The 72,089-nt window shown below is 46.0% G+C and overlaps 1 long non-coding RNA gene across 1 annotated transcript; it reads right to left on the reverse strand.

The window, feature by feature from the left end:
- Nucleotides 1–10,315: 10,315 nt before the first annotated feature.
- Nucleotides 10,316–31,974, reverse strand: LOC128627899 (uncharacterized). The gene is made up of 3 exons (XR_008392193.1): nt 31,855–31,974; nt 13,869–14,056; nt 10,316–10,798 (listed from the first exon to the last, which is right to left on the reverse strand). It is a non-coding gene; the product is annotated as an uncharacterized LOC128627899 (long non-coding RNA).
- Nucleotides 31,975–72,089: the final 40,115 nt, after the last annotated feature.

The raw sequence follows: 72,089 nt of genomic DNA on the forward strand, positions 1-72,089 counted from the left end.
CCCCCACACCTGTGTTTAGAGGCACAGAGTGGTGGGTCTAAACTGCATCTTGGCAGATCCAAGTGGTCAATCAAACACCTGCCACTTGGAACAGGCAGAGCATGTTTCATGTGACCATAGAGGATCATCTCACACCAGGTAGCTAAAGTTAGGGAGGCATGCAGACTTAGTGTTAGCAACACGGCCCCTCCAGTAAGAACAGTCTAAAGATAAGATGGCCTTCCTTGAAGCATAAGAGTGTCCTGTCACTTGAACTCAGTTGTTCAAGCTCTGGCTTAATGACCACTTGATGGGAATGTGGAGAAAATTCAGATGCCAACTGGTAGGAGTGCAGCTGGACAACCTTGCACTCCAACGTAGTGGACAATTACACTCCAGCTGGAGAGCATGTGATTTCATGAACTCCGATTACCCTTGATTCCCAGGGTTTGGCATTTCCTGTCTGAAGCTGGCAGGCAGGCTGGGCTCACCCCTCTGCCTTGGCCCAGTGCTCTTCCTCAGAGTTACCGCAGAGGGGCTGGGCGACCTGTTGCTCCCGGGCAGGCAGGCAGGCAGGCAGCATGCTGTGGGGCCAGCTGTAGAATCTTAGACCTTTAAGATAGGTCGCTGATTTATGTATCTTGTGCCAGACACCACTATTCCTCCCCACATCCCGGCCCCAGGGGGTTTCTCCTTTTGATGACCTTGGGCCACACAGCAGGAGAGGCTGTTGTGTAAGTGTTTATTAGTCTGCCCCAAGTTTGTTTTTCCTTTAAAGGACCGTTCAGGGCTTTTTTTTTTTCTTCCTTTTTAATTAACTTGAAAACAGCAGATTATATTTTGCCAAAATAGGAAAAACATCCTCACCCAGAGGATTTCTTCTCAACTCACCCCTCAGTAAACACTGTTCCGAGTGGGTTTCTAGACTGGCTTGGCACTGGATCTACTAATGAGATCACTCACAGCACTTCAGAAGGAGAACTAGAACTCGCAGCCTTGATTTGAAAACTGCTCGGTCTTTACTGTGGCTGGGCGGCTCAGTTGTCTGGAGCATTGTCCCGTACACCAAAAGGCTGCAAGTTCAGTTCCTGGTCAGGGTACATACCTAGGCTGAGTATCTGATCCCCAGTCAGAGCGCATATGGGAGGCAACCAATCCATGTTTCTCACATCGATATTTCTATCTATCTATCTGTCTATCTATCCCTCCCTCTCTCTATCTCTCCCTCTGAAACCAATTAAAAAATATCCTCAGGTAAGGGTTAAAAAAAATTAAAAGAAAACTACCCTGTCTCTAACCTGTTGTATTTAAACTAAGAGGTGAGAAATGCTTACGGTGTTTATGTGTGTGTGTCTGTGTATAATCAAGTGCACATCTATCGTTTTCCCAGGTGGTAAAATAGACGGTCTGGACAAACAGGGGCCTGTGGACCAGCTGACCCAGCCTCAACATGCCAAATGAATTCAAATCAAAACAGACCCTGATATGATATGAAATATACCCTTGGTGATCCAGCTCCTAACTTTCTCACTGCTTTTTCTCTAGCTCATACTCCTATCCTTCCTCAATAATCTGCCAAGTCACTTGAAATTCTTGCCTTTAGCAATACTACTTACATGTGTTCAGGAAATATGGTTAAAAGGAGTAAGTAACCTGGGGTGGATTGCTCATTAACCTATTAGTACCCATCCTAGAAGAAATCGCTTCATTACATGGTCTAGCAGAGAACCTAGATTCTAGAGTAGAGATAGGATGGAACCTAAGACGAGCGCATTTTGATGGAGAGAAGAGGTAAAGCAAAGGATCCGTTGTGGTAGAGTCTAGGGCAGGAAGCAGGGCAATTAGGGGCCCTAGATGGCAGCTGTACAAATCAAATGAGAGTGCAAACTGATGGCAAATATGTGCATTTTCTGCCTTTTCCCATGCAATGGTATTCCCAACAAGAGTACTTGGACTACCTTCCCAGAGTCCCAGGAGCAACACAGCAAAGCCTTCTCCCACCCGGGGCTGCTGCTTAGGGACTACTTCTTTATGGATAAAGCAGGAGAACCACAGAGGTGAAACCTGCTGGCCCCCAGATGTAGCCGGGGCTCATTTCCAGGAGTCCCTGCAGAGACGTTGGAATGTCAGGGTGGGCACTGGGCTTGCAGTCTGAAAATGTGGCTCCGCCATTTACTAGCTTTGAGATTTGGGGCCAGCCTGTTTCCACATCTGTCAAGTGACATCAGGCTTCTGCCTCTGGGTGACCTCACACACCCCTGTTACAACTACTACTGTTTATATGCTCGTACCTCCCAAACCCAAGCGGCCAAGCCAGATCCCTTCCCTGAGTTCCTAAGCCCTGAATTCAAACATCCCCAAACATCTCTACTTGCGGTTTGCAGGCCCCTGGAGTTTAGCATGCCCAAACCTGCTTCTCTTCCCAGTCGCTGTTAGGTGAATGACTCTGTCGTCTATCCAGGGACCCCCAAAGAAAGTTGGATGTTAGTCCTAGCCTCTCCTCAATTGGTCAGTCACAAGTCCCGCACAGGCCATTTAAATCTCTCTTTAATCCATCCCCCCTCCCCATCCCCTTTGCCACTGCTCTGAATTGAAACCCCCTCGTCTCTCTCTGGGACTAGTTCAGGGTCCTCCTCTCACCCTTCAGCCCAGCACCCCCACTACATGATTACATTTTCTAAACTGCAAATCTCATCATGTGTCTCTCTTCCTTAACACCCCTAGTGATTATTTATTTCCCTTGGGGTAAAACTTTGAACTTAACATGTCCTGCAGTATGCTCACCTATGATGCGGCCCCCAGGTTCTTCTCTTAACTCATTGTCTACCCACCTTCCCTCCCCCACTACATCCTCCACCCCAAACCATGCTCAGCGCCTCAGAGGGCTACAAGTGGCCCAGAGTTTCTCTTTTGAAACTTGAATGTCCTGCTCCCTTGCCTGGCATTCCTTTGGCCTCCTTCCTTGCCTGCCCCGCCCCTACTTTTCCATTGGGACTGAGATCCATTTTTTTCCTCAGGAAACCTCCCTGGTTTACCTGAGCCAGAATGGGGTGCCTCAAGGTACCCTCCTCTCATGGCACCTATCATACTGAAGGGTGATATCTGTATATTGTCTATGTCCTTTCAGGGGTCTCTGAGCTCCTTGATGGTGAGCAGGGTGCCTCAGTCACCTCTGTTTTCCCAGTGCCTGCCATGGTGCTCAGACCTCCATTAGTGCTTATTGAATGAATGAATGAATCTCTGTCACCTCACAGAGGACTTGTCATAATTAAATAATGACATGTGAAAATACTTTGCCAACTACAAATGTGTTAGTACTGTTTTTGAGAATCAAAGGATTGAGGGAGGAAATGAACATGCTAGGTAGGCCCCCTGGACAGTGAAACAAGGAAGATTCTGAGCAATGATCTCCTAGTCAAGAGAAAACCAGGACAGGTCACAAGACAACACATATCACCTGGGACTGCTAGTGAGAGGAAATGGCCTTCTTGAGAAATCACTCAGGGTGGCAGGTGCTCAGGGAGGATCACGCTGTCCAGTCCTGGCCTGTTCACACAGCACAGGCAGTCATTCCCTTAGGTGTTTGGCCGTGTGCACACGGATTTAAAGCTTGAAACCCGAGCTGCCTTATGTTTATGTGACTCTCTGTTAAGTGGAACACACAGACTTTCGGAACAACAGACTCCTGGTCTTCATTAAAGATGTAGACTAGATTTTGATGGCATTTTGGCAGAGGCCCTGGGGAATGTTCATGTTCTTGCCAATTATGACCCTCTGTGTGTGGGGGGCGAGGGAGGAGAGAGAGAACGATAGCAAATGGGAAGCAAAGCACTGCTTCTTTTGTGAGCTGCGCATAGTGTCTACTGTACTTTTCTGCTTGCCCCACCCCTGCAAAGCTGAATTACAGCACATAGTTAAAGTTCAACACTCAAGGGAGGCCTGTTTCCCCCTCCTGCTGAATACACAGCTCAGGCTTTCACCGTTCCCTGGCCTAGAGAGACATGGTGACAGAGATGGAGAGAAGGAGACAGGCCCCGACGTGGGGGCAGGATGGAGATGGGGGTGGTGGCTGGTCATAGGCACGTGGATGTGTGTTGAGTGCTGAGTAAGTCCTGCCATCTCACAGGGAAGGTGTAAAAACTGCACCCTTGGGACCCTGCAATCATACTGGCAATGGTATTCGCCTTGCAGAAGAATCAGAAGAATGTAGATAAGAAAGGGGGTTTCTTTCTCCTTACAGCCTTCATGGGGAAAATCAGGCCACCCACATATCTGGGAAAGCAGTCATATAGAGGACTAATTAATCAACTAATCACAGGTGTTTATTCAATACTGTTACGAACTGAATTGTGCCCCACCCCGCAAAGTCATGTCTTGAAGTCTTAATCCCTAAATTGACTGTATTTGGAGACTGGGCCTTTAAGGAAGTTATTAAGGTTAAATGAGGTCATAAGGGTGGGACCCTAATCAGATAGAATTGGGATCCTTAAAAGAGAAAGAGACTCCAGAGATTTCTCCACACACACATGCAGAGGAAAGGCCTGTGAGGACACACGGAGAAGTTCTGCCAGACAGAAGGACAGCCCTCACCCCAAATCATCTCTGCAGGCACATTAATCTTGGATTTAGAACCCCCAGGACTGCGTGACTCTGTTGCGGCAGCCCTAGCAGACTGATGCAAATACCTCTTGGGTACAGAGTTTTCGCCTCTGAGGACTGCCACAGAGGATCCCTGAAGGGGATCCCTGGTTTCATGGGACTTCCAGTTTGAGTACCATTCTTTAAGTCTCCTTAAGCAGGCATTTGTTCCTGTGACCATATAGCTTAAGATAAAATTGTGATTCTCCCCAAGAAGTTTTGAGAGAAGGCATCCCTCATCTTTCATTAAAGGCCCCACCCCCTGGCTCCTCTTAATCCCTCCTGAATTCAGAAGTCCGTGCGCCCATGCAGTGAGTGGGAGAAGAGCCATTCTCAAGCTCCGGCCACACAGATTTCTGCCGTGAGTAGACCCATGGCCCTGTGGCCCCAGGCTGGCTGAGAGGCAGCGCATGGGCTCTGACTTCCCCAGTTTGCTAAACGGGCATATCTAAATTCCTTGTCTTACTTTAAAACTGCTAAGAGGCACATACATGACTTCAAGTTTTCTCAGTACTATCCTGACTTTTTTTTCAAGGTATAGTTTTCAGAAAGGGCTTGATGTGTTCCCCCCAGATAAAGATGTATATTCAAAGAGTGCTCATGTTATTCAAATAAGCTACCATGAGCATGATTCTGACCTGCAGGGGGCAGAGAGAGTTCAGTTTGTATAGACCAAGGTGGGAGGCCCTGGGCTATTTGACAAAGTGGGCTTTGGCCCTGCTACTGTGACCACCAGCTGCAGGACAGGTGCTGCTCACAGAACCTGTCACCTCACATTTAGGTCCTGCGGAGGAGTGGAATAGGGCGCAGGGGTGCCAGCCTGGCATTTACCAGAGGGCTTTCAGGGGCAAGCAGAGGTGGCTCCAAATACAAGGCCCACATGGTACAATTCTGAAGACACAGAAACGCGTGGGAGTCAATTCATGTAGGCAGCAAGTTGGAAACCCAAGTTCAGGAGAGACTATCCTGGTATGTTGTACCCTTTCCTCTTTGCCCTGAATTTCTCAACAAAGTGAGGAAGGAGGAGCAGGGGGAAAAGTGGGAGAGCATCTAGCCCTTTTAACTAATAGCTCTAGTTTTGTGGATTAACAATTCATAAAGAATGATGATTTACTACTCACAGGGATTAAGACCTCACAAATGGCACATCTTTGCAACCTAAAATGGTCTGTGCAAGGAGCTCAAGTAAAACAACTGCTGGACTTGAATCATGTCTAGAGCCATTCATCATATAAACAGGCTGTCCACTGAAGAAGTTTAAATGACCAATCATATGAGCGATGCTCAGTCTCACTGAAAGCTATAGAAAGGCAAGTTTTTTGCCTCCCAAAGTTTAAAATGTTTAACAGCACATACCAATTTGGGTATCTAGTTCAGAGACTGAAGTAGGCCCACACATTTCCTTCCCTCCCACTCAGAAACAGCAGTAAAGATGTGGAAAAGGAAATAAATCCACAGCAGTGCCTAGTGCAGCAAGTGGGGATATCAGCAGTATTTTTTATAACTTTCTGGAGAATAGAAAGCGAACAGGATTGAATAACCAGATACACCACACAGAGGGAAGCAGTATCTGAGGTACGGGAGAATGCTGCCATGCAGAGACAGCCAGGCTCCTGGGGAGGGGAGCTGTCTTCCGGGGGAAGAAGCTCCCCCTTCTTGGCGGCTCCAGAAGGGCTGCCAAGTTGTGACTGACAGAAAGGGAAGTAGGACTAGCAAGTGGGCTGGCTAACAAGATGACTATTTGCAGGGTGATCTGTGGAGCAGCCCAGCTGCTTGCCCATCCCCATTCCCACCACTTCCCTGACACATGCGCAGGGCAGCAGGCCAAGTACTGGCCACCTTCAGAGAAGAATCTGCTCTTTAGGGGAACTGAACAGTCAGCCTAAGGTAGTCTAGGGCTCCTTGAGTGAGGGGAGGGTTGGCCCTCCAGAGTGAGGTTTTCCTTGTTTGGGCTCTGAGCAGGGGGCATGCAGGGGTGTAGGGAGCAACCCTTCAGCCTGATTTCTGCCTCTGACCTAAAGTGAACAGTGCGAGCCCATGTCCTCTACCTATCAACACACACTCTTAAACATGAATGGAGAAGTGAGGATGGCCAGAGTTCATGAAAATTAAACATTTCAATAGAAGTGTTGAAATATAAAGTTGAGGAAATATTTCAGAAAGCACAATCCACAGTCCTGAAAGATCGCTTGTGTGTGTACTCCAATATGATGTAAGTGAAATCCAAGAAATGTTAGAAATAACTTAAGGGTATAATTAATTTTTTTTAAAAAAAACTATGGTAGCAGCTGTGGTACATGTGTAGAAGACAAAAAGGCAACAACATTAGGCTATTCAAAAATGATATGTTTAAGAAACTAGATTATCTTGATTGCATGGTAAAGAGGATATATGCTTCCATTGTCAATTAGTTCAAAAATGAAAAGGAAATAGAACTCCAGAAGGAAACAAAATCAGAGGTAAACTCCTAAGTCCAAATAAGAAGCAACCTAAATTAAAGCATAGTTGTGAGAAACTGATAAGTGTAAAAAGGATTTTTTAAATTTGATTTAGACTTTTGAACATTCTCTTTTGAGTGGATTATTTTTTCATTGAAACTTCACTAAATAATTTTTATATATTTACAGAGGTAGAAAAACTGCTTCTTCATTTTCAATTATTATAATAAATTTTCAGAAAGTATAAAAGGCTTAATGTTAATTTCAGAATAGAATACCACTACTGAAAACCCAGTAAATACAAAAAGGACTGGGGCAATTATACCAAAGATGGGGGGGAAGGAAGTAAGGAGAAAGGGCAGGGGAAAAAGTAGGGGGTATAATACCCCATTTACATAGTAAGGAGTCAAGTGAGGCACTTGAGCACCATCTGAAACCATGAAGGTCAGTGGGTGCTGGAAACATCAGGGGGAGCACTGTGTAAAATATATGATTGTCTAATCACTAAGTTGTACACCTGAAACCAAAGCAAAATAGTACTGAAAAGAAACTGTGATTGAAATATAAAAATAATAATAAAAAAAGAAAATTATGAAGGTGAGAAAAAACAGAGATAGTAAGAGGGTACATTAGTGCAAATCCTTGTGTGCAGAAGTAAAAATACTGTACAAAGCTGATAAATCAAAAAATGGGATATAAGCATATTATTTAGGATTTTATGGCAATTAAAATTGCCATGAAATTGAAATTAGAATTGGCTAAAGTTGCTTACCACACAGAGTGAAACAGGATAAGGAGGGGGAGAAGATTTTAATAATGTTATTTGAATGTCATTTTCATCACATGTAAGTATTAATCTAAAGATAAGAATGGAAATAATACTCTTACCAAGTATTGGCATTGGTGAAGGAAAGAGACCCTTTTATAGTCTGTTTGCATGAGTGAAAATTGAATTGGGCCAAGCTTTTGAAAGGGGAATTTCATACTATTAAAAAGAACCAGCCGCTCTCTTTAATAATAATAACACTATACAAGTTTCTACACCACAAGGACCATGTTGAACAGCAGCTGGCAAACCAACCAAGAGATGACAGAGATACACTAAGGTTTTCCTTCATTGCACATGTGTGTGAACATAAACACACACATACTCACACCGTGCATCTCTCAAATGTTGACTCACTAAGGTGGAAACACCAGCTGCCCAGGTTCTTGGAGTTCTCCCACTTCCAGCTTTAATAGTTTGTAGTGCTCCTTACATGGAAGGCTGTGTTTCTCCTGGTGGTTTCCCCATCCTCACATGACTCATTCTGGTTTACTTTTGTGGAGGCGACTAACTTGGGAGCTGGAACTTTTTCCCCCTTAGAGAGTATGGGGCTAACCACAGTGTTCCAATGTCTGTGGGTGTTGGCCAGCCAGTTGGAAGGCCTGCTCTTGGTCTCTCAGTCCTTTCTTTGTGGTTATTCAGAAAAAGCCCTGTCTGTGTTCCAAATGTGGTCCGCCTACCAGCAAAGCTGCCTCTGTGGCCTGACAAGCTCACTCTTCCTGTGTCATCACTGATGTTATGGGAAAGAGAACACCACTGCCTTTGGACAGCCTCAGCAAGTGCTGTCCAACTTGACTTGAAAAGTGAAGCCAGGTTCTTCCCATGATTTGATGATGAGACTCCTGGGAAATTCTATGTCAAACTACATTTTTGTAGAGCATGACAGTTAATGCATAATTATAACAGCCCTCAATCTCTATTTTATATGAGAAAACTGATGCTTACTAATAGTAAGGTAATTGCCCATGATCCTTCTGCTAGAAAGAAGTAAAATATGGATAAAGATCCAGTTCTCCTGAATCCTAATCTTGTGTTTTTAAGTACATTGTATTGATTATGCTATTACAGTTATCCCATTTTTTTCTCCCCTTTATCCCCCTCCTCCCTGTACCACCCTCCCACCAGCATTCCCCCACTTAGTTCATGTCCATGGGTTGTACATACAAGTTCTTTGGCTCCCCCACTTCCTATACTATTCTTAACCTCCTCCTGCCTATTTTGTACCTACCAATTATGCTTCTTGTTCCCTGTACCTTTCCCCAATTCCCCCCCACTCCCTACTGTAACCCTCTGTGTGATCTCTATTTCTGTGATTCTGTTCCTCTAGTTGTTCTAGTTTGCTTAGCTCATTTTTGTTTTTAGGTTCATTTGTTAATAGTTGTGAGTTTGTTGTCATTTTACTATGCATAATTTGATTTTCTTTTTCTTAGATAAGTCCTTTTACATTTCATATAATAAGGAACTGGTGATGATGAACTCCTGTAACTTGATCTTATCTGGGAAGCACTTTATCTGCCCTTCCATTCTAAATGATGCTTTGTTGGATAGAGCACATCTTGGATGTAAGTCCTTGCTTCTCATGCCTTTGAATGCTTCTTTCCAACCCCTTCTTGCCTGCAAGGTTTCTTTTGAGAAATCAGCTGTTAGTCTTATGGGAACTCCTTTGTAGGTAACTGTCTCCTTTTCTCTTGCTGCTTTTAAAGACAAGTCTCTCCTTGTCTTTAATCTTGGGTAATTTAATTATGATGTGTCTTGATGTGTTCCTCCTTGGATCCATCTTCTTTGGGAATCTCTGAGCTTCCTGGACTTGCATGTCTATTTCCTTCACCAGATGGGGGAAGTTTTCCTTAATTACTTTTTCCAATAAGTTTTCAACTTCTTGCTCTTCCTCTTCCCCTTCTGGTACCTCTATGATTCAGATGTTGGATCGTTCCAAGTTGCACAGAGGTTCCTAAGCCTCTCCTCATTTTTTTTTTGAATTCTCATTTCTTTATTCTGTTCTTGTTGAATATTTATTTCTTCCTCCTGTTCTAAATCATTTGAGTACCAGTTTCTTTCCCTTCACTGTTAGTTCCCTGTATATTTTCCTTCCTTTCACTTTATAGCCTTTGCTTTTTCCTTTATTTTGCAGCTGTACCGCATCATTTCTGTGAGCATCCTGCTTACCAGTGTTTTGAACTCTGTCCCTGATAGGTTGGCTACTTCCTTGTCACTTAGTTCTTTTTCTGCAGTTGTTTAAATATATTTTATTGATTATGCCATTAGAGTTGTCCCATTTCCTCCCTTCATTCCCCTCCACCTGGCACACCCCCTCCCCCCATTCCCCCTTTTAGTTCATGTCCATGTGTCACAAGTTCTTTAGCTTCTACATTTCCCATACTATTCCTGCCCTCCCCACTATTTTGTACCTACTGTCTATACTACTTATTCTCTGTACCTTCTCCCCCCTTCTCCTCCTCCCACTTCCCTGTTGCTAACCCTCCATGTGATCTCCATCTCTATGGTTCCACTCCTGATCTAGCTGTCCTCTTAGTTTGCTTTTGTTTTAGGTGTGCTTGTTAATAACCGTGAGTTTGCTATCCTTTCACTGTTTATATTTTTATCTTCTTTTTCTTAGATAAGTCCCTTTAATATTTCATATAATAAGGGCTTGGTGGTGATGAACTCCTTGAATTTGATCTGATCTGAGAAGCACTTTATCTGCCCTTCCATTCTAAATGAAAGCTTTGCTGGTTAGAGCAATCTTGGATGTAGGTGTTTGGATTTCACGACTTGAGATACTTTCCTGCAGTTTTGATCTTTTCTTTCATTTGGGCCATATTTCTTTATCTCAGCACACTTGTTATGTTGTAAGGGGTGGAGCCTTAGGTATTTGCCAGGATGGGGCCACCCACTTTGCTGCGTTGTGGCACTGTACCTGGGGGAAGAGTCAGAGAGCAAACAATGATACTTGCTCAGCTCTCTCCCCACTTTCAGTCACTTCCTCCTCTACTCACAAACAAATTGGGCCCTTTTGGCTGATTCCTGGGTGGGTGGGTTTATGTACATTTTAGGACCCCAAAGGCCTTTCCAACAGACTCTCCTGTGAGACTGGGAGTTTCTTCCGCTGCAGCAACCCCCACAGATTTTTACAGCCAGAGGTTCTGAAGCTTTCTTTTCCTGCACTGGAACCCTGGGTTGTGTGGTCTATCTCTTCCCCCAGTTGTTCTTCCCAATTTATCCACACATGAATGTTGTTATCCTCCTTTTGGTCGTGCAAACAGGCAAAGTATATCTGTCTATGCCTCCTTCTTGGCCGGAAGCCCCTAATCTTGTGTTTTTTTCATACTATACTGTGAGATGATCTTTAAGACCTCTTAGTAGGATAGTTGTTGGGATTAGTTAAAAAAGCTTTTTACTCTGCTTCTGCGTTTGGTAGAAATTCCTGTTCTAGATGGTGATATCCAGCATCTTACATTGTAGGGCTTTGGACTGGATCCCAAATTTGTGGCTTAAAAATTGTGTGTCCTTCTCAAGTTCATACAGTATCTCTGAGTTTTAGTTTCTTCATCTGTAAGATGGAGATAGTAATACTTATCTCCAATCAAAGCTCACTAGGATTGCTGTGAGGTTAAAATGATATAATGTACATCAAGTACTAAGTAAGAGCTCAAAGTGGTAGTGGATGTCAATATGAAGAGAATTACTCTGAAATATTTTAACTCATTAAATAACATTCCCAAATTTCCTCTTCAGATAAGTTCCTTAGTGACTATTCTCCTCTCTTCTAATATGTCAACTCATCTTCACAGTACTAACTTTTAAAACTAGCTGGTTATGTGACTATAAAGACAAGAATTTTGAGTTAGTAAACTCTCCTGCCAAAAGCAACTAGTATTATTATATATAAGACACTGAGCACCCAACAAGGGCATATGCAATGAGATGACAGCAAGTCCCATTCTTTCTTGACCTCAAGAACACATTTTCTCAAGGAGGATGCTGTGTACATGGTATGTGGAATTGTTTTTAATTGATGAGACAGTATCCTTTATATCAGGAAGAAGGCATTTGTTAGGCAAGTGCCAGTATTACAGGTGGTCAGAGGAGTGAAAAGCATTTGTACTCAGTAAACATGTGCTACCAACTTCATAGGCAAACAAATGGAGACTATTATCGTAGCTTTTGCACATTGGTGAAGATAAATGGCAGATAACACCACAGGTTGCTGTGCCCTTTGAAGGAGGATGGATGGGAGATGGGGAGTAAAGTAAACATCTACAGTGAGAGGACTGTGGCACTGGCTTTAGCCATCAGGGGCTACAAAAGTTAGTCATTTTCTGTGAATTGGGGTAAGTCCATGAAGACACCAAATGCATATGAAGGGAGAGGGATGAGGAGAAAAGGTATGTGTATAAAAAGGAGATAGAGTTCCTTTATGGAAGGCTTGTTCTTTGTGATCATATAAAGCGACCAAACCTAAATGTACATAGAGGGACCTATGTTCTCACTAACATAGTGAGGCTCATAGAGAGAGGCTTTGATTTTGTGTCTACTTGGGGAACTCTGAGAAGGCAGTCCACCATAGCCCTCAAGGTAAAAAGCCTACTTGCTTCTTAGAGGAAATGATGTTGGAATTGCAGGCTTGATCTTCAATGTCTTGGTATAAAGAATAGACATTAAGGCTGTACCAATTTTTAGTATGAAAAAAAAACACAAAGGTTTTTTCTGAAAAACTGGGAAATACTAACTTATCAGATAAGTGCATATCTTCAAACCCAAGTCAGTCAAAAATGCCTTGAGTAAGACTCAGAGTAGTCTTATTTTGCAGCACTAAAGAGACCTGATCTCACACATTGAAAACATTGAGAAAATTAATAGAAGATGCAAGAGAAATAAGTGTAAGTCAAAACTTCAGAGCAGTGATCCTTAACAGGAAAGAGAAAGGGGTGATTTTGTCCCCTACCCCCTTCCTGGGGACATTTGACAATGTCTTGAGATATTTTTTGATTGTTACAACTGGAGGGGAGGATGATGCTGGTACTTGGTGGGTAAAAAGGGGCAGAAATGTGGCTAAACATCTGACAATGCACAGGACAGCCCTCACCCCAACAAAGAACAAAATATTAATAGTGGAGGTTAAGAAACCAGTGCTTAGATGTATCATCCTTTTCACCAAATATATCAGCTGTTAAACTATGTAGCCAGTTGAATGAAAAAACGCCAAAGGTAAGAACAGATAAGTTTCTAGCATAAACAAATGAGAAATTTTAGCTTCTCCCCACAAATCTCTTCCCCTAATCTTTTCAAATATGAATTTAATAGAACCATATTTTTTAAAAAGCTATACAAATTTTATGACATTATTATTACCTGCATTATTCTTGTAAATCACATGAATTGCCTTAATTAATGTTTACAACTTCATATAATTACCCCGATTTCATAGACATTGAGAGGGTAAATGTTAATATTTTTTGGACCTCTGCTATCTATCAGATGCTGTACTAGGCACTGAGGTTGTTACCCAGACAGATAAAAACTTGGTCCTAAGAAGTCCCAAATCTCCTAGGGGACAGAGATGTGATACACATAATAGAAGGATAAACACAGCGTGGGAGAAGGAGAACAGGGAGAAAACCGAAGTCATTTGCCTGAGGTTATGAAACTAGTCATTGGCAGGGCTGGGACCTGTCTTAAGGTCTTCTGAGTCTCAATTCCTCTGTCTTGGCGTAACAAATTCACTCCCTTAGCTTTTCCAGAGAAGTAAACATAAAACTGAAAAGTCCTCAAAAAAAAAATCTGTAAGTTACTTCCTGGGTGATGTTTAGAAACACTGTTGAAAGGGCACTTGAGGGTAGGATTTTAAAAGGGAAGATAAGACATAGCAAAACAGAAAAAAAAACAGGCTTCAAACCCACAACTGAGCTGTTCTTGTACTCTGTATTTATGTAAGACCCACGCCCCCAGAGTAATCCGACTTTGAATTGCAGGAACAGGAAACAGACCTCTCTGGTGCGTGGGCTAAGTCCCTTCAAATGCGGCCGAGCGTCCTGGTCCCCCCGCCGAAGCCGGGCGTGCGGGGTGCTCCATTTCGGCGGGGACTGTCCTGGGGGAGCGGCAGGAGCGGCGGGAACTTGAGAAGCCGCGACAGGGGCCTGGTCAGCTCTCATCTGCTTCTTCTCCTCCCCCAAAGCTGGATGGAAATATGAAGACACAACTGACTGGCAGTTCCTCATTCTGATGACAAACAAGAAGCTGATTGCGATGAAATACCACTTTCCAGCTGTTCGTTTCCACTTCCACTTCCCAGGAGACGTGCGCTTTGCCATCCGCCCATTGAGTGGTTCTGAGCCAAGCAAACGCAGGCCTCACAGCTCGGTCACTGAGGCTGGAAGACTGCGCCCCTCCCGCTGACCTGCCAGGTGGACCGGAGCCGTGGGCCCCGCGCTGGGGACACTAAGGACTTGTTTCCACTCAGGCCAGGGCCTTGTCCCGGGGGAAGGCACAGGCAGTCAACACAAACCTGATTCATCTCCCCCCATTTGTAAAGTCCTGATGTCACCACAAGCCAGCCCTCCCTCCGCTCCCCTTCCTTGTCACTAAGTTCACACCACGTTTACCGTAGGGTGCTTCGCCAGGGCCGCAGCGCGGGCGCCAACACGCCGCCTCTGGGCCAATCTCGTGGCCTCCGGGGAACCCGGAAATGGCGCCTCAGCCCGTAAAGGGGCCCCGCCTCCCGGATACAGCGGTGGGTGGGGAGCGGCGAGAGCGCAGCCGCACCGGGCGTCGGGGCACCAGGGCGCGTTGTGGAACTACTTCCGGTAGTGCCCCACTGGTTGTTTGATTACAAGCCCTGGCCACGTGGCTGAGTTTGTGGCAGCACCCTCCTATACACGGAAAGGTTGCCCTGTGATTCCTGGTCAGGGTACATTGAACCTGTGTTCCAGGTTCAATCCCCAGATGGGGCACATTCGGGGAGGCAACCAATTGATGTTTCTTTCTCACATCAAAGTTTCTATCGCTTCTCCTCTCTAATCAATAGTCATATTTTGGAGTGAAGATCAAAAAAAGAAAACGGCACCTCAGAGACTGAAGAAGTCCAACTAGAGGTGCTTCACCCTTGCTCTGAGTTGTAATTGCCCAGGGAACTTTGAAAACATATACACGATTGCCACCCCAGCTTGAGGTGAGCTCCTTGAAATTGAGAGCTGGGGCTTATTCATCTTTTTCTCTTCCATATCTAGCAGAACTGGGCTAATAGCAACCTTGGTTGGTTGTTGAATGAATGAATGCATGAATGGTAAACAAGCTCTTCACACAAAGTGGAACCGGGATGCAGTTTCAGGCTTCCCTGCGTCTACCCAAGTTGGCCCAGTAGGACTTGTCCCGGCCCTGCTCCTGAACCACTCTCCAGCACGCAGTTGCTGCTTTTCACCAGTTGGCAGGCTCAGTACCCTGTACAGATGGTAATTGGTGACGTGGCACTTTAAACACCACAAAAATCGATGGGAAATGTGTTTCTAGTGGTTGGTAACTAGTAATAAAATAATGAGGCTCTGCCTGTTCTGAAAAATGTCCAAGCGTTGGGCCAGACCTTATTACTGAGGGAGTATGCACCACTCCTTCTCTCCCAGCGCTCTAAGGAGAACTCCTTAATTGCAGAACCTCTGAGTTCACTCCTTTCAAAGAGGAAAGATTTCTTACTGCTGGGAGAGAAGCTTAGTCAAGCTATGCAATAAAACCCTGAGTGGGGGAGAAGAGACAGTGATGAAGGCAGGAAAAGACGAGTTTTCTTCAGGGATATGAGAAGAGCCCCATCAGAGCAACCAGGTGGGAAGGAAAAAGAAAAAATTTAGTGAATGTTTGAGTTCTTGTTTATGTCTATTTTCTGTAATGATTTGAATGAGATATGAGCAAAGAATGAAGTTCCTTTTAAAATTGTATTTTGGCCATTGTCCTGTGCTTCTAAATGCAACACTGTCCCAAGGCCAACACACAAGAGACTAGACTTTATGAAAGTTACACCTACAAGTGGATGAGAAGGGCGTGCAAAAAGACAAAAGCATGCCTCTCACTCAGTGTTTTGCTAACTCCACAGCTGCCTCTGTCCAAGAAAAGGGAGCCAGAGTGAGTGGAGGCAGCAGAAGTCTCAGAGCTAGTCAGTTCTGGCTGCTGCTGAGGGGACAGCCTGGACAGTGAAGCACTGGGTCTTGAGGGTGGAGGTGGAGGGCAACCCAAACTAAGTGCTGTCCTTAGCATTCACTGGGGCTCTTCAGCCAGGGTGTCCAGGAGCCCTTGGGGGTAGGTTGCAGGGAGGTAGGGAAAACTCAGTTTGGAATCAGGTTACCACTTAATGTGGGTGCCCCTGGGGCAGCCTGAAACTAGACAGGCTTCTACCCAAAGCAGGATGCTTCAGGGTGGCCACACCACTGGGTCATGGAGACCACTACTGGCAGGTGGTAGCTCTGGGGCAGCCAGGGCTTCCAGTATATCAATAATAGTTTACTCAAGGAGAAGCCTCTGGGATATACTCACAATCCCACCCCACCCCCTCACCACATGGCCGCAGATCTTAAGATCAGAAGGGGAAATTTTCTAGGGCAACATCAGAGAGACAGCAACGCATATGGTTAATTAACTGTGGGGAGAGGGGCTCTTGACCATGGCAGCCCCTGTGATTCAGGCTTATTACTGCAAAGTTGAACTCAGGAGAGAATAGTGGAGGCAAAGCAAGGTGCCATGAAGAAGGGCCACATCGTCTTGGATGGAAAGCAGTGGGAGCGTTGGACTACAGAAGACGGAAGGCCTTCAGTTGAGGCTTTGTCCACTGCTGACATTATAAATAAATTTGCTGTCAGTTTTCTCATATGAAAAACAAGATCTGCAGTGTCTTATACATGAAAGTATCTGGCACATAGTGTACATTCACTCATGTATTTATTTCACAAAAATATCGGATGTTTGCTATGTGCCAGGCACCAGGCTAGACACTGGGGACACTGGTGAGCAGAGAGCTGTGGTCCTTGTCCTCATGGGGCTTACATTTTAATTGCAGAAATTAAAATATTGGCTGAATCCAGATCCCTACTTTCCTGCCCACTCCCCAACCTCCTTCCTGTGTAATGGGCTTCAGCCAGTACTTTTAGAAAGTGTGAGCAAGAAAGGAAAGCCTCAGAACACTACATTTTAGGGCTGACAGGAAAACGAAACTGGTCTCCTGGCCATAACCATCCTCTTTCCCATAAGAGATTTCTGGGGAAGCTGAGGAGATTCCAGTTTAAAGCCAGGGAATGATCACAGCCTCCCTCCAGGCCTTTCCAAGAAACCAAGAATCTTTTTCTAGGCCTGTACCAAAAGCAGATATAATCAAACCAGCATTTTAACACATCTTGTGAGAACAGTAGGATATTTGACAGACCATTTCTAGAGACTGATGAGAGGCTTGGAAAAAAGGACCATAGAAGAAGTAGGAAAAGGACTGTGATGGTCAACTATGAAGGTGAAGACACCATAGGGGTGATTTAACCAAGGTTATGTGTGCACCAGTTCTTTTCCTGCTCAGTGGAGAGCTAAGATAAAATATATTTCTGTTGTAGTGGGAATATTTTAAGTTAGATGTAGGAAAAAACTGCCTGACTCTAAGAATGGTTAAATGCCAACAAAATGGGTTATAGAATAAAATCAGCTTTCTTATATTTGAGAGAACAAACTTGTAAATAAAGCAACGAAACTTAGCCCGTATGAATGCTTGTTATCTGATTCTGTCCTTCAAGGTCAAAACCGAAGAAACACTGCTGAGCACTGATGATTATCATCTCTGCTGTGTAAGGAAGACTGGATACCTGTAGGCTGAGGGGATCACTTCCCACTTGGGGAGACCGCTCTCAAGTCTCCTTTTGAGCCTTTAGCCCATCTTCCACCTTCTCCATCCAGCTCATTGACCAAGAGGCTGACCTGCAGGAACTGTGCGAGGATCCCTTGCCCCTGGGTTTGTAGCTGAGTTCTGTAGGTTGTCCTCCAGAAGGGATGGGGGAAAGCAATGCTGGGCATTATACAACCCTGTCCCCCACAGTTTGATGGCTGCTGGACTCCTTTATGGGAGGCTGTAGATCCCACTGCGTGCCCTTTCACGCTGCTATAGCTCTCACTGGGTTTGAGGAAACGCTCCGCCATTGTCCCTTCAGGCCCAGAGGTGGTACCAGAATGCTGCGGACCCTGGACTGCCCTGGACTCTGCCCAGACCTTGTAAATAGTCCTCTAACAAACACTCCTGAGTCAGCCCTTTGAGTGTCTGTGACATCTGTCTCCAGCTGGAGTTCTGACTCACACACGCTGTGAGTCGGACTGAAGGAATTCATTAAATATTTATTCTAACAGAAAGGTTTTGAGCAACTATTTTATATAAGTGATAAATACTAAAGGACCTAATAATAACATCTAAACATTTTTGAGTGTCTGGCATGTGCTAGGTACTAGACTAAACCGATGCATATGATTTAATCATCATAGCAGTGTTATGGCCAATGTGTTTTTAAACCTCTTTCCAGGCAAGAAAACTAATGTACATTACAGTTAAGTACCTTGCCTGAGGCTACATCACTTGTAAGTAGAAAAGGCAGGATTCAAACCCAGATAAAGTCCATTTTTAAACTTACATTTTAAAGTTCTCTTTACAGCTTCTAATATACAGTGGTAATTATGATAGGAGGAGGAAGGAACTCTGCCATGTGCTAAGAGTTGGGTACCTAAAACTAAGCTCTGTTACCCAACTTGAAGTCTTGTAGAGGTGCAAATATGAACAGATGACTGACTGGATGAAAAGCACGCCAGGTGACTGGGGGTGGGAGAAGAGCAGTGTGGAGGAGGAGCCTTACGTGCAGTGATATGCTGATAAATGCGCAACAAATGGTCTCCTATCCTCCCCAAAAGCCCAGATTTATAGTGTTTGCCAATTTCCGTGGTGTAAATACTTGCACTGTGGCTGATGTCCAGTTGCCAGTATAATATCACTCAGTGGAGAGTAAGGAGATGTGCACAGTTGGCTTTTGAGAGTCAGCTCAAGCCTGCTCTAGCTCACTGCTGAATTTATGCACGAGGGCAGCAAGTCATGAAGTGTAGGGGCACTGCAGGCTGCTGGAGCTCAGGGACCCAGAGGTGCGGAAGGTGGACCGGGAACAGGGCTGAGCCCGGAGAGGAGGGAGAACAGACCACAGGAGAGGGCTTTGGCCGAAAGGCTAGAGCTGCACTAACTTGGCACTGACGCATTGTCCCTGAGTGCTTCAAAGTGTGGCCAGTCCACACTGAGATGGGCTAGAAGTATAAACTATACACTGGCTTTCGAAGACTTAGCAAAATATATATATATATATATAAAAGATCTCATTAATATTTTCATGTTGACTACATGTTAAAAATGATAATATTTTAGATATATTGGGTTAGCCACATATTTACAATTAACTGTATCAGTTTCTTTTTACTTAGTAAAATATGGCTGCAAGAAAATTTCAAACTACATACATGGCATTATATTTCTGTGAAGTATCTTTAGGCCAGAGAATATGGACATTATTCAGCAGGCTGCAGGGAGTCTTAGAAGAGTTTTAAACAGATGTGGTCTGCTGCCCAGACACTCCATCCGGTGCTGTGTGGAGTTTGCTGAGGCCAGGCAGGAGGGGGAAGCTTGACAGGATCCAGCCAGAGCGTTGGGGACTGAATGAAGGCAGAGGAAGTGGGGATGAAAAAGAGGTGAGCAGGCTGTTGGGACAAGGTAGCTGATCGGATGTGGGAGGCGAATAGAGGGAGGAATCAAGGATGATGCTCAGGTTTCTGGCTTGGACAGCTGTCTACATGAGAGTGGTTATAACAGATAAAAGTACAAGAGGGGTGAAGGTTTCTTGGGAGAAGGGAATGAGTTCAGTTTGGGGTGTGATGAACCTGAGCTGAAAGGGAACTTGCCAATGTCCAACAGGCCACTGGGTACAGGGGTCTGGAATCCCATTGGCACCATCTTAAAAATCTGTCCTGTTCAATCTCCTAACACCTATACTGCCACCACCCTAACCCAAGCCACTGGAATAATATCTTATCTGGATTAGTGCCCTACCCTCCTAGCTGGTCTCCTTGCTGATGCATTTTCCTGCTTTTTCTCACGTCTCTATCAACAGCCAGAGTAATCATGTTAAAAGCCACGTCAGAACATGGCACGGCTCCCTTCTCAAACTTCCAGTGAATTCCACGGCACCCAGTGTTCATGCCTCTCCACACACCGACCTAAGGCCCTGCGTGACCTGGCCCTGCTGCCCTCCGAGCTCCCACTCTCTCTCCCTGGGCAACTGCTCTAACCACACTGGCCTCCTCGCTGGTCCCAGAGCTCACCAGGAAGCCGCCTGCCTTGGGGAGCCTTTGCACCTGGTACCCTTCCCTTGAATTTCTGAGGGGCTGTCTCCCTCATCTTCTTCAGGCCTTTACCCAGCTCTCCCCTTCTCTGTGAAGACTTTCTGCTCACCCAGTATAAAATGACACCATCACTCTCTCCTGTTCTTACCTTTTTTCATCAGCTCTTGTCACTATTAATCATGCTGTAAATGTTAGTTATGGTATTTATCATGCTTCATGTCTGCCTTCCTCATTAGAGTGTAAGCTCTGTAAGGCAAAAATAGTGTCTTGTTTTCTTCTCTGCTGCATCCCCTGCACCTGGAATAGCTCCTGGCAGATAGTGGACCCTGGACTAGTATCTGTTGAGTGAAGGAATAAACTAGTCTATCAATGGGGCAGTACCTGGGTCCTAGAAACAGACCTGTTTTGGGAATCCCAGCTCTGACACTCGTCATCGTGACCTGGGGCTGGTTATTTATCATCTCTGAGTCCTAGTTTTCTCATCTGTGTAACGGAAAGATTAATAACGCCTCTTACAAAAGATTGTTGTGAGAATGCACTCAGTCAAGAAATATTTATGGAACCCCTCCCATGCACCAGGTGCTGCATTTAATGGGGATTAAATAAGATAATGTACAGAAGACCTTGACGTCGTGTGTGCCATATTTTAAGCTCTCGTAAACATTAGCATTTCCTGAGTAATAACAGGAAGAGGGGGAGGAGCATTAGGCAGTCAGAAGGGGGCGCTGTGTGAGGAAGATCTGGGAGAGGCCCGGCCGGCCCAGGGCGAGTGAGCAGAGTGGGAGTGAGGGGAGGAGATGGCTGATCTGGCTGAGTGCACAGGGATGAAACCCATGGGGGGCGCTGGGAAGCAAGCCGGACCCTAAAGTCTGGATGGGGGTGGGGGGAATTCTGGTGTCATCGCCAGTACACCGGTGCCAGAATCCTAAAGAACTGCGGGCTCCCCCTGAAGGCACAAGTCACGAGTCAGTCCTCCCAGGAGGAATGACATTGAGGGGGGCCCTGCAAGGAGCTGGGGCTACAGGAAGAGCAGTGACGTGTCCGGCTCCCACCTACTTTGACTGGACTAGGCTTGGACTCTGGAGTCCCGTGCCTCCCTCCTTGAAAACCCCATGAAAGAGCCGGAGCCTCAGTCTGGTCACCAGTGGACAATGGCTCTTTGTCACCATTAGTAGGTGAGAGCGCAGGCAGAAGTCTGAGGGGGTCTCAGGTGGCATGGAGATGAGGGTCAAGGCACGAGCGAGTCACGGAGCATGGAGGGCTGGAGTTCCTGCCCTTTCCCTCCAGACCTGGCGTGACTCTGGCCCTTGCTGCCCTAGCCGTGCCTTGCCCTGGTCTTCCTGGTGGATTTTTCTGGAAGACTTCCAAGGTTGCCTCTCAGCTCCGTGGCTGGAAATTTGCAAGATGCTCTCACCCCCACCCTCAGGTCCAAGCCCCAGGGATATGGAAGCCCGAGAGAGACCGCAGTTATTTCAAGGACGGGGCCCCTCCAGCTCTTTGGTGCCCACGAGGTGATTTGTCTCAGAAGTTTTTGTGGTGCCACAGTGTCCCACGTGATGTAGGGGACTCTACTGTTTTAGGGAGTAGATCAGGCCAGGAAGTCAAACCTTGTTGCGTAGTCACTCACTTTTCACCCAAGTAAAATACAAGCCAAGACTGCCAAGCTTACTGCACGCCTCCCCACTCCACCCCTCAAAACATGTTGCATAAGAGACCCATGCAGCTCAACAAGCGATAATAAGGAAACTCCCGCATGACCACCACCCAGGTCGGGAAGGGAACCACTGCCAGCCCCCCAGGCCTCTCCCCCTTTCTGATTTCAATCCCTTGCCTCCCCCTAAATAAATTACCATTCTGACTTCTGGGACAATCATTTCCATGTCCTTTTTTGTCTGGTTTGTTTTGTTTTACAAAGCAGCATGGTACAGAGGTAGGAACATGAATTCTGGAGCCAGAAGGTGTTCATTCACATCTTGGTTCCTCTACTCACTAGCTGTGTGTCCTTGGGCAGACTACTTGATCTCTCTGTGCTCAGTTTTTCATCCGATATAAAGATAATGATAGCATGCAAGCTGGTAAGTTTGTTTAAAATATTAAATATGAGTTAATATAGGTACAGTGCTCAGAACAGCGCCTTAGATAGTGTGGCTGCTCCTTATCCTGTGTCATCTAAATATCCATCCCTTAGCAACTATGGTCTAATTTAAAGTTTTTCAACTCTTATAGTTTCTCAGCTCTATATTAATGGAGTTGCATACAAATTTTAAAAAAAGAAAGCCAGGCACACGAAGCCGATAGGATAAAGCAGCAGCGCTGATGGAACCAGGAAGGGATGTGCCAGACACTGCAGTTCCCCGGGGAGGAGCAGCCGGTGGCGGTGGGGGGGTAGCACACACGGAGGTGGCGCGTAAGCAGGTGATGCTGATCTCAACAGAGGAGTGTGACCAGAACACAGTGTGGGTCCAAGGAGCGGAAGGGACTTGGGGGGCAAGGCAGCCTGTTCCCCCCTCTCCCACCAGCCTGCACCAGTGAGGCCGAGGAGGACAGCGTTTGTAAACAGAAAAAAGCTCCGTTCCCGTGAACCTCAGTCTGCTTCCCACTCAATCTGCTTCCCGTAAAGCATGGTGGAGAGCGCTTCTGCATTCTGCCTCTGGTTGCATTGCTTCACTTTTGTTTTAAATCCTCACCCAAGGGTATGTTCATTGATTGGGGGGGGGGGGGGGGCAGCAGTGTCAGAGAGAAACATCCATCAGTTGCCTCCTGTCTGTGCCCAGGGATCAAACCTGTGACCTTTTGGTGCACAGGGCAACACTCCCACCAACTGAGCCACCCAGCCAGGGTGCATAAGGTCACATTTTTGCTCCTGGCACCTGGGTGGGGCTGTAGGTCACTGCACTGACAACAAACATTTCCTTTTTGTTGCAGCCTAGACAGTCAAAGCCATGTGGGCCTCTCTCTCCTGAAGGAACAGTCAGTCCTGTGCTTAGGGAGCAAAGAGCCCCAACTCCCAACTGCATTCTGGGTAGAGTTAAATTCCAAATGTCAAGTTGTTTAGCAAACTTATTAATGCCAATGCTTCACTGAGTTACATGGTTTTCTTTTGAAGTTATGTTTTCCTGTTGCTAATGTTCATTGAGAACTTGCTCCACTCTCGGCCTTGTGGCAGGAGCTCTCCATGCATCTGCCCACGTGGTCTCCATGCAGCTCCCAGCTGGGGTTTCCCACCCACCTCTGCTTCACGGAAGAGGAAATGGGCGCATGGTAAGTTGCTCGGGATCACATGGCTGGTAAGTGACAGAGGCCTGGCAAAGGCTGTGCTCTTGACCAGTCACTGTTCTGTTTCTTTCCACTTCCTGCAAAACAGTCCTGGCTCTGCCATCAGCAGGCTGTGTTGCTAGACGGGCTGCTGAACCTCCGTGGGTTTCGGTTTCCCTGGGTGGAAGGAGGCGTCCTCTGGGCCCCAATGTGCTGTACGTCCCAACTCACTTTGGCGAGGGCCTCCCATGGACGCAGCCCAGCCCTCGGCACTTGGGGACTCCAAGAGAAGTACTGTCATGGCCTCTGGCCTCCTAGGGGAATTCGTAATATGGTGGGGGACACAACTGATGGTACAAGACAGTGAATAATTAATTTCCCAAAATGCAGTTCGGGCCAGAGTATATATGGGCTGCAGGAAGAAAGCTGAATGATTCCTGCCTAGTTGAAAAATGGACCATCTTAAAGGAAGAGCAAATCCTACTTGATGTTTGCTGAAAATTACATGTCTGTCAGGCAAGGGTCAGACAGCCTGTCTGGTGGACAAGGCTTTATCACTCAGCTCCTAGTCGGCCCGACTTACAGATTCCCCACCTGCAAGAGCCCTGCACAGCTGGCAGACCGGCCGCATTTCAATGAAACAATAAACACATAAAGATGATGTGTGTTTTTTTCCCTCCACACAATATGCTTTGTTATATTGACACATCTTCTCCACAGGGCTGTGCACGGGATAAAGAGGATGTGTGGTGAGGAAGCAGAGCCCAGGAAACAGAGGGCTATTTGGAATTGTGCAAAAGTCACTGAACGAACCCCGGAATAGAGATACCACACTTGCTGTGGCTGGTTATGTGAGCAGAAACACAATTTGGCTGGGTTGGGGCCACGATACTGGGGGATATAACAATTGGATTTTCAACTCTAGCAAGTTTAAACCAGTGTTGCACACCAGAGGGACTATTTTAAAGTGTTGAGCTTGGGTTCACTAAGTGAGCTCTGAGCCTTAGGTTGGTTTCCACTCACTACTACAACATCCCAGAGCCCGTGGCGAGGCGGCACCTGTCCCAGAATTCTGGGCCTCCCACCTGCTCTCTTCCTCTGTTTGTTTTCCCTTAGGTTCTGTGCCAGTTCTGCCACTCATTCTACCATTCCAAGGGATAATACCATCTACCCATTGCCAAGATTTCCATGTCCAGCAACAGGCTGAAAGCACTCAACTCTAGAATTCCAGCTGAGAGCTGGGACTCGGAAAAACTGCCCCATCCCATTTATCGGAGGACTCAAAACAACTGGCAATTTTGATGTGATTCTAGAGCAAGAGCGGGCGCTGCAGCAGGCCCAAGCAGTCCCGCCTTGTGGACCCACAGACTGGAAAGCCCCACGGTGCCGGGAGGATCTGTGATAAATAACAGCTCCATCCAGTGCGTCTGGCAAGTTGCATTAGGAGAGCTGAAGAAACGCTGATGGCCAGGGGTTTCTTATGACCAAGGAGGGGGAAAAATCCAGGCCCGGTTCGTGGAGGGATTGCTGGTGCGAGCTGAAAACAGACTCTGCTGCACTGCAAATCAGGGGTCTCTGAAGAGTAGGAAGGTGTGAGAAAATCCTCCCAGTGGGCGGGGCTTTGGGCAGTGGGTCTGGTCATCCAGTGTGTGAAGAGGGAGACATGGCTTTAGGTCAGATGACGCTGTGGCCCCTGAGCTGTGGCAAGTGGGTTGGCTGCCTGGTCAGAGGCCTGGAAGGGGGAAGATTTGGGAGACCAGGGGCGAGGTGATACGGGACATACATAGATGGGCCCCGAGGGTAGATGGGCCCCGAGGATCTCATACATGAATGCCCACCGGAGAACCTTCTATAGAATCTGGGACTCACCAACCAGACCAACAGGAAGACGTGGGCCGTAGATATCAAGCAGCCTGCTCTTGTCTACCCCGGTGCTGGCACAATAGGCCTACGACTGGAGTTACCAGGGCGGCAGAAATGAGGAGAGTGCACACACCCAACTTGGCAGAGTAATCGACTCTGGTCATTGTGAGCAGGTAGGATTGCCACTGCGTTAGGAGGATGGGAGGAATCAATCTGGAACCTAGGGGATTCATTGGGATTGATGTTGCAGCCCACTTTCAGCTGTAGATGGGCAATTATATCGACCACACCTGGTAAGGGCATGGTGGCCAGGGGTTCACGCCCTCAGGGATAAAAGTCTGTGTCACCTCAGCAACCAAGCAGCCTCGCCCAGCAGAAGTGGCTGAAAGTGAGCGGAATCAAGAAAGAGTGGAAGAGGAGAGTTCCAGTGTGAGTTCCAGCATGGGGACCGGCTGCACTGGTGGGGAGCTGCGGTCTGGTGCTTTTCTTCTATACCCGCGAAGCTCTTTGGAAGCCTGGCTGCCTCTACCGCACTGCCTTGCCCACAGGCGCAAAGGCTAGAAGAGCCTGGGAGTCTTCATTTCCCTGGGCACTGCTTGGTCAGGGACTGATGGAGTTTAGGGGTAAACGTCTGCCTTCCTGCCTCCATGGGGGCAAACTCACAGGTCTCTCTATTCTGAGACCTCACCTGAAATCTCACCGCCTTGGCTCCTCCCCCTTCCCCGGCCTGCTTCCCCCATCCCTGTGCCAGTGCGTTCCTAAATCCCACGAACTGGAATCTTCTTCTTAGGGTCTGCCCTGGATAACCCCTCACCCCTCAGATAATAATGGGTCATATTCACAGAGCATTTATTCACGAAGTCACTGTGGTCAGAGCTGCTTCACGCCCTCATCCACATCATTCCCCAGAAGCCGGTCAGGTGAACTGGGGACCACTGTGAATGCTCAGCAGCGTAGCTTGTCACTTAAGGGGCACAGGCCCTGGAGCCCACCTACCGAGGGTCAACTTTCACTTCTGCCAATGGCCAGCAGTGTGGCTTTGAGCAAGTTACTTTCCAGCGCTGTAAAATGGGGTAATGATGGAGTCTACTTCACAGGCTGGTTAGGAAAAGTTGAGGAGTTACTGTGGGTAAAGTACTGGAGTACCACATAGGTTTTCGTGAATTGAACAAACACTGCACACAAAGGGCAGACCAGACTTACAAAGATCAAAAAACTTGCTCAAGTTCACCAAGCTCACCTGGCAAAGACGGCATTCAAACTCAGATCTGTATGATTTCTAACCTAACCTCTTAACTAAAACCCTGTGCGTTCTGCTCAGGCCTCCTGCCCCTGCTTCACCACGATGTAGTTCACAGGACCACTTCTCCCCAAGACCCCTGCCCAACCCCGGCTCGTCTTTGCCGGGAGACAAGAGGAGAGCCCTGATCTGCCGGCAGCTGCCCCGGGGCCCTTCCGGGCTCCGCACCTGTGAACAAAGCAGCCACCTCTCCAAGACTTGGGATATCACCTTGTCTTGGGGGGCCACCATGTGTTAAGTCTCAGGGACTCTCTACAGAACTACCTTTTCTTCAGTTCATGGACCTCCCCCCAACTCCACAAAAAAAAAAAATATATAGAATTTCCTTCACTGCTGAAGTAATAGCTTCTGAGTACTTTTTTATTTTTAATTCTAAAGTCTTTTCTCTGTTTTCCCAATTGCAAAGGTAAATGAGATCATTTAAAACATATGGGAACATGTCAGGGGAGGGAAGTGAAAAAACTCTCACTTGTCGCCCACGTGACTTTCCAAGGCTTCACCCACCCAGGCCTTGACTCACTGGGGCTGTCACGGCCTCCTGTTGGACTTCTGGATGACACACCTGGCAGGCCTGGCAAATGTCCTTATAAGGCCGCCTCCCTGGCCTGCGTTTCAGGAGGCTGTGAAGCAATGTCCCCGAGCCGGGAAGGGCAGGGAGCAGCTTGCTCCTAATTAGCTGCAGCTCCACTCAAGCGGCCCTGCTTCCCTTTCTGTGCTTTTGAACATGAGAAATCTTAACTACAAAATAACCTTAAAAGCAAAGCCATTTATTTCCATGTGATACATTTAGCAACAAATGTTGAGCATTAAGTACTCTGTGCCCGGCACTTAAATCTCACCTGGCCACTCTTTACAGGAAAGGGGAGAGATGCAGGCACAGTGCTGAGCTTCAAGGTGCCTGGGATCCAAAGTTACATTTTCTCATTTTGTGTGTTTGTGAGGCCCTGAGGGTCCATCCAGGTCCCAGGACTTGGGAAGGGAGGGTAGAATGGGGGAGGGATGTTGAACATTTAATGGCATATGTACCAAACACAGTGCTTTACATTTGTTTCCTATTTAATCCTTGCAGTGACCTGTGAATTAGGTGTTTAGGATGATACCGGAATTTCCCTGGAATGACTGCTCTAGTTTATCTTGCTTTTCTCTAGATCCCAAAGTCAGCCAAGGTGATGCTCCTTAAGTTATTTACATTTTAACTTCAAAGGGTGTTTTCTGCTTCAACCTTAGTCCTTACAGCTCTGATCAGTCACCAAGACGTCCTTCCAACTCCAGTAACCAAATAAACTGCCCTGACCAATGGCAAAGGCTCAACTCCCCAGACTAGTCACCCCTGCCAGGAATCCTGGAGCCCAAAGGGGATGGGAGGAATCCACCTGCCCACCTCGCCCATCACAAGAGATGGGGAGACCCCAGCACCTTCCATAACTTCATCTCAGGGCTCTCAGTTCACACCCCCATGCCTCCTCCTGCAGTCAGTTAGCTCAGGATCCAGCTTCTGTGCTGAGAAGAGGACCCAAAGTCAAGTCGATGCCAGGATCTTCACCTCCTGGATCTTCACCCTCTTTGGAGAAGAGGTGCTGCAGACACAGACATCTTTCTGACCCAGACTAGGTTAATTCCCCCTGTGATGTGCTCCTCCTAAATCCTCTTTTGTGGCTCTTAGCACACATTTCTCTTTTGGACAGCCAGGAGGCAATTCTGCTGGAAGGACAGGGGGCTTAGCTAGACGGCTTCCCTGCGTCTGAAACGCTGACCACTCTGCCCTCTGCAGTGTCCCTCGTCCTCATCTCCCTCCTCCTTCCTGCCGCCTGCCTCTGACCACAGTGCTCCCCTCGCAGCTCCTTAAACACACAAAGCCAGAACTGCTGGATAGTGTACAGGAGTCTAGTCAAATACAATTCAGATAAACAGTGAACAACTGTTTTAGTGTAAGTATGTCCCAACTTGTATTATTCATTGTTTCTCTGAAATTTAATTTTAATGGGGTGTCTAAAGTTTTTCCTCCTCCTCCTCTTTTTAGTCTTCTCCTTTTCATCTTCCTCCTCCTCCTCCTCATTTTCCTTCTCCTCCTTCTCCTTCTTCTTCCTAAATTCAGTGACTGTGTCACACTTATTCCCATCGCTGGAGAGGTCCTTCCCTGGCGGTGGCGAATCTCCCTCCTCACTGGACTCTGGTTCCTGCCCAAGTATTTTCTTCAGGGAGGCCTCACGGGCCACCGCATCCCAAACAGCAGCGCCCAGACCCCCGTCCCCATTCCCCCTCCCCTTGTTTTCCTCAGAGGCTTATTTTGCCGGACTTTACAATGGACATTGGCTTTTTGTTTGTCTCCCCACTGGTATGATTGCATCATGAAGTCAGACACTCACATCTGTTTTGTTCACTACCATTTCCCAGTATCTAGAACAGGGCTTGAAATAGACCAGTCACCCCAAACCATTTGTTGAATGAATGGAATGTTCTGCATAATCAGGAGAGAAGAATTTTAAGTTTCCCAGTCAGGCCAAGAAAGAGAAGGAGGCCCTGATGAAAGAAGGGGAAGAGTGAGGAGGGGAGAGAGGAGGAGAGAGGGCACATTGCAGGGCCTTTCTCGGGCTGCAGGCGAGCTCAGAAGGGCGTGGAGTCCGCGTAGGCAGCTAGATCACCGCGCGCAGTAGAGTTGCGGAACTTGAGTTTTGCCACACCACTCAAAAGTTGAGTCTGGGCTTCACAACTTGCCAGCTGTAAGGCTTTTAAGCATTGAATTCCCCTCTCTAGGCCTCGTTTTTCCTGTCTGTTAAATGGAAATAACACTATTACCCACGTCAGAGAGTGTGGGAGGCATAAATGAGACAGTGTGTGTAAAGCATTTCACACAAAGTCGGGCACCTGGCAAGTGTGTTCTAGAAAACAGCTGTTGCCTCTAACAGCCTATTCCTCTTGATGATGAAACACACGGCGAGTGCCTTTTTGATTTCGCTGACTCTCAGTTGATGACCATTGTTCAATAGAAACAGGATTTTTAACTCGGGGTTTTGTTCCCCATAGTCACTGCAATCCACAACAGTGATTGGAAATAGCAGCAGTGCGCGCCTGAGCCGGGAGAGACCAGCGCGCTTACCTGCCCGCAGAGTGACCGCTCCCTCGGCAGGGTTCAAACGCAGCCACCTCACAGAGACGCGTCTCTGCAGTCAGGGGGCCTCAGGTTTCTAGGGAATAGTCGAAGCTGCAAGTGTTAAAGCCGGGGCGTCAAGGGCGCATGTCACTGAGCACACAGGGCTTGGTGCGGCCATGGACGCTGTGACGTGCTGGCTCTGTGAGTCTGGGCGCCGCTTAACCCCGCGGCCTCACATTCTTCCTGTGGAAAACGGGATGATATTTCCCGATTTGTCTTTCTTACAGATTTGGATGATGATAAAATGAAAGAGGGCATGACAAAGAGTTTTGGCAATCCTGTGCTACTATATAAAGCCCAGGATCACCATGATGTCATCAGCATTGTCCGCAGGGGTCCCGACTGGCTGGCTGTGGATCCCCCGGACAGGTCGCCTGGACCTCTTGGTGTCACCCACGCCCTCTACCTCATAGACACACACCCTCTTCCCGGCGCCAGGATAAAATACTTCTCAGTGATGTGTCTCCGTGGGGTTAAAATGACACAAGGCACTCATACCAAGAGCTCCGCCACTGCATTCCCGAGACAGGCCAGCTCGTGACTGCCAGATGTGCAAAGGCAGGAAATTAGCAGCAGGTCTGAGTAAACATCTCTGCTCGTTAGTAACTGGCTAGGCTTTCAAGGACTGAACACCACCTATGAAAAGTCCCACGGTCCCCAGTTTGAGCAGCCTCCAGCCCTTCTCTGATCCCAGCCTCAGCGTTTCTGGGGAGTTCTCTGGTGGCAACACGCTGCAGGGGCCAAAAGATGCACCCTGACACAGGCAGGCAAAGCCAGGAGGTACCTGCGCCTGGGGCCTCAGCCTGCGGACCCAAGGGTCTGGCCCAGCCTGGAAAGCCAGGTAGCCTCTGAGAAGCCACTTTCCTTTCTCTCATTTGCATGCTCATTGGCCAGAGCTGTCCTCCAGCCACAGCACGCAGGATCCTTGCCTCGGGTCCTGGAATTTCATATATTTATGAGAAAAATTAACCAAGTGACTTCTATACACCTTGTACTAGGTGCTAGGAATTCATCAGTCAACAAAACAGATTTTGAATTTCTCTCCTTTCCTGAAAGTTACATCCTAGTGAGGGAAGGACAGAAAAGAAACATCAACTAGTTTATGAACTGTGTTAGCAGATGGCCTGGAAATGTGTTACATACATGACTTGGAACATTAGCAGCGTAGGGAGAGTAGCAATGAGAGCAGGGTGTAGGGAGCAGTGGGATTCATCTTAAACGGGGGACTCAGGACCGGTTCATGGAGAAGGTACCACCTGAGGAGGCAGAAAGGAGGCAGGCATCTGGGAGAAAAGGATTCCAGGCAGGGAGGGGAGCAACCAAGCAGAGACCCGAATGGCTTCGCCACTGCCCGGTGTGCTCAAGGACGGAGGAGAGCAGTGACTGGAGCTGAGTGAGTCAGGGAAGCAGCGATGTGGGAAACTAGCAGCTGGGGTGTGGACAGCAATCCCGGGATGCAGCAGCAGGAGAAAAGAGGCTCAGACCCACTGGGGGCAACGGCCAACTTTGGTTTGGGGGACCCTGATGCTTATGTAATTTAGGGAAGCCTACTTTGAGGAAAAAAGTATAAAATTACGAGTACAAAAATAGGCACAGCATTTTGGACCTGCAAGGAAGGGGCCCTGAAGCAGGTTCCCTAGCTTCCTGCCTGGGGAGCAGTGGACCTGAGGGCTGTTCTTGGGATCCGCCCAGCGGGGCCACTCGCTCCCAGGCAGCAGCCCTCCCGCCCTTCCTGCCCTACAGAACTGTCCCCAGTGACTTCTTTTTGTGACTTCTTTCCCCATTGCAGACTTTCTGTTTCATGGATCTCCAGAGACTTTTCATAGATAGAAATGGGACAGACTGAGGAGCAGAGGGTGTGTCCCAGACCGGCCATGTGGGTCAGCCTCCAGCCTGCAGGGGTGACAGTGATGGTGAGGACAGACAGGGAAGTCCCTCCGAGGAGGGGAAGGACAGGAATCACTTCTCCCCAGAGCGCAGCGCTTGGTGGTTCCATCCACTCGAGGGCAAGGCCCACACTCACCATATGGGAGGCTGAGGCTCCTCCTCTAGATGCCCCTCTGTGACCCTTCGGGGAGCTGCTTCCACAGGCTGGCGCTCTCTCTCTCTCTCCAGCTGGCTGGGAGAGCTCCACCCGGGGAGGCCCAGGCTGCTCTGGAAACCCGAAGGGGTGAGGACCGGAGCAGAGCATGCAGGAGGAGAGAAGGAAAGAAATTATTTAGGGCTGCTGAGGGGCCTGATTAAATACTCAAATTAACATTCTTCCTTTCTTTCTCTCTCTCCCCTTCCCCTCTTCCTCTCTCTTTCTTTTTCATCTTTTATTCTTCTTTCCCTTTCTTCTATCCCCTCCTCCTTCTTACCCTTCTCCTTCTTCTCGTCCTCTTCCTTCTTCTTCCTTTCTCTCTTCCACCCTCTTCCTCTTTCTTGCTCATAAGAAAATATGGCATTTAAAAGTAGCCGGTGTGGTATGTCTTTTCCAATTATAAAAAAAAAAATCATGATACTTGTCTTAAAGTTGCCTGCTGCTATCTTGTCTAGGTGGAGACATTTAAACAATTTTGGATATAATATGGGAATTTTGATTGATTCTTTAAAATGGGTTCTTGTTGTAATAGAATCTTTTGCCTTCTGGAATGAAGAGGTCAGTCAAACAAGAAGCACAGTGTAGCTGCTATAGGTAAAGTTTTATTACGGGCTCTGTGGGGGAGTCAAGGCCTTGACTCCACAGTGACTTCTCCAGGAGTTTTCCAGCTGGCGTGAAGCCCGCGCTGCTGCCTCGGGAAAGCTTTTGACAGCGGCGTCGCGTCACTTCTCCACCGCGCTCTTGACGGACTTCTTTTCTTATTTGCTATGTTTTCCCTCCACCTACACCCAAGACCTCAACCACCTCCTGTGAAGCTTTCAATGCCGAATCCCTGTCTCCAGTCAGGTCTTCGGCCATCCCGCACTTGGTTCTCCAAGACGCGGGGGGACGCAGGCCCACCGCCTCCAGTCCCCGTTCCGCACGCCGTCGGGGGGCCTGCCTACAGCACGCGCGTCCGGCCAGCAGCGCCACCTGCACAGGGGCCTGCGTGAGTCATCGTCATCCGGAGGAGGTCCAAACATTTGTACACGTAACTCATTTTTCAAATAAAATACCATATTGAATACCAATAGAAGAAACAGATGAAAAGTTATTTTATTGGGTAACATGTACTTTATAGGCATTCTTTTATAACATTTGCCTGTTATAAAGCCAACCACTCTGAATAAGGCGGCTATTTGGAAAGGCATAAACATGGGACATTCGTGGTCATGAATGCATTTGCAGTTTTGTACCTGCCTCGGCATCCAGTTTATTCCCATATTTGTTCCTATCACCCAGTGGTGAGGAAGTTTGACTCACAGAGATAAATAATGAAACTAGCAACATCTTTACTTTTTATTTTCACACAGCTTGCCTTGCGGTCCCAGGGTGTTCTCAAGTTCACAGATCCAGGACCTTGAATGCAGAGTAGGAGGAACTTTTATTCTGATGTTAAATCATTAACAGTATCTAACTGCTGTCGTTGCTTACGTTGAACGTAAAGGTCACAGTTTCGTGTGTAAAAATCGAAAGTAGCCCAGGCTGTGGACGGGCCCTCACTCAGCATCATCCTGACTCCCCAGCACACAGCTGCTCAGTCTTCCACACTGTGTTTGTACAATCAGTGTGAGAGGACAGGTACAAGCCCGAACTTTAAGAAATCAGCCACTGAGCGCTGCAGTTATTTTACTCAGTGACACCTTTATTAAATATTTGACACCATGGATCAAGTTAGGAGAAAAACATCAATTTTTTTCTGTTTGTATCAAAAAGCATGTGCCTGGAAGCATGAATTAATGCATGGGTAGTCTCTAGTATGTGAAAATTTGCTCCAAAGCACATGTGATTGTGTTGATATAAGACTGCAGTTGGTTTCTTAATCGTTCAAAGTGCATATTTTGAGTAGCTTTAAAAAAATATTTTATTTTTTAAACAGAAAATCATGGACCTAGTCCAAAAGTCAAAAGACCCAGAAGGATAGTTAGTGACAAAGCCATCTCCCTCTACCTTGTCCCCAACTGCGCTGTTCTCCTGGTGGTGCCCTCCACTGTTACCTGTGCTTCAATTTGGACCTTGAGGCAAGGAGGTAAAAGCAGCTGTTTATGTGGGAGGAGCTCCCGGGTGACTCCTGTGGGAGGCTGTGGGCAGGCGAGTGGGAAGGGAGGATGGCCAACAAAGGGAAGGTCACTGAATGGATATCATGGACGGCCGGAGCGTAATTCCACTGGAGGACTCTGGGAGCCTGCATGGGACGTGTGGCTCAGTTATTTCTCCCAAGGGGAATTGAAGCTGGGTTTTTATGACCAGCTGCATTGTTTGAGGTCTGTGGGACGCAGGCAAGCAGCCACAGGGCCAAACACAGTGGATTCTGGTGACCAGAGAACACTCTCAGAGAAATACAAGGCCTGGCAGTTTAAAGCACACAGGTGTGCATTGAAATGTTAAGCAGCAGGAAGAAAGGGCAGGGCACCCACAGCATTGTCTACAATATTCCTCTAAAAACACTTTGAAAGAAATTTGAACCAAATATCTGCAGCAACCCATTCACGTGGCCCAGGCCTGTGAATGTCAGGCTTCCACAGAGCCTGGTCTGAAGGTCATTGGCATTCATTTTCACAGCAAACTCAGCCTTCTGGGATCTTGCTTTTGTAACCACTTCTGGCTCCTTTCCTGACTTAATCTTAGTCAAGTTTTCACCCAGGACTACAGCCGATCCGTCCTGGCAACCTCTGGACGTCCCAGGTACAGCGCACATCCCTGCCTCTGCCCATGAAACTCCCTTGGTCTGGGAGCACCTTTCCCTTCCTCTCACTTGCCAAAGACTACTTGTTCTACCAGATTCAGGTGACTGGAAAGAACAATGTTATTTTTTAACGGAGAAGAGGGCTCGCCAAGATGGTGTTTAGTACGGTGTCTGGCAGAGACTCCTCTCAGGAGTAATCGTCTGCCTACCCATCTGCCTGCCCTGCCATCTCCCCATCTGTCTGAGGCCTGAGGCGCCCTCCCCATCACCCCTGGAGAGACTGGGATTCCCCTGTGCTCGCTGACCCGGCACCCGGGGCTCATCTATTGAAGTGATGTTTGCCCGTCTCCAACTGTGCCGGGAGCTTCTCCAGAACAGGAAGCAGGCTTTGCTCATCTCTGAACTCCTATTACTTGGCACAGGGCAGGGTGCACAGCACGCCTGAGCAAATGCTTTTGAGTAGAATCGAACTGAAGGCACTGCGTGGTGCCCCTTTTCTGCAGTGTTGGTAGGAATTCTGAGGAAGGAGAGATTGCTGCACACAGGATGGCCCACGAAGGTTTGTCGGGTGGGCCTATATAAGGCACACCCACACGTAGACATCACCGCCTCCTTCTTACTGGGAGCTGGTTCTTTAATTTGCACGCAAGATTGTTTCTGCTCTTTCCTTTTTTTTTTTTACTTGTTCAATGCATAGTCAGCCAGTCACTTGATCCGTGAACATTTTCTGAGTCCCTACCATGTGTTGGGTGCTATTCTAAGGGATGGGGACCCGGGGTGTGCACAACTAGAGGAGATCTTGTTTCACAGAGCTTATGTCCCCTTGGAAGGTGTCGGATGGTATAGAATGGAATATTCCTGTGGGCTGGCCCGCTGTTGCTGGCAGGATCTGAATGACCTGGAACTAGCAGGGCTCACCAGGGCTTGGCTGACAGAACCTTCAGGCAGTTCTAGGTAGAGGCCCAGATGGAGACATCCCAGTGGGGGGAAGGAGCCAAAGGCGATAAGGAACAGCTGTCACTGAAAAGCATTGAATTTTGTGTGTGGCCGAAGACATGTAAACCTCAGTCACTACTGGTAAAAATCTGCTGTCTGGGATGCAAGAGTCAAGTTGCAGTTTGCATGTGTTGATGATCGACCAGTGTGGACCATGGAGGCAACCATTTACTTGGGACTAATTGTAGACACAAAAGAAGTTGGAAAAAACAGTGCAAAGAGGTCCTGTGTGCCCTTCTGCCAGTTTCCTCCAGTGGTGACAATGGCGTAGCTACAGAACAACGTCACAGCCAGGAGAGTGACATCAGCCCAAAGCCCGGGTCTTATTCGGATTTCACTCCCTTTGCACATGAGTCTGTGCCATCTCACCACGCATGTAAATTTGTGTAATGACCAGCACAATCAAGACACAGAACTGTCTGTCACCAAAAAGATGGCCCTGTTTTACACGTCGTCCCTAACCCCTGGCTGCTGTGGACTCTGGAATGTTCTAGATACATTCTAGATGAGTCTTTTGACATGTATGCGATCTGCATGTGTCTTCTACTAGTCTGTGGCATGTCTTCCTATCCTCCTCGCAGGGTCTTTTGTAGAATAAAAGATATTAATTTTGATGAAGTACAACTTAGCAGTTTTTTCTTTTATGGATTGTGCTTTTTAGTATCATTCTTAAGAACTTTTTGCCTTGTTTTACAGCCTAAAGATTTTCTGTTTTATTCTAAAAAAACTATCCTTCCTCCATTGAGTATCTTTGATTCTTTGTCAAAAATCAGTCAGCTGATTTTATATCAGGTTTATATATACATATAAAACCTTATAGATCAGGGGTGTTAAACTCATTTTCACCAGGGGCCACGTCAGCCTTGTGGTTGCCTTCAAAGGGTCGAATGTAGAGCTCCTTGCCCCTAGTTAAGGAGTAGTTATACTTATACAGTCCTAAAATTACCTTTGGCCCTTTGAAGGCAACTGCAAGGCTGATGTGGCCCCCGGTGAACATGAGTTTGACACCCCTGCTCTAGATCAGTGATCAGTTTGGGGAGAGTTTACATCTTCACCAGGTTGACTCTTCGATACCCGTAAATGGTCTGTTTTTTCCTTTATTCACATCTTCCTTAATTTGTTTAATCAGCATCTTGTAGTTTACAACAGACGGGTCCTATACATGTTTTATTAGAATTACGTGTACATATTTTATTGAGGGGTGCTATAGATGGTATTGCGCTTTTAATTTTGGTTTCTACATGGTCATTCATAATACATAGAAATACAATTTATTTTTGAATGTTGATTTTGTATCTTGTGGACTCGCTAAGCTGTTAGTTCTAGGAGTGTTTTTGTTTTCTTGTTTGTTCATTTGGGATTTGGGGAAGGGGTGTTTTGTTTTTTAGATTTCTTGGGATTTTCTCCGTAGGTCATTGTGTCATCTGCAATAAAGGAATCCACCAGGCAAAAAATGCATTTAATCCCAAATATTCTGTTTTCCTGCTCACTTCTATTTCCCCATATCCACTGTGTTCAGGGAACGTAGACTCACTCTTACATTAGATAAGGCAAGTATTATCAGGAAAGCATCTGGAAATAATAAGATAACACATTGCAAAGCCAAAGAGGGAAGATCTGGGGACTTTCACATCACACCCACTGGATGAGCAAGAGTCGTTAAAGGGTGACTGTGGGTCATGTTTGTTCCCTTAGGTGAGGGCCACCCAGGCCTCAGGGCTGACCTTTTCAAAGCCCACCCAAGAAAATAAGCAACTCTTCTCCCAGTTCTGGCCAAGGTCAGGGCCTCCTGAAAGCAGGCTGAGGACAGGGACTGATCCCTGGGTCTGAGGAGATGATGCAAAGTTGAGGAGGGTCTCCCCTCACCCAGGGTCCAGATGGGGGTTCAGCATTCGAGTGACGGACATTATGGTCTCCTCTGCCTCTGAGCTGACGCATAGCTCCTATAGGGTCCTACAGGATGTGATTTTTGGTGTGATTGGAGAGAAGGTAAACAGGATACGCTCTTGTTCCCTGTGGTCATGAGTCTGGGCGGTGCAGGAACTGTGTCCTTGACACCGCAGAGGCGTCTATGGAGTTGCATAAGCAATGCTGTGTGGACAAAGGGATTCCATACAATGAGATCTCTGTTTACCCAAACTACTTAGAGTTTTCTCATCATAGAGCTATTTATTTGTCTGATGAAGTGTTGGGCAATTCGTGGCCAGGTTACACTGAAATGTTATACTGTGTGCGATGCTTAACTAACTCACTTGTTAAAGGCGGATGTGGTTGAAGAGGTGGAAACAAAGGCAGTGCAGTTCTCCCTGACACATGCTGGCCTTTGGAGACGTTCACTGAGTCCAAAAGAGTTAGACATCTTCATCCACTTTCTGGGGAGCAAGCGATGAAACACATCTATTAAAGCTAATCTCTTAAAAATAGTAAATTGAAAGAAAATTTTAAGGCAAAATATGGTTACTGTTTCTGTGGTCTATACCACGCCATACACAACTTAATACAGTGGTACCTCTGCACTCATTGTTCATTCATTCTGAAACTCGTGACGAGTGCTGAATCCGACGAGTACCGAATGACGAAGCATTGCGGGGCCACAGTGTGACTCATGCAAGTTCAACCAAGTGCAGTGAGTCCCGAGCAAGTGCAGAGTGCGGAAACATTTTTTCTCATCAAAGTGCAATGAGTACAATGTTTGACAAGTTCTGCAGCCTACAAGTACCAAGGTATATCTGTTCTTTTATAGCAGTGTTATAACAACACTGTTTTAGCAGCTTGAAAAATGACCCCACTCATGGAAGTGGCCAGGAAAGTTTTGTCCCTGTGATCCACGTCCTGGCTGCATGAGACTCCTCCAACCAAATCAGGTAGGTGCTTTATCTCCATTGTGTGCACGACTCACCTCCTTACCTTCCATGCGCATTTCTAGTCCGTCTAGTTCTGCACTCATCTTGTGCCATAACACACTGACCCCCTCCCACTGCTCTCCCCAATACTGACCCGTGAATGGCAAGTAGAGACTCCCCCTCTCCGGAAAAACTTCTCTGGGTTTCCAGAGACAAGGAGATGTTAGGATCAGAAGGCAGCCTTCTCTCCTTTCCAGGCTCTTTCTTAGCTAAGTAAGACCCGCCCAGGACTCCTAGATCCTCTTCTCTATACCTCAGAAGTCTCTGAGCATCAGAAATATACCTGCCCCTGAGTTTCAGCTCCACAGCTTCTGCTCTCTCTCGTCTTGGCTTCTCACGCTCACTGAGCCATTCCAGGGACCAATGGGAATGGCTCTTTGGGATGCTGCTTGTGGTGCTTCCGAGGTGAGAATCCCCTGTAGCCGTCCTCCCATGTCAGCTCCAGGGAGCACACACAACCGGATCTGCCGGAATCTCCCTCCAATTTCAAGACCAAGAGCAGTGGCCTGGGGGAGGTTTGATAAACAGGTACCCTTCCCATCTCTTCGTGTGGACTTTGCCTTCCACTCTCTCTCGCTAGGGCTGCCTCTATGGAAGGATGGAGTTTTTACCACAAATTGTAAAAGGACTTTTAAAGGCAGGCTGGCTACAGTAGTAAGGAGCTAATCTGGAAGAAATCGCACCTTCAACAGTGGATCTGAAGTCCATTGCATTCTTTTGTTGGGATCTATGAATCCTTCGCTCATAAAAGTTGGCCATGGTGTTCTCTTCACTGTCGAAAGTCCTGAAGAGGCACCTAATGTGAGTGGGGGAAATCCATGAACCAAACTCCGAAGCCCCAAACTCTACAGCCCTGAGTCAGGGACCATCACTCACACCAAATCAGACCTGCCTAGAAGAGCTGGGCCAGGAGGACCCAAACTACCTCTGTTCTTTAGGTTTTGTTAAAATGCAGGTTTTAGAGGGATTCGTTTTCCAAAAAAATCTAATAGAAACATACCCACATGATAGATGCTTTCTTGGCTTCTGAAAGAGATAATCTTCTCTTCCGTTACTCCAAACCTTGTATTGCTTTCTTGAAGCCTTCATTCAATAGAATTCTGAAGCCAGTGGTCAGTGATCTCATGAATTCACCAATCTGGTAGAATGATTCTAGAAGCACTTTTCTCTTAACCTCTGTTTTACATCCCATTTGGGGGGAAAAACACCTTCATTAGCTCAATTATTTATTCTTTTATCTGTGCAATAAGCACTCACGGGCTCTCTGCTGTGTAACTGACAGGCTAGCTATGATCAATAACAAGACACCACTGCCATCATCAAAAGGCTCACAGTCTACGTTTAAAGCCACATAAAGGCACAGTCATGCTACATGGCAGGTTAGAGGCGCTGGAATGAAGGAAGCACTGGGTGCTGTGGAAAAGGGCCTCAATTTAAAAGGGTTGTGTACTGAGTTAATTGATACTAACACTGAGTTTTGATGAGAGAACAGCAGTTGGCTCTGAAGATTATAGTGGAAGAGGGCTTCGGGGCAGAGACCGAGCTTGTGCCACAAGAGAGTGGCCAACCGAGCAGCTTTATGGGTTCAGCTCAGCTGGAGTACAAGGCAGATTAGGGAGAATAATAGAAAACAAGTTAGGGTTGGAAATACTTTAGGTTTCTCCAGAGAAAAAGACCAATCATATATATGAGAGATATATATATATAATATATATTATTATGTATAATATATAAAGAGACTTAGTATTTTAAAAACTGGCTCATGTGATGATGAGGCTGGCAATCCCCAAGATCTGCTGGGTGAGTCGTCAAGCTGAAGACCCAGGAGAGCTGAGGGTGTCGCTTGTGTGAGGGCTGCCAGGCTCCAGACCCAGGGAGAGTCGATGTTCCAGCTCAAGTCTGAAGACAGGAAAAAAAAATCCAGTGCCCTATGCTGAAGGTGGTCAAGGAAGAAAGTTCTTTGTTACTTGGGAGAGAATCAGCTTTTTGTCTTCTCTTCGAGCCGTCAACTGATTGGATGAGGCCCACCAGAACTAGAGAGGGCAATCTGCTTTACTCCATTTACCAATGGAAATGTCGATCTCATCCAGAAACACCCTCATAGAAACACCCAGAATAATTTTCAACCAAATATCTGGGCACTCTGTGGTCCAGGCAAATTCACACATTAAATTAATCATCATGGAAACACAGGCATGAACCAGTGAGAGACCGTTTCAAAAGTGTGAAGTTCTGGGGCCAACTTTTGATTACTTTCTCAAGGAGGATCAGCTTTTCTTATCTGCCACTTCAGGGGTAGTAGGTTGAGAAAGTGTTCATTTTTACCCCCTTTTAAAATCTGACTGTCTCCTTTATACGGTAATGAATATCACTTACTGTGTATTTATGATGCGCCAGCTGCTCAGCAAGCATCTCACTGACTCCTCCCACCAATCCTCCTCCCTACTAACTTTACACTCCAGGAGGGGATATTGGTGCCATCTGAGTGTGAAGAAACCAAGGCGCAAAGAACAGTATACTCATCAGTGGTTACAGGGCCTGGACACAGTAGGTGCTCAGTAAAAATCTGTTCAATGATGTTAAACCTCTTGTTAAAGGCCATACAACTACAAAATGGTAAAGGTAAGTTTCCAAACCAGTTTATTTGACCCCAAAGCCAAGGGACTTTGGAAAAAGCTAGTGAGCATAGTAAAGGAAGAAAATATGTCTTAGAGTTTGGGCAGTCAGACCTCTGATACTTTGTCTGATTCCTACATGAGATAGGCCAACCTGACCCAGCCTAAAAAAATTCTGATAACTCCAACAAAGCCCATCAGCCTCTAGTATGTCTCCTGGAAAGTGGTCTTGAGCAACGGAAGCACACTTGTCAGCAGACATTATTAGCACCAGTTCTGGTTCACCCAGAAGTGCAACAGCCCCAGCCCTGGCACGCTTTTGAGCATAACTTTCTCCCTGTTATTAATTCATGCTCGGCATGCTTTGGTAGTAGCTAGAAAGATGGGGACAATGTGTGTTTCAAAGCTGCTTGGTCTCCCTTTGATGAACAGTTTTCAGTTGGAGGGGTGAAGGTGAAGGAGGAAGGTTGACAATGGATCTCATAGAAATTATACTTTTCAGCCCCAGTGAGATGTGTATCAAGGAGCTAAGAGTCCTCCTGGTGAGCTACTAGCAGTGTTTGGAAGCATGTTAAGTCTCAGAGGCCACGTGGTGTGTTTTGATGTTCCTCCGCAGTGATTTATGACTTAGAAAGGTACCTACTCCTGTGCCCTCGGATGAAACCGAGGGCAGCTTTCCACTAATTGGACTGGAGCACTCCTGCCTCTCCCTTCCTTCCCTCCCTGCCCTGCTCCCTTCCAAGGCTGTGGGGAAACTGTTTTTTCATCTTAAAGAAAGTCTTTAGAATTATTTTAAGGGGGAAATTTTGCTATTTCATCTAAACTTGCCAAAGAACTGATAAAAAGATCTCAAACAGGGAAATGTGGTTCTCTCAACCACTTCAGGCAATCAGTGGTGAACAGTCAGAAAAGAAAGAGGGTGGGAGGAGGTTAAGAAGGAAGATTCCTCAGGGAAAGGCCCATTATCTGAAACCCGCATGAGTCATGTTACAGAAGAAAGACCGGAGGTTGTTTTGGGGAGGGGTATGTTGAGGGGTAGCTTGACCTCCGATCTAAAGCTAGAAAGTGAAGCCAGAGCCTTCCTTTTGGGTCATGTCTCCTCGGGATGTCATGTCTACAGTGGTGTTCCCCCGTCAGATCACGGCTGGAAGAGGGTCTTGCCTCTTCTTAGCACCGTTACTGCTACCACCCTTGTCCGCACTACTATCACCTCTCCCCTGCGCTGTTGCAAAAGCCCGATTCCTGATCTTCCTACGGCCTGTTTTCCACACGGCAGCCTGGGTGACCTGTTAGGAGTCACTTTATGTCCCTCCTCTGCTCCAACGCTTCCCATGTCCCCCCACACCACTCAGAGGAAATGTAGTCCTTTCTTGCTCGTCAGGATTTGACCCCTCCCTTCTCTACCGACCTCCTCTCCTAACCCAAGATAGAGCCCAAGGCCAAGGCTCGGGCTTCACTTTCCAGAATTAGGTTGGGTATCAAGTGTTCTCCCTCAGTATGTTCCTCCCAGGAAAACCTCTGACCTTTCTTGCACCTCCTTTGTCCTCTAGTCTCGTCATGTTTTAGGCAATGGGCCCATTCCCACTAGCCTTGCTCTCCCGTTGCCCACTCTACTCCAGCCACATTGACGCCGTCGCTCTTTCTCAGACACACCAGGCCGTTTCCACTTGCTTCTCTCGCCGCCTGGGATGCTCTTCCCCCAGATGGCTGCGTGGCCCCTCAGCCCTCCAGGGTTCTGCTCAAACGTTCTCTCGTAGGGGCCCTTCCCTGACTCTGCCCTCCCTCCACTCTTCCTTGATCTGTTTTTCTCATTAGCACTTTTTATGACCCAATACACTATGTATTTTATTTATTATATTTTACCAACCTATGGAGCAGAATTTTTTTTTGTCTGTTTTGTTCATTGTTGTATCCCCGGTGCTTAGAAGTGTACTTAGCACACCCTAAATGCACATTACGTATTTGCTGAGTGAAGAAAGGAATGAATGAAGCATTAATGAGCAACTAAAAGACGGCCAGCCTGGAGCTGTAGGTGCATGATGTGGGAGACATACTCTCCTAAAGAAACTCGTAGTCTGTCTGGGAAGGCAGTGCTGAGAGCACAGGCGGTTCCATCATGTTTTTGCTGTGAGACGCAGAGACTCGCTCAAAAACACTCCCAAAACTGGGGTTGATGTTGAGGACCTCTGGGGACGAACCCTGGTCCAGGAACCAGCAAGGCATCAGCGGGAGCCACAGGCGGCACAGGCAGCCCCGCCCCCTTTTCTCAGCCGTTCGCCTCTTGCAGAGTCTCTGGCCCGTCTCCGAGGTCCTGGTTTATTCTTGCCTGCCAGGCTGCCCACCCATCTCTCACTCTCTGTCTAGATCCCCAGAAAGTTTCTCTGCCTGACATTCACTGTCCCCTTGTTGGGCAGAGCCCCTCACACCTGGCGGGGCACCGGGCCCACCCAAAGGCGAGCTGCCCTTGGCAAGTACTCACTCTCAGAACAGCTTTGCCGTAGCTCCCTGAGCAGGGACCCCGCCAGGTTCAGATGTGAGTAATACAAGGCTGTTTGAGAGTCTTTGAATTTTTGCATGGAACACTTGTAATTATAGGAAAATTTAAATTGTGGACAAGAAAAATAGCCTAAAATGTTAACCATTAACAACATCTTGGAATACCATTTTCCTTGCATACTTATATGCATGTTCATCCTTTTTATAAACACTGTATCTATTATGCATATTATTTTCTATTTTTGCTTTTACCAGTTATTAACTATATTGCATGAACATCACTCCATGTTGTATCTAGAGATATATTGGCATTTAATTATTGAATACTGTTTAATTTTATGGATATGTTATAACTTATTCAACCAATTCCCTATTCTTGGATCCTTAGACTATACCCAATTTTTTATATTATAAAAATTGTTGAAGGAATAGTTTTTATATAAATCCATAATTATTTTCTTAGCATTAATTCCTAGGAGCACAATTTGTGAGTTAAAGGGCATAAACGTTTTTAAAAAATAACAGCTGACACTTATTGAGCACTTGCTGCATACCAATGACGTCACATGTAATAGTTGCCACACACTGATGAAGTAAACACCCACACGCCACTTTCAGATGAGGACAGAGGTACGAGGTGACCTGCCAAAGGTCCCACAGTGGGAACGTGGCAGAAACAAGACTTGAGGGCAGTGACTGTGGCCCAGAGCCCTTAACTTCTACACGGTGCAGTCTCCCTGAGCAGAACAGTTTTGTAAAAGGATAGGGTCTGTTGGTCCTTGAAGGAAGGCAGCCTTCCACAAACAGGACTTTAACCCAAAAGGCCATGTGCTCCCACTGCACAGGCCAGTGGCCACTGATAGACACATTCATTATCTAACACTTGGCATCACGAGGACACCCAGTTAGTAATAATATCCCCCACTGGTGACTTGGGTGCAGCTGGGATGTTTAGTTTGTACCCTTTCACGATGGAATTGCTTGCTGCCCTCTTGAGTGCAGCCAATAGCCCCTTTGGCAGAGAAAATGCTGCCTTTACTCTCGAAAGGACTGACAATTTGGACAGAGAGACCACTCGTTTATCCCAGTCACCTGTGTTTCTGCAAAATTGCCGGTCTGTAGCTAAACATTACAAAAACCCTCTCTGACGATTTCAACACAGGAGGTAAAAGTCCTACCTCAGGTGATAAAAGGAACGTGAATGGGTGAAAGGGGGCTGGGAGTGACTCTCAACGAGCTGGCCGGCTGGGCGGCAGGTGGCCGTCACTGGCCGTTTGATGGTTGAGTCACACAGTGGCGAGGCTTGTGCTTGGGCCAGGTTAATAGGTCCAGACTTCCTGAAGAAACAGTCAGCAGCAGCAGGACGAGGTGTGGCCCAGAGAGGCAAACCGGTCCTTTCACCTGTGGACAGTTTATAACAATGTGAGCGCGCTCGGTTTCTTTATCGGTGCAGAGACCACGTGTCCCCGGTTGAGAACTGGTACCAGTGGTCTGACACACGGCGGTCTCACGGGTCGGAGTATCTAGAGGACCATTCCTGGGACGCCCAGGGAAGCACTCGGCCCAGCTAGAGGGGATCTGAGCGCGTGACACGGAGGATTCTGACCCCTCCTTACTTTTAACTACATTGTAGATCGGTACTTTGAGATACTTAGATACAAATATAACTTTATTTTGTAAGCGTGTACTGAAAGAACACACATTGGGCTTGTCTTTGTTCCTCACCCAGTTTCCTAGAGCAGAGGGCCCCTCACCGTGTGGGGAAGGGAGACCAGACAGCAGGTCCCTGAGAAAACATTCTGCCCCGAGTTGCTACTTGCTTGTCCATCACCTTCACTCCACCAGGGGTTTCAAACCTGCTGCATTTTCTCAGTCACGTGGCTGGATTCCTAGTGGGCACTGTTAGGTTGCCTCGTCACGTGGGCTTGGCGCTCACCCTGCTTCCTAACTGAACCCCAGTTCCATGCAGCGCCCCCTCCGTGGCCAGGCTGCTGTGCTTCCAGGTGGGCTGAGACCATCACCAGCTTACACAGGTCGGGTCTTGATGAAGTTAAGCCAGTCTGAACGACCCTGTTCCTCTTGCGGGTAACAGATTAAGCCTGATACCATTCTGACCAGTAAGAAATAGACAGAGTTTGATGGAGAAAAAGTAGTTTTTCTTAAAAATAGACTCAGGGAGCCCTGGCTCAGTTGGTTGGAGGATCATCCCATATACCCAAAGACTGCAAGTTCAATTCCCGGTCATAGCACATACCCATCAATGTTTCTCTATCATTCTCTCTCTTTCTCTGCTCCTTCCTTTCTCTAAAGTCAGTAAACATATCCTCAGGTGAGGAATTAAAAATAGACACAGGGACATTTTTGTGTTTCCATGTGATACTTAGAATCACAGCTGTCATTTTACAACCCCAAGTTGTAACCTGAGGACCAGCCAGTGACTTGCTGTAAGAACGGCAAAGCAGAAGAGTGGAGAGAAGCTGGGCTCTTGATGACGTCACTAACTCGGCAGCCATCCCGTCACAGGGCTTTTTGTTACATAAAATAAGGCATTTTCCTTGTTGTATAAGGATCTTGACTCAGGATTCCCAGTCACTGAAAACCAAACATTCTAATATACCCCCCACTGTTCCTACATTTGTGACCGGCACGCGGTGACGTTACAAGCACCCAGCATCTCCTCACCACCTCCCACTCTTCCAGGAAAAACGTTCTAAAAGGCATCCTGGCTATGGGTGCAAATAAAACAGTATTTTAGCACACCCTTGACAGGAAAGAAATTCTGAGACGTTCTAAATTAAAAGTGCAGTGGCTGGAGGGGGAGAGGCAGAAACAGAACAGCCCACTAGCGGCCGCAGACCGGCTCTGACGGAAGACCACTCGCGTTCCTAGCCACCTGCTGGAGTGCAGCATCAGTGCCCAAGTGGCCATTCCTGTGACTGTCTGAAGGAGAGAGAGCAGTCGGGCACCGCAGAACCCCAGGGGCCTCCGTCTCTTATTGACACATGAACTTCCCACTCTGCTGCCCACAGCTAATCCACAGGACACCTCTTCCTTGCACACTCTGCGGGCCCTGTTCCAGAACTAGCCCCGCACCGCCTTCTCCCATCCCCTTTGTGAGGAGCTGATGTGAACCTCCTCAGAATGACTCACGTCTTTCTTCTCCCTACTTGATGTATGAAAACGCTTGCAACACTCCAGAATGAAGGGCACGTTTTCCTGCCTTCCTCACATGCTGCTGCTGGTTTAGACCCCGTGCCCCGAGACCGGTCTCCGGTTGCTTTGTTTGTTTTTTCACTAACAGCGGCCCAATAAACCCCATCTTTTTAAAAAAAAATGTTCAGCTATGGAAGTTAAAATGTTTTGTTTAACATCCTACTGAAGGTGAAAGAGGTGGAAGTTGATTTAAAAACATTCCCACGTCAGCCAAAGTAGTTCTGAGAATTGTTGCCAGTGTCTGTATAACTGAAATTCTTTCTCTTTTTAAAAAAGATTTTATTTTTATTTATTTTTAGAGAGAGGGGAATGGAGGGAGCAAGAGAGGGAGAGAAGCATCAATGTGTGGTTGCCTCTGACACACCCCCTACTGGGAACCCGGCCTGCAACCCAGGCATGTGCTCTGACTTGGAATCGAACCAGTGACCCTTTGGTTTGCAGGCCAGCACTCAATCCACTGAGCTACACCATCCATGATTATGTAACTGGAATTCTTAAAACTGGAATTTGGGGTCTTGGACTTGAAATGTTGGTGGTAAGCCTTTAAAAAGTACAATTTTTGACATACCAAATGTTTCCAGGGGCTTATTCATGCCACTCTGTGAAGTTGTCTGGAAGTTGCCAGTAAACTTCACAAGTTCATTACAATAGCATGTAGTATTTCCATTCAAGACGGGATTAGTAATAATAGATAATATGTGGGTAATTTGACTCTAAAGCTCACAAAAATCACAAAGCCAGTTCTATATCAGGGTAGGTGATGACATTTGGATTAAGAAATGGCCCAGGCTTTACCAAAAATGAGTGTGAAATTTTGAAAGCAAACAATTCTCCCATGACTTAGATAATCAATTTTTGTTTACTTTCACACTTCCTATCTTCCTTCTACTTAATTCATACAGGAACTAGACATCTGCTACATCACCATCCTCTGACCATAAAATAAGAACAATTTCCTAATTTAATGTTCAGAAAAACGAACCAGAAGCAGCTGTTTTTTCTAAAGGGCTCCAGGAATCCAGCACAGTAGTCTCCCCTTGTCTGTGGGGTATGCATCTAGAGACCCCCCAGTATAAACCACAGGTAGTACCAGACTTTACATGTACTGTGTTTTTTTCCACACATACATACCTGTGTTAAAGTTTAATTTATAAATTAGACACGGTAAGAGATTAACAACAACCATAATAAAATTGAATAATTGTAATAACATGCTGCAATAAAAGTTATATGAGCATGGTTTCTATCTCTCTCTCTCTCAAAATATCTAATAACCAGGAAGGCTACTCAGTGACCAATGGGCAGGTAGCACACGGAGCGCAGATGCGCTGGAGGAAGGGAGGGGGATGGTATGAAATTGATCGCTCTACCCAAAATGGTGCCCACTTCAAACATATGAATTGCTTATTTCTGGAATCCTTTTTTAATATTTTCAGATGGCAATTGGCCGTGAATAACCAAAACCTCAAAAAGTGAAACTGCAGATAAAAGGGGACTGCTGTACACTAGCATATCGTTACTTTTTACAAGACGGCTAGATCTGCAACTTTTGTAGATCAGGTGGTCAGGAATTCCCAAGCTCTCCAATTGTCCTCTCTTAGCCCATGTGAACTAAGGTTTAAAAATAATAAATACAATTCGGTATCACATATCTGCCGAAAGCCAGCAACAGCAAGGGTCTGGAACACGTATACTACCAATAGGAGGAGTTTGGTGCGCGGACCCTCTTCAGGGGTTGAGGAGAAGGGGCTGATCTGGGGAAGTTTGGGGTCAGAATTGCTGCCATCTGGACATGTAGTAAAGGAACGTAACCATTTTTTAATCAAGGGTTGGTGCCCTGGATCGTTCCCATTGGCCCCTTCAGGTGGATTTTCTTTCTTTTCCGTCATGCTCTGTGCTCCAGGAGGCTGAAGATTTTCATCAACAGACTCCTTTGACCCCTGACCTCTGGCTGTGTCTGTCAAAAGGGCTCCAGGAGAGACTGGAAGGCTAGATGGGAGTGGGCTTGGGCCTTTATCCCCCTACCTCCCTTCGGGCCCTGGGTTGTCTGGCTGTAGTCTTCCACCAGAGGCACAGCCCCGGGGGCAAATCTTTCCTACTGTCTATTCTTCCCAGATTCCGATAACCCCTTTAGGCCCACGGGTGACCAGCGGTAACCCTTCTCAGTGCTGTGGGGCTCTCGGTGCCTTACCACTTTCCCTGGACAAGAAAAACCCCATCTCACCTGTGTAAATGTGTCCTCAATTACATCACAGGAGTTACTGGCCTCCTGCTGGGCCCTGGCTCACAGTGCACAGTGGTATTTCCCCAGGTTCCACATACAAATGAGAGAACTAACCAAGCAAAGAAAATGAACGGGGAAAAGGTTTTTTTTTTACTTTAAACTTTATTTATCCATTTATTTACTTTGGCAAAATATCAGGTCTCATTTCATGAACACGTTGGCTAAAAATTGGTGTCATTTCTTAATACAAATTGTCCTGCTTGTCCCTAATTCCTAAGTGGCACTAGTTGAGCCTCTACAGATTCATGATTTCCAAATAACCTATCTTCTCCTCCCCCTTTTAAAGGGTTGGAAATCTCTCAGTCCTTGATGTAGAAGTCTGAAAAATAAAAAAAAAATTGGCTTAGTTTTCTGGCTATGAAACCATGAAGAGAATGAATCACATAAGTGAACACCATTTCACAAGAGGTTATCAACAGTTCAGTTGACTTCCATTAGCATTTATTGAAAGCCCATCATAGGCAGACTCCAGGGGACAAAAGACCTTTAAAACACACTCTCTGACCTTAAAGAAATTTAAAGCCTAGTGGAGGTGCTCTGACCCTTCACAAAGGGAAAGGAAGGACCAGGAGTCGCTTGGAAGCTGTGAATTTGTAGGGAGTTGGCAAGTGCCACTTAAGAATTGAGGGTAGGTGGGCAGTTTGGACTAAGAATGAACACCAGTTTTTTTAGCCAAAATATTCATGAAATGAAACCTCACATTTTATACACACACACAGAATTTTAAAGTGGAGGTGGGTCGGGTCGGGTCGGGTCGGGGGAGGTAGGGACACGTACACACATCACTGCAGCGCAGATGCAGTGATGCTAGAATAGGGTTTTGTGCTAGCATTATGGGAGTGCAGAGGAGGGGCACTGGGTTCAATCTGATATTTTTGGAAACTTTTCTGAAGATAATACCTGGCCTGTATTTTGGAGGAAGAGTCACCTAAGTAAAGAAAGATGGGCATTAAGCAAAGGGATACAAGGAGAAGGAATAGGAAGGGCAGATATGAAGGTGTGAAACGATGTAGTAGGAGAGACAATTACATGCAATGTTGTGCCCAGCACAGAAAGGGGTTCTAGGTGCTGGGCAAGGCCTAAGAGGCCAGGTGAGGCCCTGGGCCCGCCCTGCCACTGTGTGCAGCTCCTTGGGTACGCATGCCCGCTCCTTCATTTGTCGTTCTCAGTTCTGCTACTTCCCTGTGACTTATAACTGGTTTCAAAAGTAAGCATCCTTCTTAGCCTTACCAAGAAAATGGGTCGACGCCAGGGAGGGGCAAGCTTTGTGCTGCCTTCACCAAATGGGGAGTCAAGCCAAGGAGAGGAGACCTCGGTATGGCTGGCAGGGGCCTCCGTTCCCTGGGTACACCCGAGTGAACGCGATGACTGCCGAACGGAGCAGCACAGCACTCTTCCCGACCCCAGGTTCTGAACGGCGGTCCCGGCACCGATCCACACAGAGGACACGGAACATTCCAGGGAACTTTTAGATCCAGATCCGTTCCAGTCAGAGTTTGAGAACTGGCCATTAAAAAGTTGCCCATGTGGTGCAGACATCCAGCCAGGTCTCAAAACCATTTTTAGAGCAGCATTTCCCAAGCTGGGTTTGATTGTTCTGAGAGCTAGTGAGTCAAACACCACTGAATGGTTGTCTTAATTACAGGACCTTTCACTTCTCTTCATCTGCTGGTACGCATTAAGAATCTCTAAGACATAGGGGTGGTATGGGGGAGGAATACATTATACCATATCTTCTAAATGTATTTAACTACAGAGCCTCTCTCTTCCCTGCCCCACCCCTAGAGTATTTCTTCAGACTAGGTTCCATGCAGCACACACTTGGGAGAAAGCTGCCCTAGAATATCAGAAAAAGGTGTGTGATGATTAATTTTAGGTGTCAACTTCACTGGGCCACAAGTGCCTGGATACTTGGTCAAACATTCTAGGCATTTCTCTGACTGTGTTTTGGATGAGACTAACATTTGAATGGGATTAACATTTGAATTTACTTAGTCCTAAGTAAAGCAGATTGCCCTACCTAGTGTGGGTGAGCCCTGTCTTATCAGTTGAAGGCCTGCATAGAATAAAAAAGCCAGCTTTCCTCCAAGTTGGAGGGAATTCTTTCCTGCCTAACTGCCTTCAAACTGGGCCTTCTGGTTATTTTCCTGCCTTTAGACTTGAACCAGAACATCAGTTCTCCCTGGTTCTCAACCCTGCTGGCATTCTGACTAGAACTGCCTCATCAATTCTACTGTTTTCCAGATTGCTAACGCATCCTACAGAGTTTGGGACTCATCAGCCTCCTCATAGTGCCATGTGCCAGTTCCTTACAATGAATCTCTATCTGTCTCTTGTAGAAGACCAGAACATGTCACCCCAAAATATGTCTCTTTGGCATAAGAACTATTATTGAGCTGATTATTTTGAGAAACAGCAGACATAGGGAAAGCTCTCAGAACTGAGTAGAAATTATTCTATTGAAAGGAAAATTTGCCTTTATAAAGATTTCTCCTTCTCTGCACCTGTTGGAGGGAACAGAAGAGAAATGTTGCAGGCAAGCTATGCAGAAAGACCGGCTTCTGCGTACTAGGCACAGAGGATGACTCCTGGGGTCACACTGATGGAAATGAGAAGAACAAGGGGCCAGAGTGTCAGCTCCAGGGTTGAAGGAGGCAGTTTAGCATCTACGGTGGGAGCTCTAGGCAATCACTTGATGTTTTCTCAGGATTCTTCTTTCTTAAAACATGTACTTTGTTAAGTTGCATGTTTCTTACTGATGTTTGTCTCTTTCTCTCTATTCACTTGTTCCCTTGAAGATGCTAGGGCCCGTGGGCAACTTTTCCTCTGAGTGGGATGAGGATTTGGAAGCAGTGGGAGCAAGGAAGGAGGGGAGCTGTAAGGCCTGCTGATGCTGCCCCAGGGGAGTCCTCAAAGCCTCATGGGAATTCAGCCCACCCACAGTGCCTTCTTCTAAATGGAGCTTTCCCTGTGAACGGAAGCCCTGGAGGCCTTTCTGCAGACCCAGGTGCCCTGCAGTTTCAGTGGGCCCTCCTGCTTCTCCTGAGGCCTGTGCCTTTGCTGAATGAGCACAGGAACTTGTGGCCCGAGGGGCCTTTGTTGAGGACGAGTGAGGGCAAGCAGACCAGGCAGACTGGGCAGACGTCCATGTCTGATAAGATCAGCAGTTTGAACAGCCCGAAGAATATTTCAACATCCAGCAAGGAAACTTGGGCACCAACCCCACCAGTCAGGCAGAGCCCCACGCTGAACCTTATGGAAGTGGAATCTTTCTTTTACCTACTGCTAGAAAAAGGCTGCCTTCAGCCTCCTGTCTGTCTGGGTATTTCCCACTTTCTCAGGGTCAAGGAGGCTGTCAGGGCAACTCAGCCGACTCCAGCCTCTGCCTCTCTCTCTGCTCCCCCGCCTTGAAGCATATGGACGTGCATCTCACTCTTCCACAAAAGCAGGCAGGAAATGACACTGAGCACAGACCTGAGCAGAAACATGGTCAGCCCAGAGGGGAACCAGGTGGGTAAAAATGAAAATGAATTCTCCTTTAGTTCCTCTTGGGTTTCCTTTCACAGTGTTACTAAAACGAGGGTCAAAAGGTTGTCTGGTTCATGACCCAGGACCAACCCACTCCAGGAGGCTGTAGGAAGCAGCAGAGGGACCGGGTGCTCTCCCTTGGTCACCCACATTGGCACTGAGTTCCACTTTCCAGCAACACCAAGCAGGCTGCCTCCTGGCCTCTGCGGAGGTGGGCCCTTCCAGGGAGCGTCCTTCTGCCTGCCCAAGGCCAGCTGGTAATGGACCTCAGGACCTTTGTGTGGATGGCTACGTTCAAACAGCATTGCTGAGATATGACGCGTATACCATACAATTCACTCTTTTTAAAATATTTTTTTTCTGAAAGTTTTTTAAAGATTTTATTTTTAGAGAGGGGAAGAGAAGAACAAGAGGAACATCAGTGTGTGGTTGCCTCTTGCATGCCCCCCACTGGGGACCTGGTCCGCAACCCAGTCATGAACCCTGACCGGGAATCAAACCAGTGACCCTCAGGTCACAGCCCACATTCAATTCACCAAGCTACACCAGCCAGGACCAATTCACTCTTTAAAGCACACAATTCATTCTGTAAGATACTAAATGATCTCCAGTTTAAAACTTTCACTGTTCTTCAAGAAAATAAATGCAAGTCGTAAATTAGACAAAACATGATATTCCAGAAATAAATAAAAGTGCATTGGAAGAGTTAAAGTATTATTTCTTAAATTATTTTACCAAAAGAATTTTTTCATGTGTTCAGTTGCAATTACTTCGACAGTGACTGTAAATTGCAGAGACTTGTTCTGTTTCCGCCTCTTTCCAATGAGGCTGACTGAACACTGGATTCATTCACGTGTTCCGTGGTCAGACCGACAACAGTTAGAGTGATGACATGATTACAAGCATATTTCCTTGAGACAATAGTGTACTAAACCATAAAATGCAGAAAAGGGAAGGTGCATATGCCCTTTAAGTATTTTTGTAAGCATAGTAAAATATAAACAGAACATGGAAAACAAATAGAACAAAATGTGTTTCAGCTTTCATTTTAAATGTGGAAGGAATAAAAAATAGGGAAAAAGTTGTATATTCTATATATATAGGAGTTAACTTGAAACCAAAATTGTAAATTTATGTTAAAAAAATAAAAATAAAATACACAATTTGATGGCTTTTGCCGTATTTGAGGGACCATCACCGCTATCCAATCCCAAACATTTTCTCCGCCCCCTCAGTCCCACGCCCTTTCAGCCCCTCCCATCTTCCAGCCCCTCAACCTCAGTAATCACTCATCTGCTTTCAGTCACTTCAGACTTGTTGGTTCTGAACATTTCGTACCAATGGAATCTCACCGTACGTGTCGTTTCTGACTGGCTTCTTCCCCTTAGTGTAGTATTTTCAAGGTTCATCCAAGTCATAGCATGTGTCCAAAAGTCATTCCTTTTTATGGTGAATAATATTCCTTTGTATGGCGTACACCACGTTAAGTTAGCCATTTATCATGGACATTTGGGTTGTTTCCGCTTTTGAGATACTATGAATGATCTATGAATATTCAAGCACAGGCTTTAGTGTGGACACACGTTTTCAGTTTTCATGGATATAGACTGAGGAGAGGAATCACTAGGTCACGTGGCAAATTCCATGTTTACTCTTTAGAGGAACTGCTGGGGTGCTTTTCAATGCACCATTTCAGTGTACCGTTTTGCACTCCTACCAGCAATATATGAGGGTTCCAATTTCTCCACACTCGCGGCGATGACAACTGTTCATTGTCCGGTTCGCGTTGTAGACATTCGGGCGAGTGTGAAGTGCTGTCTCATTGTGGTTTTGATTTCCATTTCCTGGATGGCTTGAAACTTTGTTTTTGAGAGATTAAACCTGTCTTAGAACTTTAAACCTTTGGTCTTTCAACCCAGTCTCCAGGTCTTGGCTCATTTGGTCACTCAGAGAAGAGTGAAAACTTTTCCCCAGGCCATGAAACTTTTCCCCAGGCCAGTTCCCTGACCACTGTGACAAATTTGGGGTTCATTCAGGCATTTTTGAAATTCCTCACCACTCACCGCTTGTCAATTGCTATTGTTTGAAATTTTCACACCTTTTTATAAAAGCAGGGATCCTTAGACAAGTTAATAGCAGGAGAAAAAAGTAAGGGAAATTATAAAACACAAACAAGACGCAGCCAGATGTACTGTGTGCATTGTTAAGTATTTGTATCATGATGTTAACAAACTGACAGTACAGAGATATTTGGGGACACTTATGAGAAAATTGAGTACGCACAAAGTATCAGATGACACTAAAGAATTGTTGGTAATTATGGTAGGCATGAGGATAGTGTAGTTAAAGAAAGAAATGTACATTTTCTTAGAGATATTCACTACAGTAAATAGGAATAAAATGATACAATGTCTAAATTTTGCTTTAAAATGCATCAGAAAGAAACAAAGAAAAAGAGATGAAGCATTAGTGACAAATTTGGATGATAGAATATGTAGGTTCACTGTACTCTTCTCTATATATTTACATATGCTTGAAATTTTAATAGTAATGATAATAATGACTATGGAAACACCCTAAAAATCCCAATGTAAACTCCATAAAATATTTGGGCCCCAGACCACACAGAATGATGTTCATCTATATTCATCAGAAATCTTGGATAATACTTGAAAAGTAAAGAGCTAATTGAAACATATGTATTGTATTTTAACTTAAAACCTACAGTGCTAGCCAATGTTTTGATACTGGACTAAGGCCTTTTTTTGTTCGAGTATGGGTCCTTTTGATTGGCATTTGCGTTGTTTCTCTTACGAAGGCTACAGCCATAATGCCCCATCTACAATTCTTAATTATGGCTTCTTCAAAGTGGAACAAGATGATGCAGATGCTACAGAGCAATCTGAGTGCAGAATCCTTCTATATTTGTATTATTTTCCAACGAACACCAAGTTTACTCCATACACCAAAATTGGACCGCAAATATTTTTGGAACTCCATTTTGGTTTTTTTAATATATTTTATTGATTATGTCATTACAGTTGTCCTATTTCCCCCCTTCATTCCCCTCCACCCTGCACACCCCTCCCCCACCATTCCCCCCCTTTAGTTTATGACCACATGTCTCAAGTTCTTCAGATTCTATATTTCCCATACTATTCTTGCCCTCCCCCTATTTTCTACCTACCATCTATGCTACTTATTTTCTGTACCTTCTCCCCCCTTCTCTTCCTCCCACTCCCCTGTTGCTAACTCTCCATGTGATCTCCATTTCTATGATTCCACTCCTGATCTAGCTGTCCTCTTAGTTTGCTTTTGTTTTAGGTGTGGTCGTTAATAACTGTGAGTTTGCTATCCTTTCACTGTTCATCTTTTTTATCTTCTTTTTCTTAGGTAAGTCCCTTTAACATTTCATATAATAAGGGCTTGGTGATGATGAACTCCTTGAATTTGACCTTATCTGAAAAGCACTTTATCTGCCCTCCCATTCTAAATGAAAGTTTTGCTGGATAGAGCAATCTTGGATGTAGGTCTTTGGGTTTCATGACTTGGAATACTTCTTTCCAGCCCCTTCTTGCCTGTAAGGTCTCTTTTGAGAAATCAGCTGACAGTCTGATGGGAACTCCTTTGTAGGTGACTGTCCCCTTATCTCTTGCTGCTTCTAGGATTCTCTCCTTCATTTTAATCTTGGCTAATGTAATTATGATATGCCTTGGTGTGTTCCTTCTTGGGTCCAACTTCTTTGGGACTCTCTGAGCTTCCTGGATTTCCTGGAAGTCTATTTATTTCCTTTGCCAGATTGGGGAAGTTCTCCTTTATTATTTGTTATAATAAGTTTTCCACTTGTCGCTGTTCCTCTTCCCTTTCTGGTACCCCTATAATTCAGATGTTGGAATGTTTAAAAATGTCTTGGAGGTTCCTAAGCCTCTCCTCATTTTTTTGAATTCTTGTTACTTCATCCTTTTCTGTTTGGTCATTTTTTTCTTCCTTCTGGTCCACTCCCTTGATTTGAGTCCCAGTTTCTTTTCCATCACTATTGTTTCCCTGTGTATTTTGCTTCATTTCACTTAGTGAAGCCTTCATTTGTTCCTCTAATTTGTGACTAAAATCAACCAGTTCTGTGAGCATCCTAATCACCAGTGTTTTGAACTGTGCATCTGATAGGTTGGCTATTTCTTGGTCACTTAGAGTTATCGGCTCTGGGGCTTTGAGATCTTCTTGAGCCATGTTTTGGTCTGTTCACGCCTGTTATGTATGAGGGGCAAAGCCTTAGGTGTTCACCAGGGTGGGGCCACCCAGGTTGCTGGGTCGTGACGCAGTATGTGGGAGCGGGGTCAAAGACAGGCAGTAGTGGTCCCCTTGGCTGCTTCCTGCTGCTGGGTCTTACATAGTCCATCTCACTGCTCGCTCCTTCGCCTGGTTTATCTGCGCGCAAATGTGTGACCGGGGTCAGCCTGTGCCTTGCACCCTCACTGGGTCTGCCCATTGCAACCCCACACCTAGGATCTGCCGACTGCCCTCCGAGCGCCTGGGTCAGTCCACAGATCTTTCCTGCCCCACCCCGCTCCTCCAGTTACTGGCTCTGCCCCTGTTATCGGTCTGGCTGAAAGGTTCGTTGTTGTTGGACTTCCGTATAGTTCAATTTTCTGGGTTTTGGTTGCATTTTTGTTACTAAAACTTTGTTGTCTTTAAACTTGGTTATGCAAGGAGGCACAGTGTTTCCACCTACTCCTCCATCTTGGCTGGAAGTTGGAATTCCATTTTGTTCACTCCTTACTAAGTATTTAATTTGGTCTTTATATAACCAACAGCTCTTGTCTTTGCACTCGTAGTTAACTGATTGATAATATTCAAGTAGATTGCATCCCACGGTTACAAGGACTATTGATGTAAACGGGCTAGTATAGCTGACTTTTGGTCGGCACACAGCTCAGCTTGTGTGAGCAAAGTGCATGGCGCGGCTTCCTAGCATGCATTTGGGGCAAATATGGCGCATCCGCCAGCATATTTGACAGAAGGTTGGAAAGCAAGGTTAACACAGTAAGCTAAGAGGAAGTTGGTTTTTAAAAAATTTCTTTCTTTGGAAAAATTTGAACTAACTGACTGAATGTTTCATCCTACATCAAGTCCTTTGAGTGATGGGTACCTGGCCAAAAGCATGCTGAGTCCAGTGAAGTCATCCTGGTGCCACAGATAGCAGGCAGATCATTGCACATGAGGGAGTGTGGCCAGGACAGGAGGGAGCCCACAGGGACGAGGGAGCCGGGGGATGAGGAAAGGAGGGTGCATTTTTTCAGTCAAGTAGTATTGACTTCTCTCCTCCACAAAGATTAAATCTGTTCAACTAGTTCCCACAACAAACTTACAATGCTAAGAATGGGGGATGGGTGGTTACTGACTAAAATAAAGCCTTCTTGACAGTCGTGGCCTCTTTCTTTTAACTTCTTTTTTTATTGTATTTTTTCCATTGTCATTTAACACCCTTATACCCCCCAGCCCCCTGCAATCACCACACTGTTGTCCGAACTCAGGTCATCCCCCTCGGTGAGACTGGGAGTGGCTGAGCATGTTTCCTGATGCCAGGTGGCTTGACACCCGTGTCCTTACAGAACATCATAGGCTCCTCATGGGAGTAAGAGAGAGAATGAATGTGAATCATAGGACACTGGAGTTGGAAGGGACCTTAGTGGACTCTACACCAACCGACCAATTACACAGATGCAGAAACTGAGGTCTAGCTAGAGGGTGTGACTTGTCACTGACTTGACCACCATGCTGACCATGTTCAGCCAACAGAGACATGCTAAACACATGTTAATTCCAAACTCCTGCCCCAAATTATCTGAAGCTCAGATGGACACTGTCTTGTTAGATTACAAAATGAGCAAAGTGACTACTGGAAGTGCTTGACAAGGCAGCAGTAGAACATAAGGGAGACAAATTGCTGAGTGAGAAAGGACCTTCCATGACCATATAGTCCAAAACCTTTATTTTGGAGTTGAGGACACCAAAACTCTAAGCAGATAGTGACAGAATTATCTGATGCATGACCCAGGAGAGGCAAGTAAATTTTAAAATTCTGGAAACTCATTGTTTGAATTATATAACACTCAGACTGTGAAGAGCCCTGCGTTGACTGGGAGAACTTTGTCCCATGCATCTCTATCTCCGGTGTCCAGCATAAAACACGGTAAATTCTTAATAAGTGGCCTTTAACTGAATCATAAAGCTTCGCATTCAAGTTAACACAGCATAAGACACCATGTATATTCCGTAAAGAGATTATAAGGTAGTCAAGACCACAGCTGGTTGAAGAGATGAAAAGGCCCTCTGGAGGAGCTGGCATGGAAGTGAGCCTTGAAAAACTGCTAGAATTTTGAGGGAGGTGTTATGCAGGTGGGAAGTGGAAAGAGCATGTTCTCTGAGAGGAACAGTCTGCAGAGGGCTGGGTGCCTGGAGTTTGGGAAACGTCCAGTCATTGAGTTGGCCACGGTGTAGTGCTGGACCAGGGAATCGAGGTTATGGGCTTGTCACTGAGGGCCCAGAACTCTCTGTCCTTAATTCTTCACGAGGCTCTGGAGAAGCTTACAGCTTTGAAGGGCAGGCAGGACATACAAGATCCATTCTTAGGAATGAGACCCTGCAAGAAGCTGATACTCAGTTCAGAGACAGGAATGTTTCTTTCTTCATCCAAAGGCTCTGACTCTATGAAAAGGTCAGAAAAACACTGGTGACTATCTTTCTTGGGAAATACTTTCAGACAATTGGAGCTGTCAGGGAGATAAGTATCCTTATGATGGTTCTGGTGATCTAGGCCCATTCTGGCTCAGGGAGTACAAGGATGCGCAAATATTAATTTAGCTGGAGAAAAATGTTAAATATTTTCAGCTCCTCAGGAAAGTTTAAGCTCTGTTCAAATTTGAGGTTGAAGTTTGAGCCAATGTTGATTTTGATTTTATCAGCATCTATTTGCCCCAAGACTTTAGAAGAAAGGTTGCTTGTGCTAGTTCCAATGATACCACTGGAGAAAACAATAATGACCATTTATTGAGTTTCTCCTTTTAGGCCCTCTCTTAGGCGCGCATACTATATATTTTCACTAATCTCAGCAATTTTGAGAGGTAGATAGCTTTAGAGGTGTATGGTACCTATTGTTTTTGACTATTTACCAAGCTTTTCCCTCGCCCTGGTATTTATTGGTGGCCAGGTGACTGGGGACTGGCCAGTCAGAATCACTCATCTCCTGGCCACAGTGATTGGACCAATGAGCAGGCACAGGACCCAACCTGCAGCGATCACAGTCCTTTCCCGAGACTGATGCCGTGATGCTGGGAGAAAGAAGCCCTTTCTGCTGGGGCTAAGCTGAGGCCATGGTGGCCCCTGGGACACCTGCACTGCAGTCCAGCCCCTACCTCTGCCCAGTGCTGCTCAGGTGTGGGACCTGAGGACTGACCTCAAACGCCTTCCTGCTCATTGATCACTCTCTCAAATCAGAGAAGAAGAGGAAGGGAGTGATAGTGGTGGAGGTGGGGTGCTGATGTCTGATTTACAGAGTATTTTTCTCCTATTGCATAGTACAACTAAAAATAAAAATACGAGCACTCAGGAAGCCCTCAGAGTTCATCCGGAATCTTTTCCTAGGAAGACTTAAACCAGCAACCTTTCCATCAGCTTCCAGGAGAGCCAGGAGAGTTTAGGGGCGGTAGTGCTGGAAGGCAATGGAGAGTGACTCAGACCGCCTCTCAAGAATGCTTCCAGATTTGCGTTTCTATCAATTAAGCTTTACATATCTAAGAGCTGTTTTGCATGGATGATTTCAGAGAAGCGTTCAGTTTGCGCGGGCTGAGAGGCAATGCCCTTTTTGAGGAGTGGACATGCATGCCTCTGAGTAAAAAGGGGGTGATGAGGCCCCTGGTCAGCCTGCTGACTCCAGCCACCCTCCACTGCTCTGTCACCGCCACGAATGCTGTTCTCAGCTCTGTGGTGGGAAAATCTGAAGCAGGCAGGTGTTCTAAGAGCTAAGATACCAGTGTCAATCCTCCTGTCTACAGCAGGGCAGAGACCCTCTCAGCAAAGCCATCCCACCCGCTGAGGGACCAATAGGGGCTGCTTGCTGAGCTGTGTGCCCAGGAGACAGACACCGTGTCCACCTGGAAGACAGACTGCCTTTCTCCAGTCTTCACAAAGGCACCAGACTAACTAGTTTCTCCCTGTCTTGCCTGCTCCTAACCATCTTCCCATCCGAATTAAATAGGAGCACAGGCCCCCAGCAGAAATGATTGCCAGGGACTGGGACACACCTGTGTATTTCTTCACAGTTCATGAGGCATATTTAATTTGTGTTCACATTAAATAGGCTAATCGGATAAAACATCTATTTCAATGACAAAAATAGGATTTGGAGCATTAGTATAAGAACTTGGTTTTTTTGGTAAATATAATTTTTCATGCAGAGAGTTCACAGAGTTAACCTGTAATCTTAGCTCACAGCAGACAAAAAGATCAGAGCTGGGCATGTGGAGTCTATTCAAAAGCTTAAGGTGAGACCGACAAAGACAAATACACTTTCCCTTTTTTATGCACATGCCAAAATGTACGCATTAGTCAACATCCTGAAAACTTCCCTGTGGAGGTAACTTGAGCTTCCTGCAGCACAAGTACCTCAAGAGAAAGGTGGGGCCCGGCCAGAGGCACACTGCAGCCCAGCCCCCGTAGCCAGAGCCCCGTGGTCACTCTGACCGGGCAGGTGAACCTCATGTAAGGGCCAGGGCAGGCCACTTCTGGTAAGTTACATGCGCGGCCATGAGACAGGGTACACAGGTCTTGGCTTTGATTAAACCAATTAGCACAATTGTGCCCTAAACCCTCGATCTGAGTAGGAGAGAAAAAGCCTCTCTGCAGGTACCAGAGTCAGTGAGAGAAGAACGTGGCCTTGAGTTGTTCTCCAGATCCAGTTGATTTAATAATGTTAATAAAAGAATACACAACACTAGTGTCACAAGTGAAGGGGCTGGGCTGAATGACAAGCCCAGGGGATGTCACGTGCCTGGTGCACTTTGAAAAACTCTTCCTTTGAACAGGAACTAGGATGAAGGACACATGGACAGCTACTAAGGGGGGTGAAAAGGGGAGGGAGGTGGGGGGCACGGGGGTGGGCTGGGAAGGGAGTAAAAGAAAGAATACTGTAGTTGAAAAATAATTTTAAAAATAAATTAATTTAAAAAAAAACAAATTAAAAAGAAAAACTCTTCCTTTGAGTTTAACATTGCTTTTACTGAGGAACTTCTTCCTAATAGGAAGGGAAAGTAGAAAGTCACTAATACCTTAGCAAGAGAGAGTTTGTCATCTGGAACCAAGAAAACAAGCAGCCAGGTCTGGGAGTTAGATGAGGGCCGGAATGACGATGGGTGGAAACCTGGAAGTGAAGGGGGAAGAGGACCTGATGGCTGAGTGTATTTCCATCCTGCCAGCTTGCCTTTTTTGTGAGGCTGTCTGCATTGGAAGGCTAGGCTATGTATGGCAGCTGTGTTTGGGAGATGTGGGTTTCCTTGTTTCCAAACAACTTCTAGACACAAAATACAAATCCCACAGCCTGATGTTCTTAAGTAAGGTTTGGGCTACAGGACCCCACCTGGATCAGGGAGCAGCCAGTCTTACTAAAAACCAAACATCCCTCAGCAAATCTGGTTTGAATTCCAAAGTCAGTGGGAAGCATCTAAGAAAATACATGCAGATGGAAATAACTTAGTAAGAACACAGTTGTTCTATTTGTTCAATGGGTTAGGTACCTAGAGATATTTCTCCTCTTGCAAACAGAACAGCCTGTAGGATTTGGAGAAGGGAAGCCACAAAATGGCCATAAAGTGTGCAGCTCTGGATTACTTGAGTTTCTTGTGTTCCAAAATGTTTTTCTGTACGAAAGATCTCAGATCACATGGTAGTCCGCCCATCGATCCACCCATCTATCTGTCAATCATCCATCCAGTCATTCTTCCAACCATCCATCCATCCATCCACTCACCAAACACTACTTGATACTCATTACATGTGCCAGACTAAAGACAGTCAGCCACATGTACCCATATACTCACTAGGTGGGCAAAAAGTAAGTAGTTCTCTTCTTTGGCAAAGGAAATGACTGACACACGTGATAAGACTCAGTAAGATGTGGTAGAGCATAGACATACAGAGAGGCTCTACAGTTAACTGTTTTAATCATGATTCTAGCCATGTAAGAAAGTTATCTAACCTTAACAGCTCAGTTTCCTCTTTTGTAAAATAAGTGAATAGTAATAGTTTCTACCCTACAATATTGTTGTAAGAATTAAATGAGATAATAAATATGAAGTGCTTGGACTCATGCTTGGCATATATAATGTGATCAATAAATTTTAGCTGGTGTTATTCAAAGTAGGAGAACTACTTTGCAGTGAATTCTGCAGAGTCTAAAGAAGTAATAGGAAAAGGGAGTTGCCTAAGGCACAGGGAGATATGTCCAAGGCCATAACGAGGCTACGGGGACCAGTTTACAAGTACCTCAGGAACTAGGCAAGGAAGGGGTAAGTTGGTGGTAATGGTAGGTGGGAGGTGGAGGGTGGGAGTGTTCAAAGCCTACATTGTTCTTAATATGTGTATCTTCAAGTACCCAGAGGTCCAGTGACAGTTCAGGCCAATAGTTCTGCCACAGAGGGTCCTGGTGAGGAAACCCAGGGATTGTGAATATCACCAGGAAGAAGAGAGGGGGACAGGTTGTCTTAGGTGGCATAACTCTTACAGGATCCTGATAAGGGTCAAGTGCCAGCCAAAGCAGTCTGGTAAGGTTTTGGTAGATGGCACATCAGCCCCCCTGAGCATGTTATACATTCCCTATTAAATATTCCCCAAGGAAGAAGCTAATAAAGAGGAGAAGTTAGAGAGGTAACAAATGCCAGGTCTAAGGCCAAGAAGTTGCATGGTCAATGTGGCAACTTCTACAAACCCACCAGGACATCTGAAGAAGGGAAAGACCCTGCACAGGTGGGAGGAGTCCTGTGCTTGCTTTACCTTCTCCAAAGAGCAAGGAATGTCTTTGGACCATGGTGGTGGGTGCTCTTTCCAGATCATATGCTAATCAAAGCAGCCAACGCTAGACCTGGGGGTCACCCCTGACAAACATTTCTTTTGGTAAAAATCAAATAAAACTTGATTTCCCTCTTATGGGAAAAAGGGTAATGAGGTAGTTCAAACTAATTGCTCTGACTATTATCTTGTTAAGTTAAACCTAGGAAATGGACCATTTTCCCCCTGCCCTTCACTGACCACCCTAGGAAATACACAAAAGAATAGAAGGGACCTATGTAGGTCCCACAGATGAGAATAAGTCTACTAAGACTTGATCTGCTTGGGGAGGAAATGTGGCTGATCTCTCAAAGGAGAAGAGCCAAGAGCCTTTTTCTCAATGGGCTTTTACTGGGTTTAATTTGCACAGGAATATAGGTAAATCTCATCAAGCATTGTTAGGCAGTAAGGATCAAACAATAGATAACATACAAAGAACTACAAGGGCTTATTCTGAGTCAGGGCCAGTTAGCTAAAGGGCTATAAAACATTGGAAGACAAACTCATTTCATGCTTGGACCCTTATCAGAAAATTGAGAGCATTCTTAGCAAAGCAAGTTTTACAGGAGTTTATGCATTCTTTTTTAGGCCTGATCACCCCTGAGGAACCTGCCCTTTCCAGCACAGGGCTGCACCACCCTCTGTCATTGTTTCAGGCTTAGGTCAGGCAGAGAAAGTAAGGCAGCCAAAAGATTAGGAGACTTCTTAGAGACAGAATGAGGACTCTGGCTATGTCAAAGCCAAGGGGCGAGAGTCCATCACCCCTTTTTGCTATAGCCCCCCAAGTCCTTTCCTGAGGGCCCCTTATGACCATGCCTGTCTTAGGTCATCCCTTTCTTGAGGAATCTTACCCATCATTGGCTAACCTGTTATACACTGGGGGCCAGGCACGGTGAAGTAAAGGGGGCAGAGGCGGTGCCCCTGCCAGGGAGATAAGCTTTGTCTCCTTAGTGGCTTATGGTCCCAAGGTCTCTCACTCAGTCTTAGCCATGGCGGGGTTACAGCTTCTGAAACCAGGCAGGGAGGTTCCCAACAGACTTAATAGTTGTCAACTGGCCCAACAGCTGTTAACACAGATGGGCTCTGTCTCCTGTACCTTGGATATATGATCTCATGTCATCCTTAAAGAGTTTACAAGGGATTTATCTCTATTATATGGATGAAGAAAATAATGCTTGAAGAGGTGAAGGGATATGTTCAAAGTCTTAAAGCCAGCGAGAGGTAGAAGTTGATTTAAACTCAGTTTTCCCTCTTCCAAATCCCAGCGGCTTTCTACTATTGCCTCTCAAACCCCAACCCCACCATCCCATCCTGACCACATGTAGAGGAGAACGAAGCTGAGCCTTGAAGAGGAAACTGCCTACACCCAAGAGTCCAGAAAGGAACAATGACACTGAAATCTGAGCAGGGACTCTGCAACTACAGGCTTTATGTCTGTAGTTCTTAGTTCTTTGGAAAAACTCTAATCTGAACAAAAGGCAAGGGTATTTTGGTAATGCCTTGTGAGGAGATTGGCAGCTCTGTGGAGGGGAGAAAGAAGAAAGAAAAACCATAGAAAGAGGGAACAGGGCCATGGGCTGGATGTCAGCAGTACCACAGGCTGCTTTCCACTCAACATGTTCCGTGGAGACAAGTATGGGAGCAGAGCTGGAAGGACTTAGGGAAGGATGGCACTTGCTCTTGATGGCACCTGTGGGCCAAGTGCCGTGCTATTGTCAGAATGTATGAACACATTTACTTCTCCTAGCAACATTTAGGTATTGTTGATGGACCTTTCTTCCTAGGCAAGGAGGACAAGAAAAATGACAGCCCAATGACTTAGCATGTACTTACTCTATACCCTCCCTTATCTCTAAACATTCTTCATTTAGAGCTTCTAATACCTTCTAACCTTTACTGTAAATATCATATATGAACACACTTTCCCCCCGGAAAGTTTCCCTTCGAATTGTTTTATATTAGAATCTTGACATAGAATTATTTCAGGGTACTTCCTTCAATCTTTTTAATTTGCACAACAGAATGATAAAGACATATTATCTTAAGCCACCTGAAGTAATACCAAAGTGGGATCTTGTGGGATTTTCTTAATACAGAAAAGTAGTGGGCAGAGAAATCTAACATACGTTTCACAATTATTCCTGCCAATCTGATCCCTCAATTACTAATGCAGGAAGCCACAGTAAACAAGCCATAGGAAGATTATGTTAAAAATCATTGTTATTATGTACTGGATTTTAAGGACAAGTGGTTACCTTAGGAGATCACAAATAACAAAAGAATTATTGTATGATGGGGTAAATTTTCCAGTGACATCATACTTAGATACAAGGGCCAAATCTCCACCAACCTAGACAGACATACAGACAACGTACCTGGAAAACAGGCTTGCAGACTGGCTGGAGTCAGAAAGGAGACCCTGGTGTCAAAGGCACATTGGAAGAGCTTAATTAAAGGTGAGTGGTGAGTGGGTAAAGGCAGTATTTCAAACTATAAACGTGACATGGCCTTTAAATATATCACTTAAATCATTAACATAATAATCATAGCCCTGGCTGGTGTAGCTCAGTGGATTGAGTGCGGGTCTGCGAACCACACGATAACGGTTCGATTCCCAGTCGGGGCACATGCCTGGGTTGCAGGCCAGTTCCCAGCAAGAGACACACAAGAGGCAACCATACATTGATATTTCTCTCCTTCTCTCCTTCCCTTCATCTCTAAAGATAAATAAATAAAATCTTTAAAAAAACCACTAACATAATAATCAGTATTTATAAACTAACAAATGTCATATGGGATTTTCAGTATATATAGTAATTAAAACAATACATCAACTATTACACACAGATAATTAGTCTATTTACATCCTGACACATTTTTATATTCATCTCAACCAAACCCTTTCTGAAATGCTCATTGGCTAAATGGGCATACTGTGACATGCACAGTCACCTCACACGCGGTCTCACATCCACTAGTTCATGGTCACTGAGGTGGTGGCCACATCCTGACTCACACGCAGTTCAGCCAGGCCTGCAGTCTGTCCACAGTGGCAGGGTGTTGAGTTGTTGCTGCCATTTTTGAGATAAAGAAGACCCCAATGGGTTAGGAAAGTTGGCCAAGGCACACAAATACTAATGAGCAGAGCTGGCTGGTTCTAGAAATTTACACCACACTACAATAATTCTTTTCCGATGTCCTGGCCAGGGAACAAGCCACTGTTCCAAGCTGAGTGCATGGAAAAGTTACCTCCTCCTACACTAAAAACAGAGCCCCGTCACGAGGCCAAGACCGCAAACTCAGGATAGTGTGCCACGGAGCTGGAAGATAACGAGACACAAGTTATTCTTGGATCAGGCCACTGCCCGGGGCAACGCCACACACACAGAAATTTGTTTTGTTGTTGATTTATTATCAATTCCTGATAGCTGGAGAGCAGAACTGGAAACAATTGATCATTTGGTTTAGAAATTCTTCCTTTCCACCCCCCCCCCATGTCAGACATTATCTCTTTGTTTCCTCACATTCTTTTCAACACCTGATAGCAGCCCTAAATACTTGTGTATGGAAGGGGCACTTCCCGGGAACTCCCTCCCACCATTCCTTTGCAGGGACACACTCACTGGGCCACTTGCAAATATATGTTAATGTAGGAAACTAGGAAACGAACTTGGCAGAACAGGCATTGCAGCTGTGCGCTCCGATGCAGGTTAGCGCATGTTTTGACCACTGACATTAAATTTAGTCATGGTTAGAGGAGTTTTTTTTTAACTTCCTGAATTTTTTTTCTTTAAATATTTTTTTTGATTATGCAATTATGGTTTTCCCAATTTTCCCTTTCCACCCTGCCCCGCCAACCCTCCAGCATTCCCCCACCCTTAGTTCATGTCCATGGGTTGTACATGTCAGTTCTTTGAGTCCTCTGTTTCCTACACCATTTTGACCTCTCCCCATCTATTTAATGCCTACCAATTATGCTTCTTCTTCCCTGTACATTTCCCCCCCCTATTTCTCCCTTCCCCTTCCCTACTGAACTCGGTCTATGTGATGTCCATTTCTCTGATTCTATTCCTGTTCTGATTGTTGGCTTAGTTTTTGTTTTCATTGTTTTTCTTTTCTTTTTTAATATTTTATTTATTTATTTTTAGAGAGAGGGGAAGGGAAGGAGAAAGGGTGGGAGAGAAACATCAATGTGTGGTTGCTTCTTATGTGTGCTCTATTAGGGACCTGGCCTGCAACCCAGGCATGTGCCCTGACTGGGAATCAAACTGGTGACCCTTTCCTTTACAGGACCATGCTCAATCCACTGAGCTACACCAGCCAGGGCTGTTTTTCTTTTCTTTTAGGTTCATTTGTTGATAATTGTGAGTTTGTTGTCATTTTACTGTTCATGTTTTTGACCTTCTTTTTCTCAGATAAGTCCCTTTAGCATTTCATATAATAAGGGCTTGGTGATGATGAGCTCCTTCAAACTTGACCTTATGTGGGAAGCACTTTATCTGCCCTTCCATTTTAAATGAAAGCTTTGCTGGATAGAGCAATCTTGGATGTAGGTCTTTGGATTTCATGACTTGGAATACTTCTTTCCAGCCCCTTCTTGCCTGTAAGGTTTCTTTTGATAAATCAGCTGATAGCCTTAGGAGAACTGCTTTGTATGTAATTGTCTCCTTATCTCTTGCTGCTTTCAGGATTTTCTCTTTGTCTTTTATCTTGAGTAACTTAATGATGATGTGCCTTGGCATGTTCCTTTTTTTGGGTCCAACTTCTTTGGGACACTCTGGGCTTCCTGGACTTCCTGGAAGTCTATTTCCTTTGTCAGATTGGGGAAGTTTTTCTTCATTATTTGTTCAAATAAGTTTTCAATGTCTTGCTGCTGTGGTTTTCCTTCTGGCACCCCTATAATTCAGATATTGGAATGTTTCAGGTTGTCCTAGAGAATCCTCAGCCTCTCTTCATTTTTTTTTTGTATTCTTATTTCTTTGTTTTGATCCATTTGGATATTTATTTCTACTTTTTGCTCCAAATCGTTGCTTTGAGTCCTGGTTTCCTTCTTGTCATTGTTGGTTTCATGAATATTTTGCTTTATTTCATTTTGAGTATCTTTCATTTGTTCTTTCATTTTTCAACCAAGCTCAATGAGTTCTGTGAGCATTTTGACTACCAGGGCTTTAAATTCCCCATCAGAGAGGTTGGCAATCTCCTCATTGCTGTTCTCTTTCTGAGGCTTTGCTCTGTTCTTTCATTTGGGCCCTGTTTCTTTGTTTTGGCCCAGGTTGTAAGGGGGCAGGGCCTTAGGTGTTCACCCAGGCAGGGCAACCCTCTTTGCTTTGCTGCCGGTCTGGTTGTTCTGATTTTTTTCTTTAATTCCTTGGTTGTCAGAGTTCCATGCAGTTTAATTTTCTGGCAATTTTGGATGTTTATTGATTTTAGATTGTTATCCTCCTTTTGGTTGTGCAAGGAAGCGAAGTTTCTCTACCCATACCACCATCTTGGCCAGAACTTAGAGGATGTTTTTTAAAATTACATTTTATTGTGATTTTGAAAGCTATCACTTTGAAAATGTTTAAAATGTCATCTCCCAATGTTATTTTAAGAATCACACTCTAAAGAAATGTCAGCATCCCCTTAGATAAGAAACTCATGGGATATGTGCATGTACGTTTGTGCGTGTGTGTGTGTGTGTGTTTGAGTCTCCCTCACCCACTTTGGGACAAGTGAAGCTTTCAAAAGCAGAAATGTCTTTGGGTGAAATCAGACTGATGTTATCAGTTGTTCTCTACTGTGCTGCCTTCTCACCATTCGATTGCTACAAAGTCCTCGTTGATACTACACACGCCCCCTCTTCCTTTCCATCCCTTCTCTAGGCCCCAGATGGCTCTCAGAGTTGTTCACAGTAAAACCTTCCTCCTAGGAAGTCAGCTGGAAATGTCAGGATATTGGGTGAAAAGTGACTCTGGTAGACCCCTGAGGTGAGACCTTCATTGTATTCCAAGGACTGGTGCAGTGCAGACCATTCCAGGTCCCGGCCTCTGGCAAGGGTGGGTGAATACTTCCACTTGGAGAGAGAGGACTGCCTAAGCTTAAATCATTGTCAAGAGCAAACATTTGTCATGATCCTTTTAAGTGACAGGAAACTTAATGTTTCAGAGGGACCAGGAGCAAAAAGGCAGTTGTTAATTCTTGGCACAAGTTAGAATTTATTGGCATACACATCATTCCTTTCTTCCCTGGTGTATACATACACACATATAATTCACCACCTAAACCCTACAAAGGAGTCTCATTGCTCCAGAGACAAAGTCCAGGTCTACAAAGAGCCCTCAAGATGAGAACTTGCTTACCCCTCTGGCGTCACGTTGTCCACTGGCCCCTCTTTGTGTGCAACCAGGCTCCTTGGCTTCTTCCTTGGGGGGGTTAGGGGAATCTGCCCTGATCCTTCAGGTCCTTGCCAGGTTCCCTATCCACGCCCCAGTCACACACTCTCTTGCCAATTTAGCAATCGCTGCAGGACTTTTATGATAGTAGTCAAGCAATTAACTAGTAGGCTATTAACTCCACATTGCTGAACGTCAGCTCCCAGACAGCAGAAACCATCTCTGATTTATTCTGCGAGACCTAAGGACTGTGCCTTGCGTAAATGATGGGTACAAATATTTATTTGAATGAATAATAGGGATCATGGGGGCAGAACATCTGGGCAGCCACACTGAATATGGGAGTGGGTTTGGCCCAGCTGACTAGTTCTGGGAGCCAGAGAGACGTGGCCTGGGTGGGTGGTGGGGACAGTCAGAGGACAGGCATGTGGGCCAACTTGTGTGAGGAGGCTCAGCCATGCCGCATTCCGCAAGGCCTCGGGCAGCCCTGTTGGCGGGACTCCTTCAGTGTCGACAAGAGAGAGCACTCTGGGACTCAGCTGTTTGGTTCCATGTTTTTCTGAGCCACATAAGATTGGAAGGAAAAACAGTTTAGGAGGAAACACATTCATTCACTCTTTGATGGTCTAGGAAATCCTCACAAGGAACAAGACAAGTTGGAGTAGCCAAAATCAAAGGACCTTGGTCGTCAGTGGGCATTAGAAAAGCAATGTAGGTGTTGGGCACACCTGTTGAAAGAACTCCACCGGCTTTGAAAGAGTTGGCTTTGAAAGAGTTGGTCCACCGGCTTTGAAAGAGTTGGAGCTGAGTCTCTGTGTTTCCAGTTGCTAGTTGTGTGAATGAGCCAGGTCACTTAACCTCTCCTTGAACTTCAAAATCTTTTTAAAAACAAAATTGGTTCAGTTACCAGGTCACTACAGGAATTAACAGTAAAGTAAAGCAGACGACCTGGAGGAGGCACTATAAGTAAAGAATAGCTAGAATTGCTGGTGGTTTATTACTCTTTTAGCTCCTGGGTTGACTTTCGCCTCTGATCACTGTGGATTCTGAGCCTTTTTGTTACTAAGGGTTATATAATCCCATTTTGAGGCAGGCGTTTACATAGTTGTTAGGAAATTTATTTCCAAAATAATAGAAAACCATTTTTTTCTCTAACACGTTGGTCTCATTGAATCCAACTGCAGCACTGATTCAAGAACGTTATAGCTGGAATTATCTCAAACCATTAACACTCTCTTGACTCAGTGGGAGGGGCGGCCCCCTAGCCTGGAGGCCACAGGGTATCCTGGGCCCAGGCCTGGAGCCCCATCACCAGGTACTGCTCAGAAGACCACACACAGCAGCTTACATTCCTGAGCTGTGAGCGTGGGGCTTTTCGTTTGTTCGCTCCTTTTAGGGAGCAAGTTATCAATTCCACAGAAAGGTTGGGGCTCTATGTCTCTCCTCAAGTGGCTAAAATCAGTTTCTTTTCCTCTCAGAGGGGTGGAGCAATGATTAAACAGGGTAAATATGCAAGCACTTCATATAGGCAGCTATGAGGATGCTGACAAGCCCCTGCAACAGCGCAGGATTTTTTAGTTTGTGTCTGATCCTAGGGACTCTCAGAAAACGTACTTGGAATGGTCTCCTCCCCCTTCCCTAGAGTCAAGGCAGCCTGAAGTCTCTTTGATGAATTTTTCACTGATGGTTGGGGAAATAGCCCAAACGAACATACATACCTCAGGTTCAGCTTAAATTCCTTCCAAGCTATCACTTGACACTCCTGAACCGAGAGTGGAGTGACAGGGGAGAATATGGGTTGGGGTTGGGAAGGGTGTGTGTGACTTAGCAGAGAGCAAAGGGCCCATTAAGGGAAACTTGGGGACAAAGACAGAACTGGGTTAAGGGTCAGCTCTGGGCAACAGCAACTGAAGCACATGTCTGCCCTTGGCCTCCCCCATCCAC

The sequence above is a fragment of the Artibeus jamaicensis genome, unplaced genomic scaffold, assembly GCF_021234435.1.
Source record: "Artibeus jamaicensis isolate MK-2021 breed Jamaican fruit bat unplaced genomic scaffold, CSHL_Jam_final contig_482, whole genome shotgun sequence".
In the NCBI taxonomy this organism is placed as follows: Eukaryota; Metazoa; Chordata; class Mammalia; order Chiroptera; family Phyllostomidae; genus Artibeus; species Artibeus jamaicensis.